The sequence below is a fragment of the Aegilops tauschii genome, chromosome 7 (genome assembly GCF_002575655.3).
Source record: "Aegilops tauschii subsp. strangulata cultivar AL8/78 chromosome 7, Aet v6.0, whole genome shotgun sequence".
Lineage (NCBI taxonomy): Eukaryota > Viridiplantae > Streptophyta > Magnoliopsida > Poales > Poaceae > Aegilops > Aegilops tauschii.
The window spans coordinates 573,249,475-573,320,944 of NC_053041.3; the positions used below are offsets into that span (position 1 = coordinate 573,249,475).

The following is a 71,470-nucleotide window of genomic DNA, read 5'->3' on the forward strand; positions in this document are numbered from 1 at the left end:
CCTATTCCCAAGGGCTGTATAAACGGTGCGGTCGGATTACCCATGCCCACATTGGTGAGAATCCCACTATAAGGGGGCACGATCTCTGCTTCGACAAGACGTGCCAATGGCAACCGCGTCTCGGGACGTGGAACGTCGGACACTAAATGGTCCGGAGTTATGACCGGTTGGACGCGATGTCATGCTACTAAAATTTGTCAGCGGATTGGACTCGTGCAAAATTATATTCTCTCTATGGTTGTGACAGGTCCGGATACTATCATCGCGTCCGAAGACTATCTTGGAGTTCGGATAGAAGGGAACCCACGTTGCAATGCCAAAGACAATCTGCGCGCCGTACTCCTCGTCATGGAAGCCAAGTTCAGGGGCTACTGAGGGAGTCCTGGACTAAGGGGTCCTCGGGCGTTCGGCCTGTTATCCATGGGCCGGACTGATGGGCTGTGAAGACGTGAAGGCCGAAGACTGTACCCATGTCCGGATAGGGCTCTCTTTGGCGTGGAAGGCAAGCTTGGCGATCAACTATGAAGATTCCATCCTATGTAACCGACTCTCTGTAACCCTAGATTCCCCCGGTGTCTATATAAACCGGAGGGTGTAGTCCGGAAAGGATATACTCATTACTCGCAGTCATATAGGCTAGACTTCTAGGGTTTAGCCATTACGATCTCGTGGTAGATCAACTCTTGTAACACTCATATTCATCAAGATCAATCAAGCAGGAAGTAGGGTATTACCTCCATAGAGAGGGCCCGAACCTGGGTAAACATCGTGTCCCCTGTCTCCTGTAACTATCGATCCTAGACGCACAGTTCGGAACCCCCTACCCGAGATCCGCCAGTTTTGACACCGACAAGGGTGTCAGCAGGCGTGCTCGCCCACGATGCCATGCATGCAGCATCGAACGCTGCGAGGGCGGCCGCAGCAGGGCTGCACACACGTGCATGCTTTTCAGGCCGAATGCCGCGTTATGTCCATCGGTCCAACGGGTGGGCTGCTTTAATTAAGCCCAACAACACATGGCAGGCCTGCTCAGCCTTACAACGTTAAAAATGGGCTAAAGCAACCATGCAATGAAAGCGCATCACGCGGATCTGTGATGTGGATCCTGATCCAGACCGTTGCTTATGTTCACATCCATCCAATGGTCGAGAATGTTGCGTGTTATAATATTCAGCATCTTCGAATCAGCCAATCAGAGTGCAGCCCACGGATCGCTGACGTAGCCCTAGTGCCTGATCTAGACCGTCCATTCACAGCGATCCAATGGCCCAGAGAAGTGTGGGGTTTCGATGGGGTTTTGAGGGCTTTTGAGAGGTTTTAAATGGTTAGGGTTGAGCATAACTAATTCAAAAAAAAATTCAAAAATATATAAAACTTGTACTACGGATATTTTCATGAAAAAACCTTCACAAAAGATGGTTATCATGAACGAGGTTGTAGGGTTTTGAAGAGAAGTGAGCTAGGGTTTAGTGTTAAACATGTCATACTTGATCGAAACGATTCAATATCAGGAAGGACTCTTATATACACACACTAGATGTCAAGTTTCCTTTTTGGGCTCATTTAGAGAAGGTCGAAAAAAACTTGCTTACAAATGGGTCTGTTTTCCCTAGCTTTGGAGGGATTTTGGAGGTCATGTGGAGCACTTTTTCATGTCCAGAGTTTCACATAATAAAGTTGCTCCGATTAATCAACTAACATGCATAATAGTCCAGAAATCATTATAACACCAATACCACAGACCAAATAACTTCAAATTTGAATTATGGCTCAAATTTGAATTTGTCTCAAATTTGAATTTTGTCTCAAACTTGAATAGTATTACACAAATACACATTATATCAAAGTAAAAATACCATTACACAAATTTAGGCAATGTTTTATTACTACAACATAGTAGCAATACACAAGTTTCGGCAAATTTTCACTTCTGCTTCTTCCTACCACTCGATTTCTTCTTCTTCTTTTTACTAATGCTTGTTTTTGGTTGTACAACACCCAGTTCACTCAAGATCTTGATTTTGTTCACTGGACTGCCTAGAACACAAGCTTCATTTCGCACCACATCAGTTGAAGTATCATCGGACCCAATGTCACCAGTTGGCAACACAACTTCCAATATAGGCTTAGTTGGCACCACATCAGCTGGAATATCTTCAGTTGGCAACTCAACTTCCAACATAGGCTCAGCTTGCACAACATCAGCTGGAATATCTTCAGAGGTACCCATGTCTTCAGTTGGCACCAGAACATAAAAATCTTGCTCATCTTGCAGCAGCACATCCAAGTCTTGCTCATTTTGCACCACACCATCCAAGTCTGGTTGAATGTGTATTGTTTCACCAAAACTTCTCTTTCTTCTAGAGCCATGGCCTCTTGCTTTGTTTTTGGCCAGCACTCTTCAACAACAAGGGGCTCACCTGCACGCTTCCTCCTTAAAAGATAAAGCATGTCCACTGGTTAGTAATTGGAAAATGCAACAAAATAGTAAACAATGCAAACACATGCCCACATACTTTGGCCTTTCAGGAGTGTAACAACATTTGGGAGATCCAACTCGGTGCCCAAGTTCCTGGCACAACTTGCATCTATTTTTGTTACCCTTTTGGGACCTTTTTGGCTTTGCATCCTTCTTTCCCTTGCACTTTTTACTACTCCCACCTTTCTCAAACCATGCCTTGAATCTACTCTCTTTAGGCCTGCCAACCTTTCTTTTTGTTAATGGAGGACACATGGAAAATTCAATTTCCACTTCAGGCCACTGAGATTGATCTGTAAGTGCTGGAATTGGAGTTGCATATGCAGCCTTGAATCTTGCTACTGAGTAATATTCGTGCAAATATGGGTGCATGTTTATCTTCAGTCGGGAGGCCAAGAAAAGTATGGCATGATCACATGGTTTCCCAGTGTGCTTCCACTCCAAACAAGTGCAATCATGCATTTCCATGTTAACAACATGCCTTCTACCAGTTTTGGTATCTCTAACTTCAGCACCCCACACAGAAGATTTTTCAACAGATAAATGTGTAAGATTTCTGCTCCTGTTGACCACCTGTTGTACCACTGCAGGAAGCTTATCCCCTTGTAGAAAATCACCAATCCTTCTTCTCAATTCCCACAAACGCATGATCATGATCCTGATTTGGTCAACCATGTCATGCACAGGCAAATTTTTTAACTGCTTCACCTTGTTGTTAAAACTTTCTGCAAGTTGTTGTTGATATGATCACACTTGATGGCAGTGTTAAGTCCTGACCTATACCATAATAGAGAATGGTAGGTGTTCACACATGGACCAAACTCAGGGCATGCTGTCATTATCTTACCAAGATGATATGAATGTGTCTGTTTAGTGTAAAATATTGCTGCTGGCCACATGCAAACGAATTCTCCCCCTCTGAATTTTTGATCAAATTCATCCACATATGGCCGAAGCACTCCTGTTGCTCACAATGGGGGAAAACATTCTTCATTGCGTTTTCTAGCCCTTTGCATGCATCTGTGTGGACTGCCAAAGGTGACACTCGCCCTATGCATCTTTTCAACTGCATCATGAACCATCTCCACGAGACCTCTGTCTCTGACTGAAATAAGCCAATAGCAACAGGGAATATCCAGTTGTGTCCGTCCAAAGCATTGCAAGCTGCCAATTGACCATTCCACTTGCCAGTCAAAAATGATGAGTCTATGCTCAAATATGGACGACACCCTGCCTTGAAGCCATCAATGCAAGGCTTTAAAGCCATAAAAAACTTAGAGAAAAGGACTCTTCCATCCTCTGTTACCTTAGTATCTATCTCCACAATACTGCCAGGTGACCTCTTCTCCACCTCTGCTTTGAAATTATAAAGCATCCTAAAAGTATTTGCCCAGTCACCATATAATTGTTTCATTGCCCTTTTTTTTGCCTTCCACACCGTGTTATACTTCACCTTAATGGGGTACTGCTTTTCCAAGTATACTTTAAGTTTCTTTGCAGTAGTGTTTGGATTCTTGGCTAGAATAGGAGTGATCTTTTCTGCAATCCAAAGCTATGATCTCATGGTTGATACTCTCTGTGAACTTGTAATACAAGTATGTTGGTGAGGGATTTGATTCACCCTAATGGTACTTCCATCAGGTTGGTGTCTAGGAGATATGTACCACTTGCAAGGCTTGACACTTCCATCAAAACCTCTACATCTTGCATAGAACCTCTTTCTATCAGTCCACTTAGTATTGGCATCAAACTCATGTTTGACTACATAAGTCTTGAAACACATCCTAAACTCATCCATGTTTGGGAAGAACTTCCCCATTGCAATAACAGGGGTTTCCTTGTCATGCAGATTTACCAACTCATCATCATGTGCATCATCTACATCATCTGCAGCATCTTCCATCAGCTGTCCATCCACATCTTCAGTTCTATCTCTGTTAGCATCAGTATCAGTAGGCATACTAGATTCACCATCCTTCTCCTCCTTATCTTCATCAGCTCTGGAATGCCAATTTTTTGGCCATCTCAGTGTCATCCATTGGTGCAATGACTAAATCAGTCGGGTCATTTAATTCTACTGAATTCCAATCAACAGAAACAACCCTTCCAACACCATCAGAGCCCTCTTCTGCATCACCCCCTCAAGTAATACTGTCACTTCACCTGTACACATGGGCATTATCCAGTAGTGCAGAACATGCCTTTATCATCGATTCGTAAGGGCCTTTAGTGCCGGTTCAGCAATCGGCACTATGGAGTGGAGACTAAAGGCCCCCCCCTTTAGTACCGGTTCGGCATGAACCGCCACTAAAGGCCCACCACGTGGCGTGAGCTCGCGCTGTGGTATGGGGGACCTTTAGTACCGGTTGGTGTTACCATCCCGTACTAAAGGTTGTTTTTTGAAAAAAAATTCTGAAAATTTTGGAAAAAAATTTGATTTTTTTTTCGATTTTCAATTTTCTGAATTATTTGATGATTTAGCCTCTAATCACCCCTCTTAACTACTCAAGTGTGGATCACTCATTCCAAATCGTCTAACTTCCCGGCCGGTCACCCATCGTCTCACTCCCCTAGCCTAAGCACGCTTAACTTCGGAGTTCTATTCCCTCTACTTTCCATGTCTGCACTTGTTGTTTTCCTGACAATAGTAAGATGTCAATCCTATTAACCCTCAGGAATTTAGCTTGAGCATGAAGTCACACATTTCACTGTTTGAGTTTGAAACTATTGTTTTAAAAAACAATAATTATTTAGTAACACTAATATTTCTTGAATAATTAGTTTGACCATTGTTTGACCACAGTTTGACCACAGTTTGACCACAGTTTGACCAGATTTGACCAAAATTCAAAAAAACTGAAATAATTATTTAGTAAACACTAATATTCTAGAATAATCTGTTTGACCACAGTTTGACCAGATTTGACCAAGTTTGAAATTTTTTCCATTTTTTTCCACTCTAGATCTTAAAAGCCCCGTAACTTTTTTTCTGTTAGGTTTTTGAGGATTTTGAAAATGTTTAACGGGGTTTCCCCCGTTAAATTTGGATGTAACTTTTCGAGTTGATGATTTTTCATATAAAAAACTTTTTAATCCGAGTTCGTATGCAGAAGTTATGCCCATTTTACAAATTCTAGAGAGATTTTGCAAATAAAGTCGAAATTCATATTTGTAAATTTTCCCAACAACTAGACCACATATCACATAGGAAACTTATTTTATTTTATTTTTTTGACATTTCCATCATTTTCTTTCGTTTTTTCTAAAACTGAAAAGGCGGTCCACGGGGGGGGGGGGGGGGGGGGGTAGAGTTTGAAAATTGCCCTATAGTCCCGGTTTGTGTCTCCAACCGGGACTATAGGTCAGACCCCTTTAGTCCCGGTTCATGGCACGAACCGGTACTGAAGGTTAGCCCTTTAGTACCGGTTTGTGCCACGAACCGGTACTAAAGGTGATCGTGGGGCCCCGGCCTGACGCCAGCCTGCCACCACCCCTTTAGTACTGGTTCGTGGCACGAACCGATATTAAAGGTTCAACACGAACCTGCATTAATGCATAGCCGTTCGAACCGGCACTAATGCACACATTAGTGCCGGCTCAAAAGCAAACCGGCACTAATGTGCTTGACATTTGACCCTTTTTCTACTAGTGATCTGCCTCTCTGAAGCCCAATCATCATCTACCATTTGTGAAGCTAACTTTGAGGGCACATATCCAACCTTAGAATCTGATTTCAGATCAACAAGCTCTGCATGAAACATAGTCTGTTTGGTTGTCCAACCATCTTGTCGATCGATTTCACCAACCATGTCTTCACCATCCTCAATTCTCACATACTCTCCTTTCCAATTACCAAACCGTAACAAAGCTACCTCTTGCTCTGGACCCCAAAAAATGCTCTCCCCATTTTTTCCACCACATTCTTCACAACCTTCTCTTCCATGCTCTGTAGTTCTTGTGGATCGATCTCTGCAAAATCAATCTCCCACTTCACAGTTGTATCTCTTTCTATGTCCCGCATGCTACCATCACCTAGCTTCGCCTTAGAAGGAAGGAATTCCACAGTGATTTTGAACGTTCGAGCAACATCCCCCCTGTTTCGGGGCAGTGTGAGGTGAGCTAGCGGAAGCAGACGAGGCACAAATCGCATAGCTTGGAAAGGATGCACATTAAGGGATTACCTAGTCGATGTTCTTGTCTCTGGCGGCTCCATCGCGGTCAGCCCCCCTCCCACCCACCCAAATCTGGATCAAATCGACCAAAAACACCAAAACAGAGGGAAACAGAGGCGATGCGGTGAGATCTAGCTCGGCACGGAGGGGAACGGGACAGGGTTCCGGATTCACTCACCACAGCCGTTGCCGCCGAGAACAAAAGGTCCTCCGTGCTGCTATCACCAAGAACAAAATCTCTGGCACCGGCGTCGGCTCACCGCCGAGAACAAAGAGGACGGGGGTGGGAGGGGTACACGTTCAGACAGGCACAGGGATACGTTTCACCTGATGCACTGCCAAGTGGGGCCCGCAACTAGATGCACTGCCAAGTGGGACCCACATGTCTTAAACATAACCTCACTCCCGTTGACGACCAGTTTAATCGCCCGAGTGGGCCTTGGCTATTTGGGCCTCTGAAACGTAGTACTATAGCCATTTTCGTCAACTACGTCGCACTCCTTCCATTGCACCTCAAAGATGTCGCGTAGGAGCTATTGACCCTTACTTAACTTGAGCCAATGTTTACATGAACGAAATGGAGGATACCGGCCAAACATGGCGGGCCACCCCTAAAGTTAAAACATGCTTCGCTAAATTGTGAGCCTCGAAATTCGAGCTCCTAAACTCATGGACAATGTTACATGTGGTAAAAGAAATTGCTATGCTCCCCGATCTCATGTAAGATGGCCCCATAAGTCGTCGGGACACGAACCATCACCTGCCCACGGGAACCGCACAAAGCTCTACTATGCTTCCTGATGGGCCGGTTCCTTTTGCCCAATCAACCAGAAACCAACGATTTTTCTCTTAGAGTAGCGCCCCCCCAGAACAGTAGGCCCAGGAAACGCCTAGGATCTGGTCTTCCAGATCGGACGATGGCGGTAGTACAGTGTCATTTCTCATTGGGAGCATCGTTTGTGGAGCAGCGCTGGAAGATTGAGGCAGGAGGTGGAGCGGCTTCGTCTTGAACGGAGCTTCGGTGGAGATGTCAAGTCATGCCTGGCCGACAGGTGCTACGCTGTGTCATGCCTGGTCGGCAGGTGCTACGCATGACAGATCTACCAGAATCTTCGCGTCTGCATGAACGAGCGCGGGGCGGTGGCGCCGTTGGGCGCTGTGGTGGCGTCGACGGATGGACGGACTAGCAAGGATGATGCAGATCTCTCTACTGAAGATGGGTCAGCGGTCCACAGACGACGGCGGCGTCTAAAATGTTGTGCATGTGGTGTACGCTTTAGGTCTGCTGCACCTGTTAATTCGTTCCGATACGTTATGTGGATGGATCGGCGACGACGCCGGTTTAGATATGGGGAGTGAGAGCACTCCACATTATCGAGTTTTGTAGGTGTGAATGGTGAATTCGGGTGGCTTGATGTATGTTTTTGTTAGACCTTTATGAAATAATAAATAATGATGGCCGCATGCATCTATTGATGCATAAGCCGGGGGTTTTAACTTTTTTTAAAAGGACCAGGAAACGCCTAACGTGACGCACAAATTAAATATGACGGCCAGGAACAGTCGGCATTCAATGCATTTTAGCCTGTTATCTACTCCTAGTAATCAATTTTCTCTCCTTCCATCTGGAAGTGAAAATAAATACTCTACTTCACCGCAAGCCCACATTGTACATATGTAACTTTGCAATATACATGCCAAGGCATATGCACCTGAAATACAATTGATATTTTACCGCTCCGGCTCCTCTACCATCCACAAACAACCAACATGTGTTCACTCACACCCAGATATAATTTGTATAGGTTACCCTCCTCTTCTGTTGCATGGTTTTATCACCTAGCTAGCTAATCATTTTTGTTTGGCATGGGAGGTACTGGGACACACATGGGAGTTGTTTCCACGTTTTCCTCCGACACTACGAGTGTTTCCTTCTGCTGAAATTGTAGTTTCAGTAAGAAGTAGTTCCTACCCCCACTATGAAGAAGCTCATACAGGAGGATCTTCATGGGCATCAACTCGATAATGATGGTTATCAAGATCAAACTTCACGATTATAGATAGAGATTTTTGGTGGCAGAACTGATTACATTAATTCTGGATAAACTAAAACCCTAACAATGTTTTATCGTAGAGCTTCGGCCGACTGGCAACTCTCCAGAATTAATGTTTAGCTTATCAACTCAGATTAGCATTCCCTCCTTCAGGCATCAATCTGGGGCAAACATCTGACCACTATGTGCTCAGACAAAATTAAAGCTCAAGATGGCAGTGGCACTAATATGAACAAACCCTTTGCTATACCAAGTACAGATATGATCGTTGGCTCCCATGGTCAAATAAAGTTGATTAAATCGCACGCCCAGTGCAGCGTTGTTAACTAAATTTCTCCCCTCGTATAGCAGTGAGGAGATACCTCATCTCCTCATATAGTGGGAACATTAACCCACTAAACAAAAATTATTTGTCTAACAAAAGCCATCATAAACTTCAGGAAATTTAAACCGCTCCAATAAACATGGAAATAGTAAGGCAAGAATTAGTTAGTGCCATAATCTCTCTAGCTAAAAGCTCCAACTGCCTGGCAAACAATTCCCAAGGCTTCAGGCAAACAGTGCAAGTAAATAGAGAGCATCTCATATCTACAAGCAAGATTAAATGTCCCTAGCAGGGTCCATGTGTTTGGGTGGCTTTTCTATTTGGACAGATTGAACACACGGGAAAATTTACACCGCAAGACCATCATCGAGTCATCGTCATGCCCCCGATGTAATACAGCTCCTGAAGACCGTTCTCGTTTGTTCTTCCTTTGCCCCACAACCACCTCCATTTGGGCTGCTCTTGGACTACAACCATGTTTCTCGCCGTTAGCTGAGTTGTAGAACTCACCATGCCACCGAGGTCTGCCTCGTTCGGTCTGGCCCTTTGTTCTTCTGCTAGTGCTTTGGAAAATCTGGGATGCTCACAATGCAACCAATTTTAGGGATGTGCATCACACCCCAAATGATGTAATCAGGGCCATAATCTCTGACATCACTCTCTCTTCTCACCGTGTCGAGCAGGCGGATCAAAAAATCCACCCCGATATGTGGCAGGATTTCTTCTCCTCTCGCCTTACCTAAACAATGTGGATAAATTTTCCCTTGAGATATATTCAGGTGGCGAGCCTTTCCCTCCTGGACAGTTTCAAAAAAGAAACAAGCAAGATTAAATAGTTCAACATAAAGAAAATCTACTTCAGTGAAGAATAGGCAAATGCAGAACTTCACCAAGGAGTATTCTAAAAAAAAATTGTATTCAAACATTCTTGAGTATTTTCCCTACGTAATTTTTTTTGTGAAGAGATCACATATGTGATGCTTTGGGTAAAATAACAAAACCCCCCAAAATGTTTCAAACACGAGCTTTTTCAAAGTATCAATTTTGTTTTTTTCGTCACGAGCACATCAAATGTTATTTCTGCATGCGAGTAGAACGTACAAAAAAATCAGATTATTGTAGTTTTTAACTTTTTTTTTTATTTCACTGCTCATCCAGTTGTATGTGCACCCCGGAACACAAACTTGATCTGCATCAGCAACGTCACAATGTGCAATGCAACCTTCAGGCATACCAGCAGCAGAGGAAGCAATGCAGCATGCCGCAATGTGCAAGATACATACCACTGCATATGCAGCTAAGATACCATTCTGTCGGTGACATTGCTCCCTCAATGTTGCCAAGAACCATGTCCCCCCCTCCAGTAGCAGGACTGTTTCTTGTTGCTTATAATGTGGTACTTGTAAGACGCAGTTCCTATCGTGCACTAAAAATGCTTGTACACATTATCTGTTCTCCTGCCATCAACACAAAGACGATGGTTATCAAGATCAAATATCACAATTAGGGATAGAGTGTTTTGCTGCCAGAACCGATTTTGTTCAATATCTAAGTATCTTTAATTTCCATTCCTTACAACTACTGCTCACTATCTTTTATGAACCTTAGTCTGCAATGAAAGCACTCTGTGCACCTATTGACCAGATAAGTTCCTGCGATTCATACATAATCCAGTTAGTAACTGGCAACCTTACTTTCGTTTTCTACTACTCAGTGTCAATCAAGTGTTAGTACGTGCATCGCTTTACTGAACTCCACCTTGGCACCTCCTTTTTTTTAATTTTTTTAAAGGAGATTAAACCCCGGGCCTCTGCATCAATCGATGCATGCAGCCATTTTTATTAATTATTCCACAAAGGTCTGACAAGAACATACATCAATCCATCCGACGCCACCACTCATACCTACAAACTCGATAATGTAGAGTGCTCTCATTCCTCATATCTAAAACCAGTGTCGTCGCCGATACATCCACATAACGTATCGGGACCAACAACCGGTGCAGCCTACCTAAAATGCACACCAGATGCACAAGTTTTAAAAGCCGCCATCATCATCAGACAACTAACCCATCTTCAAGAGACACAAGTAGAAAAAGGGCCTAATGTTCAGCTCATTAGTCCCGGTTTGTATTTGAGCCGGCACTAATGTTACCATTAGTACCGGTTCCAATGGCTAGGCGGGCCGCTCTCATTAGTACCGGTTCGTGGCGAACCTTTAGCACCGGTTCGTGCCACGAACCGGTGCTAAAGAGAGTGGTGGCAGGATGTTGTCTGTCTGGGGCCCCTCCAACATCTTTAGTACCGGTTTGTGCCACGAACCGGTACTAAAGGTCGTCCTATATAAACCCTTGTCCACCCGCAATCGAGCTCGCTCTGTTTTTCTCCTTTTCCCTCTCCTCTCTGTTTTTCCCCTCTTCCTCGAGCTCATCACACATTTTGCCCAAATTTTGTCAAGATTTGAGGGCCCCCATCCATTCAAGTTATCATGAAGGTAAGCAAATTTGTTCTTTCCATCTCTCGTTGCTAGATTAGCTCTTGCAATGCTTTATATAGTGATTAATTTGTGGGTTTTAGTAATCTGGGAGAAATTATAGGTGGTAGTTTATTTGATTTATATGTAATTTGAGCTCAAAATAACTCTTAGTTTGCATATGTAGGTGTGGTTTACTTAGTGCCTTCTCGTCTCCGTCCTAACCACCGTCGGTCGTCCGCACCGTCCCGTCACCGGCACCACCTTGTGGTAAGCCTCTTGTTCTTATATTATTTATATAAAAATGTCATGTTTGTGTGATTTAGATATATAGTTACTTGTATAATTATCTTACCCGTACGTTGTTTGTTATTCATAGTGCCATGGTTTTGATATCCGTCCCCGTCGGCCCTCGTCCGGGTTATGATTCGGATGTGGTATATTCTCTTTTATATCTATTTTTTGCATTTCATGTTTATCACAAATTATGCCCATCAAGTTGACATAGATATTATTATCTAGGAGGTATGTGAACCGGAAATTCCAACCGACCCTATTGTCGAGAGGTTAAATTTAGTTGAAAGAGAAAACGAGTATTTGAAAGAAAAAATGAAAAGAATTGAGGGGAAGAAGATGGAATTGGAGTTGCATGTTGCCGATGTCGTCGATGATCACAATATCAAGATGGAGAAAATGCGCTTGAAGTTTAGAAAGATTAGAAAATATGCCATTGATAGTCGAGGCTTGGTATCATTATGCTGTTGGATCAATTGTTACCTTAGTTGCGATCTTGATTGCATTTGTTTGTTGCATTTAAATGCTTTAGCTAGAGATTTATTTGTATGTTTGTTTTATGAGAATAAGTGTTGTATGAACTTTATGTATGAACTTTAATTTATGTATGAACTTGTATTAATTTGGTCTTTTCGGTGTTGTGTAATGAAGATGAGCCGGCAATGGATGCACGATGACCGATGCTCTCCCCAGTTCGTTGATGGCGTGCATACTTTTCTGCTTGCGGCTGAGGCAAACAAGCGGGCGGATGGTTTCATGCCTTGTCCATGTGCTGGCTGTAAGAGTGGTCGGAATTACTCTAAGTTAAAAACCATTCACGTCCACCTGTTTGAGTCCGGTTTCATGCCCCAATATAATGTTTGGACCAAGCACAGAGAAAGAGGGGTTATGATGGAAGACAATGAAGAAGAAGAGGACGACGATAGCTATCCTGGCCATGGGTTCCCTGAATATGATGGTACAACAATGGGGAAGAAGCTGAGCCGGCAATGCGGGAAGAAGCTGAGGCGGCAATGCGGGAAGAAGCTGAAGAAGAGGCATCAGATGAGCCCGCTGATGATCTAGGTCGGGCCATTGCCGATGCAAAGAGAAATTGCGCAAGTGAAAAGGAGAAGAAGAAGTTGCAGCGCATGTTAGAGGATCACAAGAAATTGTTGTACCCGACTTGCGAAGCTGACAAGAAAAAGCTGGGCACCACACTAGAATTGCTGCAATGGAAGGCAGAGAATGGTGTATCTGACAAGGGATTTGGAAAGTTGTTGGTAATGTTAAAGAAGATGCTTCCAAAGGACAACGAATTGCCCGAGAGTACATACGAAGCAATGAAGGTTTTGTGCTCTCTAGGGTTAGAGGTGCAAAAGATACATGCATGCCCTAATGATTGCATCCTCTACCGCGGTGAGTACGAGGATTTGAACGCGTGCCCGATATGTGGTGCATTGCTCTATAAGATCAGCCGCGATGACCCTGGTGATGTCGAGGGCGAGCGGCCCAGGAAGAAGATTCCTGCCAAGGTGGTGTGGTATGCTCCTATAATACCACGGTTGAAACGTTTGTTCCTAAACAAAGAGCATGTCAAGGCGATGCAATGGCACAGAGAAGACCGTAAGAAAGACGGGAAGTTGAGAGTACCCACTGACGGGTCGTAGTGGAGAAAAATCGAGAGAAAGTACAGGAAGGACTTTGCAGGTGACACAAGGAACGTATGGTTTGGTCTAAGCGCAGATGGCATTAATCCTTTTGGGGAGCAGAGCAGCAACCATAGCACGTGTCCTGTGACTCTATGTATGTATAACCTTCCTCCTTGGTTGTGCATGAAGCGGAAAAGTTCATTATGATGCCAGTGCTCATACAAGGCCCTAAGCAACCCGGCAACGACATTGATGTGTACCTAAGGCCATTAGTTGAAGAACTCTTACAGCTGTGGAATGAACAGGTGTACGTGCGTGGGATGAGCACAGACAGGAAGAATCTGACCTAAATGTGTTGCTGTTCGTGACCATTAATGATTAGCCTGCTCTCAGTAACCTTTCAGGATAGACAAACAAGGGATACCGCGCATGCACGCACTGTTTGGATGATACCGACATTGTATATTTGAATAATTGTAAGAAGAATGTGTACCTGGGACATCGTCGATTTCTTCCGAGCAGGCATCCCGTAAGAAAGTAAGGCAAGCATTTCAAAGGTGAGACGGATCACCGGACGAAGCCTCGCCACCGTACTGGTGCTGATGTACATGATATGGTCAAAGATTTGAAGATAATCTTTGGAAAGGGTCCTGGCGGACAACCTGTTCCGAATGACGCTGACGGACGCGCACCCATTTGGAAGAAGAAATCTATATTTTGGGACCTGCTCTATTGGAAAGACCTAGAGGTCCGCTCTGCAATCGACGTGATGCACGTGATGAAGAATCTTTGCGTGACCCTGCTTGGCTTCTTGGGTGTGTATGGGAAGACAAAAGATACACCAAAGGCATGGGAGGACCAGCAACGTATGCACGGAAAAGACGGCATACATCAGGGTCATGCCAGCTACGCTCTTACCAAAGAAGAGAAGAAAATCTTCTTTGAATGCCTGCTCAGTATGAAGGTACCGTTTGGCTTCTCGTCGAATTTAAAGGGAATAATAAATATGGCAGAGAAAAAGTTCCAGAACCTAAAGTCTCATGACTGCCACGAGATTATGACGCAACTGCTTCCGGTTGCATTGAGGGGGCTTCTACCGAAAAATGTTCGATTAGCCATTGTGAAGCTATGTGCATTCCTCAATGCAATCTCTCAGAAGGTAATCGATCCAGAAAGCATACCAACATTAGAGAATGATTGGTCCAATGTCTTGTCAGTTTCGAGTTGGTGTTCCCCCCATCCTTCTTCAACATCATGATGCACGTCCTAGTTCACCTATGCGAAGAGATTAATGTTCTGGGTCCTGTATTTCTACACAATATGTTCCCCTTTGAGAGGTTCATGGGAGTCTTAAAGAAATATGTTCATAACCGTGCTAGGCCAGAAGGAAGCATCTCCAAGGGTCATGAAAATGAGGAGGTCACTGAGTTTTGTATTGACTTTATTCTTGACCTTAAGCCGATTGGTGTTCCTGAATCGCGGCATAAGGGCAGACTGGGTGGAAAAGGCACGCTAGGAGGGAATCAAATAATATGTATAGACGGGCATTCTCTCACTCAAGCACACTACACAGTTCTACAGAATTCCGCCTTGGTGGCTCCGTATATGGAGTAACACAAGATTTTTCTACGCTCCAAACACCCGGAGCAGTCTGACGACTGGATTACACGTGAACAAATGGGGACTTTCGCCGGTTGGTTGCAGACACGTGCCATGCATGATGCCGCTATTGAAGATGACCTGTACTTGTTGTCCAAGTTATCATCTTCGAATATAATAACTTTCAAAGGGTACGAGATAAATGGGAATACATTTTACATGATCGCCCAAGATAAGAAGAGCACCAACCAAAACAGTGGTGTCCGCTTTGATGCAGCAACCAAGACGGGAAAGGACACATATTATGGTTACATAGAGGACATATGGGAACTTGACTATGGACGTGGTTTGAACGTCCCTTTGTTTCGGTGCAAATGGGTCAATATGACACAAGGCGGGGTAACAGAAGACCCGTAGTACGGAATGACAACAGTGGATCTCAACAATCTTGCGTAAGCAGATGAACCATTCGTCCTAGCCAATGATGTGGCGCAGGTTTTCTATGTGAAGGACATGTCTACCAAGCCGAGAAAAAGAAAAGATAAGAAGCGAATACATCATACGATGAGCCAAAGCGCCACATAGTTCTTTCAGGGAAAAGAAACATTGTGGGAGTGGATGACAAGACAAACATATCAGAAGATTATGAAAAGTTTGATGAAATTGCTCCATTCAGAATGAATATTGACCCGAGCATCAAGTTAAATGATGAAGATTGTCCATGTTTATGGCGCAAAGGGACACACGCGAAGAAAAAGTTTCACACCCAAAGATCCCACTCTAGGATGTGATCGGCTTCACTGTCATCACTTTCTGCTCTAGTGAGTTTCCGGACTTGTATATGTTTGTAATAGTTAGGGTGCTTACGTGTTTTGGAACTTCAAACGTGCACTTTTGTGCTTCGGACAAACGTGTACCTTTCTGACATTATTTGCTATTTTTCATGCATTTACTGAAATTTTTGAGCTAAATGACCCTGAAATTGAAAAGCACTACAAATGAACTCTGAAAAGGTTGAAAGTTGGCATGGTATCATCATTTCACTGACATAGCATGTGCAAAAAAGTAGAGAGGGTTACGATAAAAACTCGATGCACTTCGTGTACAAAATGGATAATCTCTTTCGAAGTATTAGGGTTTCGGACGAAAACTCATCTGTTACAAAGGCATTTCATTTTTTAAATAACCTAAGTATTACCAAATTGAATATAATGATAAAACACACTAATATTAAACATAAGAAAATAGAATCAATGAAAAATCTATTTTTAAAGTTAAGTTATTCACAAACTAGTGATTCACACAAATTTCAAATAATTCAAATTTAAACTATTCAAATTTTAAAACTACTGGCACTAACAGAAAGTTTGTAATTGTTTGTACCTAAAGCAAAAATATTCACAAAGAAACTCTAAATACAGCAACAGACAATTCAGAAATAAATAAAAGAAATTAAATAAAGCAGAAAATAGAAAAACTAAATAAAAAAAGCCCACTTACTGGGCCACAGCGGCCTGCATACGACTAGAAACCTAACCTGTAGTTGGGCCAGGATGCAGGCCCGCAAGCCCAGTAGGCCCCACAGGGTAGAGTAGGAGAGTTAGGCCCAGAAGGCCTGTATTAGAGATGAGCTCAATGCAGTGCCCGCGCCGGGGCTTATAAACTGGTCTTGGGGCTCCTCAACTAGCGAGGTGGGACGAAACTTGCCGCACCGCACTTGCGCCAGCGCACCGTGACGCCCCCGATTTAATTGTACACTAATCATACACGCAAACGTGTACGATCAAAATCAGGGACTCACGGGAAGATATCACAACACAACTCTACAAATAAAATAAGTCATACAAGCATCATATTACAAGCCAGGAGCCTCGAGGGCTCGAATACAAGTGCTCGATCATAGACGAGTCAGCGGAAGCAACAATATCTGAGTACAAACATAAGTTAAACAAGTTTGCCTTAAGAAGGCTAGCACAAACTGAGATATAGATCGAAAGAGGCACAGGCCTCCTGCCTGGGATCCTCCTAGACTACTCCTGGTCGTCGTCAGCGGCCTGCACGTAGTAGTAGGCACCTCCGGTGTAGTAGGAGTCGTCGTCGACGGTGGCGTCTTGCTCCTGGGCTCCAGCATCTGGTTGCGACAACCAGGTAGAAGGGAAAGGGGGAAAAGAGGGAGAAAAGCAACCGTGAGTACTCATCCAAAGTACTCGCAAGGAAGGATCTACAATACATATGCATGGGTATATGTGTAAAGAGGCAATATCGATGGACTGAACTGCAGAATGCCAGAATAAGAGGGGGATAGCTAGTCCTGTCGAAGACTACGCTTCTGGCCACCTCCATCTTGCAGCATGTAGAAGAGAGTAGATGGTAAGTTCACCAAGTAGCATCGCATAGCATAATCCTACCCGGCGATCCCCTCCTCGTCGCCCTGTTAGAGAGCGATCACCGGGTTATATCTGGCACTTGGAAGGGTGTGTTTTATTAAGTATCCGATTCTAGTTGTCATAAGGTCAAGGTACAACTCCAAGTCGTCCTGTTACCGAAGATCACGGCTATTCGAATAGATAAACTTCCCTGCAGGGGTGCACCACATTACCCAACACGCTCGATCCCATTTGGCCGGACACACTTTCCTGGGTCATGCCCGACCTCGGAAGATCAACACGTCGCAGCCCTACCTAGGCTCAACAGAGAGGTCAGCACACTGGGCTAAATCCTATGCGCGCAGGGGTCTAGGCCCATCGCCCGTTGCTCACCTGCACGTTGCGAACGCGGCCGAAAGTAGACCTAGCCCCCTTAATACAAGCGCGGGCTTACGGTCCAATGCAGCGCGCGCCGCTCAGTCGCTGACGTCAAAAAGGGCTTCGGCTGATACCACGACGTCGAGTGCCCATAACTGTTCCCGCGTAGTTGGTTAGTGCGTATAGGCCAGTGGCCAGACTCAGATCAAATACCAATTACTCGTTAAGCGTGTTATTTTAAAGTAACCGCGAACGCCGACCAGGGCCAGGCCCACCTCTCTCCTAGGTGGTCTCAACCTACCCTGTCGCTCCGCCACAATGTAACAATCGGGGGCCGTCGGGAACCCAGGCCCACCTCTAACGGGATGGAGCCACCTGCCCCTTTAGCCCCCATCTTCAAACAATATCATAAGTAATGTAACAGTATAAGGTATATAGCATATGCCCGTGATCACGTCCCGAAGTGATCACGGCCCAGTAGTATAGCATGGTAGACGGACAAGAGTGTAGGGCCACTGATGGAATGCTAGCATCCTATACTAAGCATTTAGGATTGCAGGTAAGGGTAACAACTGTAGCAACAATGACAGGCTATGCAACAGAATAGGATTAACCAAAAGCAGTAACATGCTACACTACTCTAAAGCAAGCAGTAGAGAGAAGGAATAGGCGATATCTGGTGATCAAGTGGGGGGCTTGCCTGGAAGCTCAGCCGAGAAGGAGGGGTCGTCAACTCCGTAGTCATACTGGGTGGCAGCGGCGTCAGTCTCGGTGTCTAACGAGAGAAGAGGGGGAAGAAACAATAAATATAATGCAAACATAAGCATAGCGATGCATGACATAACAATGCATGGTGCTAGGTGTGACCTAACGCGGTAGGGGGTGATACCGACGAAGGGCCAACTTTACAACGATATTCAATGGGATCTACAGGCTTTAAATATAAAGAGAAACATAAAAAAAACAATCCAACAAAGAGGTGCATAGTCCAAAAATAGGAAGAACGCATTGGAATTGTCCATGCATTAACATGGAATATGCGATAGGATACGATGGACAACAAAGAACAGGTAGAAAAACTATACAACTTGAATGCCCAAAGGTGAAGTGAGAAATCATGAAATACTATAATACCGAGGACAGGAAATAAATTAACAAACATATATGATGTATAAGGTGTATAAGGGGCCATGGATGCGGATTAAAAAAATATCAAAAGGTACCGTTTGTACCTTTTTTAGCTCCTCGAGTTTACTAGTGTAGACTGCTTCAGTCTCATCATCACCTTCTTCATAAAGCCACTCTTCTGTCTGTTGTAGATTAACTGAAATTTCTTCCCTTTCAGAATCAGTAGCAAAGATCTGATACCTCTCAGAAAGCTAGAAAACAATTTATCAGAGAACAGAACTTTAGGATGGGAAAGGAATTGGGAAAACACTCTCAGAGTGCCACCTTATTACGAGTGTCATACACGTAGGATTCCAATGCGTTCTTCCTCTCTTTCGTTCGCATGACAAGTTTATCCTGATAGGCCAGTTGTTCTTTCTCTTGAGCTTCCAGCAATTCCTGCTTGCCCATTTCACCATAAATAGATTCATCAACTTGCAAGTCCTGCCGCTGCATTGGCCGTTCATTTCTTGATTTGTGATCCTGCACATAATAACAGTTGTCACACCTAGTTAGTTGGGCAATAATTGAAAGATGACAGTTTGAAGGGTCAGACCCCAGCGGTAGGTTGTGCTACCCTACGCCAATGACGGTAGAAAAATGGTCAGATCCCGAAATTTTTACAAACCAGAGTCAGATCTGGCTCAACTTTTCGAAAAGGGTCAAAACAGCAAAATTTGTCTCCACGTGCGAGACAACCAGGTCTAATTCGGCTGGAAGTAGGTCAAGGAACGAAAAAAACAGAGTCGAGGAAATTGGTCAAGCTGATTGAAATCACATCTTAGTAGAACTTCTATATATTAACTAAGCATCTATGACCACCAAAAGTGCTTTACATGCACTGGTAGAAAATGGGCCTTTAGTCCCGGTTTGCAAAGGCCATTAATCCCGGCTGTGCAACCGGGACTAAATATGCGCGACTAAAGCCCCCCCCCTTAGTCGCGCCTCTTACGAACCGCGACTAAAGGCCCGTCCACGTGGGCGCCAGGAGTTCGTCGGGGCGGAGGACCTTTAGTCCCGGTTCTCGTGGCTAACCGGGACTAAAGGCCTCCTCCGCGGGTTTAGGGTTTTAGCCCCCCTAAACCTGGTTTCTTTTTAATTTGTAGTGTTTTATTTCTTTTATATTTTATTTTGTGTTTTATTTTAATTTTGATGAAGTTTCAGTACACATATTCTACGCTACTATATACATGCATATGAAATTTCAAACAAGAAGAATTCAAGAGGAATATATAATATATATTCAATCTCGGGTGACCATATACAACTTCGAACAAGTTTCCATACACAATTAGGATGGATGACCATATACAACTTCGAACAAGTTTCAATCTCGGGTATGCATATAAATTTCTTCGTCCTCGGTATAGTGTTCTCCTTTAGGATTGATGACTTCCCTCATGAAAAATCCTGCTAATTCTTCTTGAATTGGTCGGAAGCGAGCTTCTGGACTAAGCCTCCTCCGCAAGTTATCCGTCGCCTTCCGCACGCTATCCGATGCCTTCTGCTCAGAGGTGTGTCTCCGGATGTTCTCACAAACATAGTATCCACATAGATTGGTCCCCGGTGGCTGCTTATCCACATTAACTAACCTTCTAAAATCTAGCTCATGTTTGAATTCACCGACAATTTCTTCTGAGAACCGTCTCCAAACCCTACAGGGCAAAGAAAATTAAATGAACAAGGGAGTTATTAGTTACTTGATATTAGGAAATGAACGAAAGAGACCGATCGATATAGAGCTCAAATGATTGAAAATAATTACTTTTGCAGCATTTTTCTCATGTCGGCCCAACGCTTTGGATCCGAATCCATAGAGTCCATGATTAGAACTCTGGAGGTGTGAAGTTCAATATTTAGCAGAATCCAGTGGAACCTGCGGACACGTTACATGCACAGTCATGCATAACTCATCGATTAGACATACCATGCATGGAGTAAACAAAAGAGAATGGGCACAAGAGAGAAACACTCACCCAAAATGGTAAGGAAATAGAATATGACTTTTGAGTTGATGCTTTCTAAGAAACTTGTACAAGTCTTTCTCCATGTCTTCGGGGTGATTTTGTAACACATGTCCATTAACGATATGTGAGGCAATGAACCCAACATCATGGATGTTTCTTATTTTGCATTCCCAAATCTTCAATATGCATAATAGCGTACGCAACAATATAGTTAGGACAATATATATATATATATATATATATATATATATATATATATATATATAGTGCAGGCAATGAAGAACGAGATGAGGTAGAAATAAATCACTTACAGAACGTAGCAACTCAGGATAGATTTGTCGAGCTCGCGCAGATTGAACAGCTCGAACAATTCACTCATATGAACTTGTACAGAGTACCGTTTGGTGTGATGCTCCTCTGTAACATCCGCATAAATATATTCTTTGTCGGCCCATGTTATGAATTGCTTGTACCAACGTAGCAGATTTCGCATTTGTGGTGGTAGACTCTTTTCCCGCGCAGGCTCGACGAGAGGCCCATTCCGCACATATTGTAATGCTATCTCACATACTGGCGCATGCTCAAGGCCTAAGAAGGCACGAAGAGTCAAACCCATCTCGGACGCTTGTTTCATGGCACTCGCTACAGTCAATCCAAGTGCTGCCGCAGCTGCTATGATCTCGGGGTCCTCTTCCGGACCGGCTTTCACTATGAGCGGGGGGATCGATTGTTTATTCTGCATCCCGAGCTGGTCAACTTGTTTCCCGCATTTTTTACTTTCTTCTTTCTCCTCCTTCAATATTTTTGCTTGCCTACGAAGTTCACGTCCATAGTCGTCAGGCATATTCAGCTCGGCTTGGGACGGTGTTGTCAAAAAATCCTTAGCCCACTTCTTTTGCTTCTCAGTGAATACTTGCTTGGGCTCAGGCTCTTTTTTCGCCTTCGTATCTGCCTTCCATTTCTCATAATGAGCAGACGCGGCCAATTTGGTTTCAGCTTCACTAAGTTCCCAAGGCCTTGGGAGGAGAGGCTTCAGTGATGGCTCCGGTACCCTTGTGGTCTTAGGTACATAAGGGTCCGGGTTAATAGTCCAGGAGCGGGTTTCCTTGCTGTCCGCCTGCTTCTGCTTCTTCGCCGGAGGTGGATTGGGGGGCGTCGTACCCGCCGGAGGAGGATTGGGGGGCGTCGTACCCGCCGGAGGTTGTGGATCGGGGGACGGCGTCGAATGGCGTGAAGGAGGTGTAGGTGAACCACCACGACCACCACCACCGCCACCACCACCACCACCACCATCGGAGGGGGGTGGACTTGTTAGCCTTGCCGCCTCGCCTGGAAACACTATGTACTTCTTTTTCCATAGAATGATCTGGCGCTTGACATCTCCAAGTCTTCTCTCCCCTTCGGGTGTAGCTTTGTCAATCTCCAGGTCCTCAAACTCTTGGACTATGTCTTCCACCGTGACACGAGCATAGCCATATGCAATGGGGTTGTTGTGGTGGAGTGCTCCAGGTGTACAGGGTAAAGCACTGCCGGTAGCTACCTTCGTGGAAACGTTCCCCACGGGATAATGCAGATCACATTCTTTCATCTCCTTTACATCATCCACGGGGTAGTGAGGCTCCGGTGCACGAATCTCGATCATCGGTGCATTAGCACCAGGCGGGGCATCCGTGGAAGCCACGCTGCTTCTCCGCTGCTGGCTTCCGCGATCCGCTTCATGATCTTCATGCGGCCCTGCAGCCGATTTTTCTTTTACTAGTTCATGCACGGTCTGCTTCAACTCATGGAGTTCCGATGCAAACTTCGCCAAAAGATCTGCATCCCGGTCCGTCTTTCTCTTACGGCTTCTGTAACAGTACGGGTCATTGTCCTGGGAAAACCCTACTTTCCATGGAACTCTGCCTTTGCCTCGTACACGTCCTCCGTGTTCATCATTCCCGAGGGCTGTTGTCAGTGCGTCTTTCTCTCTGTTGAACTTGATCAAGCCCTTTTGAGCTAGGGTCATTGCGTCAATAAGGGCTTGGGTGGGAGCAAACTTTTTCTTCCGGTGAACACACACCCCTGTCTCCGGGTCTAGCGATCCCCCATGCCCGTACCACCAGCTTTTGGCCCTTGGGTCCCATCCCTCTGTACCTAGAGGGATTCCTCGCACCCTCAGGTCCTCCTCCATCTTCTGCCACTTAGGCTCCGAAAGGCGGTATCCTCCTGGCCCCATAATATGATGGAACTTTTTCTTACTCGCATTATCCTTATTTTTTTCGATATTTCCTTGAAATGCTCCGATTTCTTTTGCCTCACAAATTCTGGCCAATCATCTTTCAGTTTCTCATGTTGTCCATTGAAATCCGGAGTCTTGCCCTTGTTGACATAGTCACAGGTTAAATTTTTCTTGAAGTTCCGGAATGTTTCGCCCATCTTCTGAAGAGCGAACTCTTTAACTAGCCTCCTCCTCTCACGTCCACCCGGAACCTCGTTACCGAATTCATCGACTTTGTTGTATTCCGGAGGTAGAATGAAATGTTCCATAAGCTTTCTCCAGCAATCCTTTTTCGTTCTCTTGTCGACAAAACTGAAACCAAGACGTGCCTTCTTTGGCTCCTTCCATTCCTGGACGGTGATCGGGACGTTGTCTCTAACAACGACTCTGCATTGGTTGATAAACTTTGAGGTGTGCTGTAGGGGCTTGCCGGTTTCACTGACAAAATCAATGGCATATGTTTCTCCTGTTTTCATCGCCTTGGATTTGCCACGCTTTGTCGTACTCGATCCGGCCGAGGGCTAAAAAAAGAAAGAGAGTCGCGCGCGTTAATACATACGTATTCACATTTCAGTAAGTTTGTATCACGAGAGGCTCAATGTATATATATACCTCGCCGGAGGTGGTTGCTACTTGCAATTCGAGATCGTCGTTTGTTGACGGTTGACCTCCGTCGACAATGTCCGTTCCTTCACCTTCTTGATCATCGACAATGTCTGTTCCACCGTCAAGGTTTAGAAAAGAAGAGACTACATCCTCTTCTTGCTCATATTCTGAGCCCGGCACATAAGGAATCTCGTTGTTTATGATGCCCATTAAATAACGTTCAGCCTCCGGATCCCTAAGGGGCTCGGCTCTATCGTCCGCCATATGTCACTCCTGCATGTAGTAAAAATTAATTAAGTATAAAGGAATTAAAAAATAAGATTAAGGGGACATAGAGGAGGAGCAGCTACGGTTGAATGATTAAGAGCTATTAAAAAATAAAATTGATGTTTTTCCTTTTGTTTTTCCTTTTCTTTTTCTCTCTGCTCTCTCTTTCCTTTTCTTTTTCCTTTTCTTTTTCCTTTATACAATTATTCCCAAATAAATTTCCTTTTCTTTTTCCTTTTCTTTTTCCTTTTCTTTTCCTTTTCTTTTTCCTTTATACAATTATTCCCAAATAAATTCCTTTTCTTTTTCCTTTTCTTTTTCCTTTTCTTTTCCTTTTCTTTTTCCTTTTCTTTTTCCTTTTCTTTTCCTTTTCTTTTTCCTTTTCTTTTTCCTCTCTGCTCTCTCTTTCCTTTTCTTTTTCCTTTTCTTTTTCCTCTCTGCTCTCTCTTTCCGTTTGTTGACGCCAGGCGGCGGCGGGCGCCGGAGGACGGCAGGCGGCGGCGGGAGGCGGAGGACGGCAGGCAGGCGGCGGCGGGCAGGGCAGGGGCAGGGGCAGCGGTGGCGGCGGCAGCGCGCAGGGGCAGCGGTGGCGGCGGCGCGCAGGGGAAGGGGCGGCGGCGCGCAGGGGCAGGGCAGGGGCGGCGGCGGCGGTGCAGGGCAGGGCAGCGGCGGCGGCGGCGCGCAGGGGCAGGGCAGGGGCGGCGACGGCGAGCAGGGCAGGGTAGGGGCGGCGGCGGCGTAGGGCAGGGGAAGTGGGGGCGGCGGAGCTCACTGGGGGCAGGGCGTCGGCTTTGATCGGCGTCGGGGCAGCAGCCTGGCGGCGTCGGCGTCGATCGGCGTCGGGGCAGGGCGTCGGCGTCGAGAGGAGAATGGGAGGTGGGGGAAAATTTACTAAGTGCTGTATATATAGAGAGAGCATTAGTCCCGGTTGGGGAGACCAACCGCGACTAAAGGTACCCTTTAGTCCCGGTTGGGGAGACCAACCGCGACTAAAGGTACCCTTTAGTCGCGGTTGGTCTCCCCAACCGGGACTAAAGGGTACCTTTAGTCGCGGTTGGTCTCCCCAACCGGGACTAAAGGTTCTTTCGCACCGCTTTCGTTCCCGCGCGGAAAGAGCCTTTAGTCGCGGTTCGTGTCACGAACCGCGACTAAATGTCCTTTTTCATATACTAATTCAGAAAATTCAGAAAAATAAAACTAATTCATTTTAAAATCTTAAAAATAGAAATAATATATCAAAAAATTCAGAAAAATAAAACTAATTCATTTTAAAATCTGAAAAATAGAAATAATATATCAAAAAATTCAGAAAAATAAAACTAATTCATTTTAAAATCTTAAAAATAGAAATAATATATCAAAAAATCCAGATAAATAAAACTAATTCATTTTAAAATCTTAAAAATAGAAATAATATATCAAAAAATTTAGAAAAATAAAACTAATTCATTTTAGAATCTTGAAAATAGAAATAATATATCAAAAAATTCAATAAAATAAAACTAATTCATTTTAAAATCTTAAAAATACAAATAATATATCAAATACAAATCATCCGGATTCGCCATCGTACGTTTTAATTCACATGATCCATTCAACAAAGTTTGGTACAATAAATTATTACACATCAATTCTTCCCTTGTGTCCCTGCTTGCTTACGATTGTGCCGTATCCATGGAGCATCCTCATCATTTAACTTAATGCTTGGGTCAGTGTTCACTTTGAAGGGCGTAATTTCACCAAACATATTATAATCTTCTGACATGTCTGTCTTGTCCTCCACTCCCATGATGTTTCTTTTCCCTGAAAGAACAATGTGGCGCTTTGGATCATCGCATGATGTACCGATCGTTTTCTTATCTTTCCGTTTCCTCGGTTTGCTACTCATGTCCTTCAAATAAAAAACTGAGCGACATCTTTGGCAAGGACGAATGGTTCGTCAAGGTAACCAAGATTGTTGAAATCCACCATTGTCATTCCGTATTGCTCGTCCACCTTTACCCCACCTCCTGTTAGCTTGAACCATTTGCACCGGAACAAAGGGACCTTAAAGGAGGGTCCATAGTCAAGTTCCCATATCTCCTCTATGTAACCATAATATGTGACCTTTTGCCCATTCTCGGTTGCTGCATCAAAGCGGACACCACTGTTTTGGTTGGTGCTCTTTTTATCTTGGGCGATGGTGTAAAATGTATTCCCATTTATCTCGTACCCTTGGAAAGTCGTTATAGTCGAAGATGGTGTCTTGGCCAACATGTACAGCTGATCTCCAACATCATTTTCATTCATTAAATGTTTTCGCAACCAACTGCCGAAAGTCTCCATGTGGGCCTTTCTAATCCAGGATTCAGGCTTCCCCGGGTTGTCCGAGCGTAAAATATTCTTGTGTTGCTCGAAGTACGGAGCCACCAAGCTGGAATTTTGCAGAACTGTGTGGTGTGCTTCAGTCATAGAATGACCGTCCATACATATCGTTGATTTCCTTCCGATCGTGCCTTTTCCACTTAGTCTCCCCTCGTGCCGCGATTGAGGAATACCAATCAGCTTAAGGTCAGGAACATAGTCAATACAGAACTCAATTACCTCCTCATTTCCATAGCCCTTGATGATGCTTCCTTCTGGCCTAGCACGGTTACGAACATATTTCTTTAATACTCCCATGAACCTCTCAAAGGGGAACATATTGTGTAGAAATACAGGACCGAGAATGGAAATCTCTTCGACTAGGTGGAGCAGGAGGTGCGTCATAATATCAAAGAAGGATGGTGGGAACACCAACTCGAAACTGACAAGGCATTGGACCACATCGTTCTGTAACCGTGGTAGATCTTCTGGATTGATTACCTTCTGAGAGATTGCATTGAGGAATGCACATAGCTTCACAATGGCTACTCGAACATTTTCCGGTAGGAGCCCCCTCAAAGCAATCGGAAGCAATTGCGTCATAATCACGTGGCAGTCGTGAGACTTCAGGTTTAGGAACTTTTTGTCCGCCATGTTTATTATTCCCTTTATATTCGACGAGAAGCCAGACGGGACCTTCATACTGCTCAGGCATTCAAAAAAATGACCTTCTCTTCTTTGGTAAGAGCGTAGCTGGCACGACCTTGAAACCATTCCGGATGCCGGTCATCTGGGTCTTTCAAAAGTTGCTGGTCCTGCCGTGCTTCCTTTGTATCATTTGTCTTTCCATACACGCCCAAGAAGCTTAGCAGGTTCACGCAAAAATTCTTCGTAACATGCATCACGTCGATTGCAGAGCGGACATCTAGGACTTTCCAATATTCTAGCTCCCAAAATATAGATTTCTTCTTCCACATGGGTGCGTGCCCGTCAACTCCCCGCGGAACTGATTGTCCGCCAGGACCCTTTCCAAAGATGACTTTCAAATCCTTGACCATATCAAATATCTCAGCACCAGTACGTTCCGCAGGCTTCGGCCGGTGATCTGCCTTGCCGTTGAAATGCTTGCCTTTCTTTCTTACGTTATGATTTCGGGGAAGAAATCGATGATGACCCAGGTACACGTTCTTCTTACAATTACCCAAATGTACACTTTCAGTCTCATGTAAGCAGTGCGTGCATGCATTGTATCCCTTATTTGTCTGTCCCGAAAGGTTACTGAGAGCAGGCCAATCGTTGATGGTTACAAAAAGCAACGCTCGTAGGTCAAATTCCTCTTCTTTGTGCTCATCCCAGACACGTACACTAGGTCTGCTCCACAACTGTAAAAGTTCATCAACTAATGGCCTTAGGTACACATCGATGTCGTTCCCGGGTTGCTTTGGACCTTGGATGAGCACTGGCATCATAATGAACTTCCGCTTCATGCACAACCAAGGAGGAAGGTTGTAGATGCATAGAGTCACGGGCCAGGTGCTATGGCTGGAGCTCTGCTCGCCAAAAGGATTCATGCCATCAGTACTTACACCAAATCTTATGTTCCTTGTGTCAGCTGCAAAATCTTTGAACACTCTGTCGATCTTTCTCCATTGCGTTCCATCAGCGGTGTGTCTCAACTCCCCGTCGGACTTACGGTCCTCTTTGTGCCATCGCAACGACTTGGCATGCTTTTTGTTCCTGAACAGACGTTTCAACCGTGGTATTATAGGAGCATACCACATCACCTTGGCGGGAACCCTCTTCCTGGGTTTCTCGCCCTCAACATCGTCACCAGGGTCATCGCCTCTGATCTTATAACGCAATGCAGTGCATACAGGGCATTCATTCAAATTCTCGTATTCACCGCGGTAGAGGATGCAGTCGTTAATGCATGCATGTATCTTCAGAACCTCTAAACCTAGAGGGCAGACAACCTTCTTTGCTTCGTACGTACTGGCGGGCAACTCGTTATTCTTCGGAAACATATTCTTCAACATTTTCAGCAAATTTTCAAATGATGAGTCAGCTACACCTTCCTGTGCCTTCCATTTTAGCAAATCCAGTGTGCAGCTCAGCTTTTTCAGACTATTATCACATCCTGGGTACAACGACTTTTTGTGATCCTCTAACATGCGATCCAAATTCTCCCTCTCCTTGTCAGTTTCGCAGCGTCTCCGTGCATCAGCAATGGTCCGACCAAGATCATCAGCGGGCTCATCATGTGCCTCTTCTTCACCTTCACCTAACCCTTCCCCACCTTCAGCATCATCCTCCATGAAAGTATCACCGAAATGATCATGATAGTTGTCATCGATATCATCCCCTTCTTCATCTTCTTCCATTCTAACCCCTCTTTCTCCATGCTTGGTCCAACAATTATAGCTTCGCATGAAACCGTGCCGAAGCAGGTGCATGTGAACGTCTCTTGAGGAGGAGTAACCATTCTGATTCTTACAGACGGCCCATGGACAGATAATAAAACCTCGCTGCTTGTTCGCATTTGCCACTACGAGGAAATCTTTCAAACCCGTAGTGAACTCGCCGGAGAGTCGGGGACCGTACATCCATTGCCGATTCATCTGCATTATTATTATATAAAGTATATAATTAACCATCATGCATTTGTTAAACTAACTAGCTAGAAATAATACAAATTAAACAATAAACTACACACATGCATATTTTATCAATGACACATGAAAGGTTCAAGTTGCTAACCGCGATCGCGGAGGAAAAATAAATGAGAAAGCTCAAGTGTGGCTCGGACACTTCATATCATGTTTGTTTCATGCTCTCGGGCATTTCATCGAACACCTTGTGTGCACAGGAGGAACCAAAAGCAAACCCACCACCCCCCTTCTGAATTGTGGCTAAGTGAAGTGAGCTGAGTCCTATATATAGGGATGGGCCTTTAGTCCCGGTTGGCCTGGCCAACCGCAACTAAAGGCCTTCGGGCCAGCCTGAGGACCTTTAGTCCCGGTTGGCCAGGCCAACCGGGACTAAAGCCCCTCCCGTCCGCCAGCTGTCGACCGAGAGATAGTTGGTCGCGGGTCTCCTCCCGAACCGCGACTAAAGACCCCTTTGGTCGCGGTTCGATTATTTTAGGGACTAATGGGGCGTATGGAAGCCTCTATTGCTACTAGTGATGGAAAAATAATCCTCTGTCTTTTCACATGTAACCAAGGTTTTCGAGTCGATGAGTCGTTCTGGCCTTCTGGGGTAGCGACTCGTGACGAGCCGAGCCTGGCCGATCGACTAGTCGAGGGGTTTGAGTCCACCCTGGCAATGCGACTCGTCGACTAGTCGTGCTACTAAAAACCAATGCATGTAACTGGACAAATAGCCCTTTGTTTCAACAAAAACACTAACTGCAACCCAAGCTTTAAAAATTCAGATCATGCAGCCCTTCCATGCACAAAAGAACAAAAACCCACTAATGGACACAAAGGAAAAATAATTGTAGGCCCCGCCAGAATGCTGACAAGGAACAAAAGGCATAGATCTACACTCCACTAAAAATAGGCAACCATGCAGGCAAAGTACAAATGTCCCGTTCACAAAAAGAACAATATTCTTGGCCTTATACCATGAGACAAGACAAGGATTAGAATCCCTCATTGGCCAGCCTGCACAACAAGCATATCGCCATACAACCATGCACCTAGCTTTTGGAAAAGAAGAGTGGAAAGGAGGAGAAAAGGGGTTGACCTTCAAATCCGTGAATGGAGACAAGCATGCACAGATCAAAGGAGGCACCGACCAAGGGATCGAGCAAAAGGACGAGGAACCCGGGATAGAGTAATTAACAATCTGCAGGGAAAACAAAAGAAAAACCAGAGATGAGCTGCACCCAACACCAAGAACAGGACATAATAGCACATACCTACAGAGCGACTGGAAGAAAAGGAGACCTGCAACCAAACAAGATCCCAAATCAACGATGAATGCCTAGACGAACGAACAGAACAAGCAGACGACGAGGTGAAGTAAACTATGGTTCTCCTATTGTAGGCGGCGCCGGGAGATGCAACGAGCCACTGGGTATCGCCTCTTCCTCCTCCCTCGCCATCTCTTCTTACAAGAAAGACAAGGCAGGGGGGGCATGGGGAAGGGCGGTGGCTCACCTCAGATCCTCTCGTCCATCCCTGTGGCGGCGCCGCAGTTGACTGACAGCTCGTGCTTGCCCTCTGGTGTGGTTGTTGAGCGCCGAGGAGGAGGCCGAGCGCAGCAGCAATGCAGCCAAAGAACTAAAGGAGGAACCAACCTAGACCAATAGGCAAATACTTCTGACTAATCCTTCGAGTAATCCCCAAGAAAACACCTAAAACAGGGACTGACCCAAACTAACAGACATGCTAATGAAATAGTTTTGAATGGCAGAGTCCAACAACAACAGCACACCCCAAATCCACAGCCACCGGACAAAATAGCTAGGAAAGGCAACCAAAAACTGCTGAGAATCTAGGCATGCTGCAGCATCTCCTGCATAGCAACAAAAATTCCAGAGATCCGACCACCTAATGCATCCAAAGGAATTTAAGCAGATCCGAGGACATCCAAACACCTAGTGGACCCGTACATACGAACTTACCTACATACACTCGTCGTGCTAGAGAGGAAGAAAAGGAAAAGTTCACCAACCAGAAACCTAACATCTCATGGTAGCAGAAAATGGTAGGCTGATCAAATCCGGCACGGATGACACCAACTACAGCAGCTCGAGGCGGTGGAGCTCGGGAGAAATCCCCAGATCTGGTCCAAAACTCGATAAATAATGTTCCTGCAAATACACAGGTCGCGCAACATTGGTTTCTTATGCATTGACAGACTAAGCATATAATTAAACATACAATAAATTGTAGTACTTTGAAAACAGTAGCACACAACTGAACATTTTGGGCAAGTGTACAGAAGGCTTGCATAAACGTCTCAAATTAACAGTAATAACTACAAAGGAAAGGAATTCACAAATAGCATTGACTTGTGAAGATGAACATCTGACAGAACAATCATAGCCAAAATCTGTGCATCTATTCCCGGTAAGAAGATCTACTCTAGGATCTAAGAATCAGAAACGCAGTGTATCCTCCCATGTGGCCAATTGGCCATGTCTGTCTAATCACCATGGATGATCCCGAACTATGAAAGCACCTTGTCTACTTCGTTCCAATAAGGCTGGTTCGCTTTTAACCTCCAGCGAAACTATAAAACCACAATCGGATGTTCCCAATCTCGCACACGACCGCGCAGGCGTACGCCCACGGAAAGAAAAAAAATCCCAACGTTCGACTGAGAAACATTGAGACAGCCAAATTAATCTCCGAGCGTGAACAAATGGAATCACCGCGAATCCAAACCGCTGGACAAGACCATAATCATCTCAGATAGCTTTACATACGCGTGTTGGAACCGAATCGAGCAGAGAGAGAGGGGTTGTGCAACTCGTTTCTCATTATGTGGAGGTTACACAGTTTATATACATACATGGCTCAACAGAAAAAGCTCAACGCAAAGCCTGAAAACTAGCCATATACAAGGCCCACTAACACACGACTAACACGTTCGCTAACACCCCGCCGCAGTCGTGTCGTCATTGTCGTCACTGTTTGGCATGACACAAAGACTGGATCGAAAAGCCTGGAAGACTGATGTTGGCAATCCCTTAGTCATGATATCTGCTAGCTGTTGAGTTGTTGGCACATGTACAATGCGGAATTCGCCGAGGGCCACCTTCTCTCGGACAAAGTGAATATCGAGCTCAATGTGTTTTGTCCGCCGATGATGAACTGGGTTGGTAGACATGTACACAGCTGATACGTTGTCACAGAAGACAACAGTGGCCCGTGAGGGAGAGGAGCCAAGCTCACCAAGGAGCTGCCGGAGCCATACACAATCAGCGACCGCGTTTGCGACGGCACGCTCAGCTTCGGCGCTCGACCGGGAGACGATGGCCTCACGTTTGGAAGACCAGCTGACGAGAGTGTCGCCGAGATAAACGCAATAGCCAAAAGTAGATCGACGAGTGTCAGGGCATCCAGCCCAGTCTGTGTCGGAATATGCGATGATCTCAGTGGACGTGGAGCGTGAGAGACGAAGGCCATGGGTGGCGGTGCCGCGTACATAGCGTAGAATACGCTTGATGATGGCGAGATGACTGTCCCGGGGATCATGCATGTGCAAGCATGCCTGCTGGACGGCGTATGCCAGGTCTGGCCGAGTCATCGTGAGGTACTGTAACCCACCGGCAAGGCTACGATACTCAGAAGGATCGTCGACAGGGTGCCCGGCGTCGGCGGCAACCTTGGGCGAGATGTCAATGGGAGTGGAGACCGGATGGCACTGTGACTTACCGGCGCGCTGAAGAAGCTCCTCGGCGTACTGGGTTTGGTCGAGGTAGAAACCACGCGAGGTGCGCTGCACCCGTATGCCGAGGAAGTAATGGAGAGCGCCCATATCCGTCAACGCGAACTCGTGCTGGAGCTGGTCAACGATGGTGTGAAGGATAGTCAGCGAGGAGGCCGCGAGAACGATGTCGTCGACATAGAGAAGGAGATAGGCGACGTCGTCGCCCCGCCGGAGAATGAATAGTGAGGCGTCGGAGCGCGAAGCGGTGAATCCTATGGTAGCGGCGAATGTCGCAAAGCGATGGAACCAGGCCCTGGGGCCTGTTTGAGACCATACAGAGACTTGGACAAGCGGCAAACATGATCACGACAAGTGGTGTCGACAAAACCAGCGGGTTGATAACAATAAACCGGTTCGTCGAGGACGCCGTGAAGGAAGGCATTCTTCACATCGAGCTGGTGCACTGGCCAGCCGCGGGAGCATGCCAAGGTGAGCACGGTACGGATCGTCGCCGGTTTAACCACCGGAGAGAAAGTCTCGCCAAAGTCGATGCCCGGACGTTGAGCGAAGCCGCGGACAACCCAACGGGCTTTGTAGCACTCGAGGGTACCATCAGCATTTGTTTTGTGCCGGAAGACCCATTTGCCGGTGACGATATTTGTGTGAGGGGGACGTGGAACGAGGGTCCAAGTGGAGTTGGCCATGAGTGCATCAAACTCGGATTGCATCGCCGCACGCCAGTTCGGATCTTGAAGAGCAGAACGAACGGATGTTGGAATAGGAGAGATGACAGAGGCCTGAAGATTTGTGTATTTTGGATTAGGCTGAAAAATCCCGTGCTTAGAACGGGTGATCATGGGGTGAGAGACGTGAGTGGGAGGCGGCTCGGGAGATGCGTGAGAGGTGGGAGGCGTGGTCGCGGGGGGAGGAGTTGGGCCAGCTGGTGGCGTTTGCGGCCCAGGAGGTGGAGAGGGTGTGGGCTGCGGCGACGTAGGTTGCATGGGCGGGCCAGTTGGCGAGGCAGGAGGGGTCGTGTGGGGCGGTGGCCATGCAGGATCGACGTAATCGTCGGGGAGAGGATCGCTAGCTGACCCGTTCGCATCGGAAGGAGATTGAGGCAGCGTTTTGAAAGGAAAAATAGACTCCACAAATGTTACGTGCCTAGAAAATAGGATGCGACGGATGAGAGGGTTGTAACAATGATACCCCTTGCGATCGTCGGGATAACCAAGAAATACGCATGCAGCTGAGCGAGGGGAAAGTTTGTTGGGGGTAGTGGCGAGGAGGTTGGGGTAACAGAGACAGCCAAAGACGCGTAGGTGGCGAAAATCAGGCGTGGACCCAAAAAGAAGTTCGTAGGGTGTGGTGAGAAGATTGGGCTTGCATGGCCGCCTGTTGAGGAGATAGGTAGACGTGGCTAAGGCTTCGGCCCACCAACAGGGAGGCATGGAGGCGTGTAGGAGAAGTGTGCGAACGCCGTTGTTGAGGGTGCGGAGAATCTGTTCGGCCTTCCCATTTTGCTGAGAAGTGTATGGACATGTGAGTCGGAAAAGAGTGCCGTGGGATGCAAGGAGGGATCGGTTGGCGAGGTTGTCGAATTCACGTCCATTGTCGGTTTGAAAGGCGAGAATAGGACAAGAAAATTGGGTTTGCACATAGGCATAAAATGTGACAAGAAGGCCATGAACTTCAGATTTGCGACGAACGGGAAAGGTCCAGACATAATGTGTATAATCATCAAGAATCACCAAATAATATTGATAGCCAGATACACTTAGTTGAGGACTCGTCCATAAATCGCAATGACAAAGTTCAAAAGGGAAAGAGGTATGGGAAGAAGATGAACTAAAGGGGAGTCTGGTATGTTTGCCTAGTCGACACGCATCACAGTGGGTCGAGACACTTTTGTTGAAACTAAAATCAAAATAGGCAGAAGCTTTGGCAAGGACGGCGGCTCCGGGGTGGCCAAGGCGCTGGTGCCACAGGTCGGCGGTGACGGCGGCGGTGAGGCAGTGCTGTGACGGAGCGAAGGTGTAGAGGTCGCCGGAGGAGTCACATCGGAGAAGCACCGTCTTGGTGGCCAGATCCTTAATAGAAAAGCCATATCGGTCAAATTCAATTGAAATGGAATTGTCACGGGTAAAAGCACGAACAGAAACTAGGTTTTTGATAAGAGTAGGGGAGATGAGGATTTCGAGGAGGGAGAGAGGGCGAGAGGTAGTAGGGAAAGAGGTAGAACCGACACCGGTAATGGGTAAAAGAGAACCATTGCCGACGACGATGGAGGAGGGGGAAGAGAGGTTGGGAGGGGAAGGTGTTATACCAGAACCGGAGCTCATGTGGGATGTGGCGCCACTGTCAAAAACCCACTCGCCGCCAGGAGCAGTAGGGGGATGCAGAGCCATCTGGTTCAGCGCGGCGATGAGGGCGGCCTGGTCCCATTGAGGCGAGGACGAGGGCACAGCCGTGGCATGATGAGCTTGAGGCGCCGGCGGCGCGGATGGGCGAGCGCCAAGTATGCCCTGGAAGGTGCCGGCGACTGTCGTGGGAGGGCGCGGCCCGGAGGAAGGTCCACCGAGGATGCCCCCGCCGGAGGAAGAGCCGTCGTGCCCCGTGGAGGGGGTCTGCTTGCGCTGCTTCTGCCGGCCGCGATTCCTGGAGGAGCCGGACGAGCTGCCGGCGGCGGGAGTGTTGGGGACGAGCAGGGCCGAAGGCGGGAGGGCCTGGTGGAAGGAGGCCGACGCTGGAGCGGGCGCCACGGGTCTGGCCGCGAAGTAGGCGCCGGCCTGGGCGAGCAGGGTCGTGCGAGCAGAGACGCGCGCCAGCCTGCTGAGGCGTTGCTCCTCCAGCTAAAGGAAGCCCCGAAGCTTGATGAAGGAGGGCCGGCGACCGCGCGTCATGCGCGGCACCGCATGCTGGAACCGTTCGTCGAGGCCCCGCAGGACGTTGTGGACGAGCTCACGATCTTTGATGCGGTGGTCGAGATCCCGCAGGGTGTCCGCCATTTGCTTGAGCCGGGACGTGTAGTCAACGACCGAGAGATCGCCCTGAACGAAGCTGTGGAATTCGTCCAGAAGGTAGGTGATCCGGGCGTCCCGATTGCTGCGGAAGAGGGAGTAGGCCGTGTCCTTGCGGTCCTCGACGATCTCCAACGTCGAAGGAGTCACGGTGGCATTGTACCAGGAAAGGACGGCGAAGTCGTTGAGCACCCAATCAGAGGTGGCGTGCGCCGGCGACCCGTCGACATGGTCGGTGAGGCCGAACTTGGCGAGCGCAGAGAGAAACTGGCGGCGCCACAGGCCGTAGTTCTCCTTCTCGTAGTCGAGAGTGACGAGAACGTGGTCGCGAATGCGAAGAGATTGGACCTGGATGGTGGGAAGGGTTTGAGTCGCTATTGGAAGATTGAACTGCTCGTCGTCGGAGGAGGAGTCGCCGGCAGAAGAGTGGCTGGAGGAAGAACTCATGGCGGCGTGGGGGAGCGACTCAAACCCTGCTCTGATACCATGTTGGAACCGAATCGAGCAGAGAGAGAGAGGTTGTGCAACTCGTTTCTCATTATCTGGAGGTTACACAGTTTATATACATACATGGCTCAACAGAAAAAGCTCAACGCAAGGCCTGAAAACTAGCCATATACAAGGCCCACTAACACACGACTAACACGTTTGCTAACAACCGTAGTAAATTTGCGAAGGAAAAAAGAGCGGGACGGTGGGGGGATCGACCTCAGCGATGATGGAGAGGACGATGATGGTGCGGCGGGAGAACTGGGTCCGGCAGCGCATCCGCGCGTGCACGATGGCCTCCTCCTTGCACAGGTACTGCAGGCGCTTGTCGTAGTTCTCACAGCCGCCGAGGAGCCCCTCCCCAGCACCCCTCCTCCTCCTTTTCCTTGCCCTTTGCCTCCACCGGCTCGCCTACTCCATCCGCCGCCCTGGAAGCCATTGCCGGGGCTCGCGGATGTGCGCGCCGCGAGGCGGTGGAGCTCGGGAGAAATCCCCAGATCTGATCCAAAACTCTGCAGTGAAAGGCTCACTGAGGATAGGGGAGGCTTGCACGCGCAGGGCGCTACCCTCGACGGCGCTATCTCTGTAGCGAGCGTACCCGAGGGCGTGTCGCCGGCCGCCACGCTCGTACGACTCAGACGGAAAGGGCGCAAATGACGTGCGAAATTCCGCATTTGCCCGTGGCCAACCCACGAATCCACGCGGTGCACCACCGCCAAAAAAAAAGGTACCCACACCCCTCGGGAACATGAGCCAGGCACGCGAAACGGCCCACCGACAGCGAGAGAGAGGGTAGAGAGGGAGGCTGGTGTGAAGAGGAACAACAAGCGGCCACCGACGGTCAGGATCAAAACGAGCAGCGGATCGAACGGCCCACATTTCAAATGCCCTGAGAAGCCCCCACTCCCGCACGAAAGAATTGAGATGCAGTTGGCCAGAATAGTTTACCCACGCCCCGGCCCCGCCTCCCCCAAGCCCTTTTTCTTCCGTCGAGGTCGCGTCGTCTCCGACGCCAAGGCCGCAGATCTGGTGGGGAGTGCCTCCGCCCCGAGCTCGTCCGGTGCCGTCTCGCCTCGACGCCGAGGCCACGGCCACCAGTCACCCTCCGTCCAGCTCGCTTCTGCATCCGGCCAACTCGTTGCTGAGCTCCTTAAGGTAGATTTGATGCTGATAGCTGCTGTTGTATGTGTCTGCGCACTATAGTGATAGCTTGATGACTGCTGTAAGTTCACTGACTTTGTTTTTTTTCCCCTTTCTTTCGTGGTGATAGCTGATGTATGTGTGATGTATATCCTGTCGTAGACTCCCACTGTCAGATGTGTATGTATGCACTGATCGACCACTGAGCATACAATTTTCTGTCCTTTTCCATTTTTGTTAGATGTATGTGTCCACCTTGATACCTTTTTTTACTTGTGAATATTGCATTCCTAGTCATTTATTTGATATACACACATGTATTGCTTCTCTTTTCTGATATGAAAAAATGCATGCCCTCGCTGGACAGGATTTTTGCACGCGGATTATCATGGAGGACACTGTAATTTACTCAATAGACAAGTCAGACGTTATAAGCGATAAGCCAAGGGAGGTAACATTTCGACAGTTAATGGAGATTACAAATAATTTCGAGCAAAAGCTTGGGAGCGGCACGTTTGGAGTTGTTTACAAGGTACATCCGTTTCATATCACTATTATAGGCCCATACCATGGGCAATTTCTATTCTTGTACTATTCGCAAAAAAAAACTCTTGTACCAAAAAACGGGAGAATATTTATTCATGAGGAACTTTCTCTAAGAAGCCATTGCCAATTTGCGTTCCGTTTATTGAAAAGGCCATATCGAAGGAAGACATTTGTCTTTTTGATTTAGATCTAGACCACCCTGATCCTTAGATCTATGGAACAGATAGGCCTATTTATTTCGCTTTCTGTACTACACGTTCGGGTTGATAAGTTATGAAAACCGATGAACAGGGAGTGCTTAATGATGGACCTGTAAATCGAGTGATTGCCGTGAAGAAGCTTCATTCCACAACAGAGCAGATTGACGACAAGCAATTCAAGAATGAATTTGAACTACTTAGGATTCTGAAGCATCAAAATATTGTGCAATTGGTGGGTTTCTGCAACGAGACAGAGAAAGTAGCTGCCAAATACGAAGGGCAAATGGTGGTTGCTGAAGAGATACACAGGGCACTCTGCCTCGAGTTTGTGCCCAATGGAAGTCTTGGCAAGTTTCTTTCAGGTACGTTGGTTAAGTACTTACGAAAAGTATATTCTCCAGCATGTAACGTAAACGGTCTTAAAAAAGTTCCTTCTCATGGCTACTTTTCTTTGCTCTTGCAGAACAACGCCCTGTACTAAATTGGAACTTGTGCTTCAAGATTATCAAGGGGATATGTGAGGGCTTAAAATACCTTCATGATGTTCCCATCAACCATTTGGATCTCAAGCCGGACAACATATTACTAGATGATAAAATGGCTCCAAAAATAACAGACTTCGGTATATCAAGGCTCATGGGCGCAGAGAACACCGTAAAGACACAGACTTTCTTAGGGACACTGTAAGTTAATGTCTCAACTAAGCACAATTCATTTTGGAGCCAAATTGGGTTCTATCGCTATTATTTGTTTGTCTGATTCTATGTTATGATGCAGTGGATACATCCCACCAGAATTTATAAAGAAGCAAATAATCTCAAGAGAGTTTGACATATTTAGTTTGGGTGTCATAATTAGAAAGATACTGACCGTAGTGATGATGGAGGGCCCAAGCATTGTTTTCACGGACGGCCAGGAATGCATTGAACATGTAAGAATATTGTTTTTCTTTTAGTTAGATATGCTAATATTAAGGGCCCCTTGGAACGCAGACCATAGTAGCAAAAATACCATACAGAACATAATTTGAACCGTCTACTATTTACCGTCTAATATGCCTCATTTGGTTCTCAATGTATGAGACATAAAAAGTGGTTATACTGGAATGTTTTCTGAAAGATAAGGAGTGGTTCTTCCATCTGTGGGTGGACGGAAGGAGAGCAAAAAGGTGAATCATACAAAGAAAAGTTAATTGGTGAAAGTATCATGAAACAAGAAAGTAATTAGTGTGGTGTTTCACTAATTCTGTTTTCAAAATAGTTCTGTTCTCCTAAAGACTATCTGGGAAGTGTCACGCACCAAAACTTTCTGTAAAAACATCTGGAGAAATGTTTTTTTTACAGAGAATACAAGAATGAGATTGCTAGTTCCTGGTGTCTGGCCGAGATCCTGGTATCCTGGGTTACTGTATCATCTAGATATATTTTATGTTTTTGAGAGTGATGGAGATATAATTTTTGTTCTTTCCTCTGTACACTCTGTAAATATTGTGCAGTGCATTTATTCCTCTTAATTAATTGATTGAAGCACTGCTGCTGCTGCCTTTCATTAGAAAAAAGGAGTTGCTAGTTCGTAACAAAATATCCATGATTTTCATACCGTGGATGTTCACATGTTTACTGGATCATATTTTGTGCATATGAAACAGCCCATTTTCAACACACATGCCCATATTTGCAAGTTTCTAAGTATCATGAGAGCTTAATATATATAGTTTTTATTTTTGCGGGGAGACATTAATATTTATGATGTGCAAATTGTCAGAACTCTCACCAGAACAGTAATGGTGAAAGACAGGAATAGGAACTATGTGGTTTTGTCGATAATTAACAAATGTACACATGTAGTACAATGATATCCCTCTATGATGTTTTTCTACATTGTTTTAAACTTTTGTAGTTTGAAGGATTATGGACATGAGCAATTAATGTACTTCTGGAATTACCCACTGTTTACGGTAATATGCATGTGTTATCTGTTTCCGTTGTTTGTTTTGCCTTTTGAAGGTACATAGTTATTGGAGGAAAAAGTTACAAGGGATGCCAGGGTACGCATCATCAGAAGTAGATTGCAAACAAGTGAGGACTTGTATTGAGATTGCAGTAGTGTGCATGGACGAGGATCCACGTAAAAGCACTAGTACAAAACAGGGCTTTCGTCACAGGGCAATATTCACATTAGTCCCGGTTCAGTCACGAACCAGGACTAATGTGAGCATTGGTCCCGGTTCGTGCGGCTAAGGCATTAGTCCCGGTTCACCTGGGCCCTTTAGTCCCGGTTGGTGCCACGAACCGGGACTAAAGGGTGCAATGCCCATTAGTACCGGTTGGTGGCACCAACCAGGACTAAAGGTACCGGTTGGTGGCACCAACCGGTACTAATGGGCTTTGAGGCATTAGTACCGGTTCATGGCACGAACCGGTACTAAAGGGCCCATCAAACTCTACCCCCCCCCCCCCCCCACCGCCTTTTCAGTTTTAGAAAAAACAAAAGAAAATGTCAAAAAAATAAAATAAAATAAGTTTCCCATGTGATATGTGGTCTAGTTGTTGGGAAAATTAACAAATATGAATTTCGACTTTATTTGCAAAATCTCTCTGGAATTTCTTAAAATGGGCATAACTTTTGCATACGAACTCGGATGAAAAAGTTTTTTATATGAAAAATCATCTACTCGAAAAGTTACATCCGAATTTAACAAGGGGAACCCCGTTAAACATTTTCAAAATCCTCAAAAACCTAACAGAAAAAAAGATATGGGGCTTTTAAGATCTGGAGAGGCAAAAAAATTCAAAAAATTTCAAATTGTGGTCAAACTGTGGTCAAACAATGGTCAAACTAATTATTCTAGAATATTAGTGTTACTAAATAATTATTTCAGTTTTTTTGAATTTTGGTCAAATCTGGTCAAACAGTGGTCAAACAGTGGTCAAACAATGGTCAAACTAATTATTCCAGAAATATTAGTGTTACTAAATAATTATTGTTTTTTAAAACAATAGTTTCAAACTCAAACAGTGAAATGTGTCACTTCATGCTCAAGCTAAATTCCTGAGGGTTAATAGAATTGACATCTTACTATTGTCAGGAAAACAACAAGTGCAGACTTGGAAACGAGGGAGAATAGAACCCGGAAGTTAAGCGTGCTCAGGCTGGAGTAGTGAGAGGATGGGTGACCGTCCGGGAAGTTAGATGATTTGGAATGATGAGGGGTGATTAGAGATTAGAGGATAAATTGAGCAGTGATGAGGGGTGGTGATTAGAGATTAGAGGATAAAATAATTCATAAATTTGAAAATTAAAAAAAAATTACAAAATTTTTTTTCAAAAAAAATATCATAAAATTTCCTTTAGTCCCGGTTGGGGGACTAAATGTGGAGCTCCAGGCTGCGTCCACGTGGACGGCCTTTAGTCCCGGTTCGTGTAAGAACCGGGACTAAAGGGGGGAGGCATTAGTAACGACCCTTTAGTCCCGGTTCAAAAACCGGGACTAAAGACCCTTACCAACCGGGACAAAAGCCCCCTTTTCTACTAGTGAAGGCCTACGATGAAGTATATAGTTCAGAAACTCAACAAGCTAGAACTTAAGGAAAACAAATCTGAACAGGTACAAGCATTTTTCCCTAGATGTGCAATAACTATTCTTGAAGATTCTCTCTAGAACCATGCAACAGTTGTTGGTAAAAACACACGGAGAAGTGTTCATATATCTGAAAGCGTTCACATACGTTATTTTCTTGGTATAGTATGCACCTGCACCTCAAGTTTTATTCCTGGGGTATGACCATTTCTTTTCTAAATGGAAAAAAGAATACACAGTGAACAATCACAGATCACAAATGATCAAATTTCTGTAAATCAAGGGAATCTACATGAATATTTTGAGGATTTGTAAAACATCTATGTATGGTCCTACTGATTCCATTTATTTATTTCCCTGATTCTCTGATCTTTAAATTTCAAAATGATATAATAGTTACTATTTGCTCCGTTCCAAAATATTTGAAGTTCTAGGTTTGTCCTAAGTCAAACTTCCTTAGGTTTGACCAAGTTTATAGAAAAAAAATACTAATATCCACAAAATTAAATATAAAATTATATATGTGAAAATATACATTATGATGAATCTAACCTAAAGAAGTTTTGTGTTGTGGATGTTGGTATATTTTTATGTAGCCTTGGTCAAACCTAAAGAAGTTTGACTTAGGACTGAACTGTAACTTCAATGAGCAGATGGACTACTTATTATCTGGCAAGGTGATAATAGCAATTGATACAAACACGGTGGCTCCATCGACATTCTCATCCATTTCTATAACTTCATCAAGCAACTTAACTGTTACAACCTCAAAGCTGCGAACTTGCAAAAACACATGTTCTTTCAATGCCCATTTACATTAGATGCAGCCTTAGGTGGCTGAAAGAACACAAAAGTGGTACCGAAAGCATATGATTTTGTCTCCAGTTTAAACGCAAATCTTATTCAGTAAAAATAATATTATTCACCAGTTGTTTGGTTAGAACTTACTATTACATAAAATAACATTGGAGAGACTATGTTCCTCATCCATGCATAATAATTACATAATTTCTTGTAGTTTCATGGCGGTCTCCCCAAGAGGGACATCTCAAAGGGGCCATCTCCAGGTTAGTACTACTCTAAATGATGTCTTCCTGCCAGTGCTTTCCCTGCAGCTTATTTATACTTCCATGCTATTTTTTTTCCTTTTCTGCTATACATAAGCGAAATAATAGTTCCTTCTCCTCATACTTCAGTTTTTACATTCATGTAAATTATGATGTTTGCATCAAAATGATCCCGAATATACGAAACACAAGGGATGTGTTGCCTTTGTTTAGACTTCTAGATATATATGTCAATACTAACTATGTTTGTTGTACATATTTCTTCAATAATCCAATTCTGAGCCCAGGCTCATCTGCACCCACGCCAAGGAAAAATATCAAAACAAATACTAGAAAAGTTCCAAAAATTCCAATTATTTTTTGCATGGTAGATAATTTGATGCGTGAGGTTCTCTCCAATTTTCAAATCATTTGGACATCTGAGCAGCTCTCGACAAACAAGACAAATTCGGGGTCTGTAAAAAAGTTTACTGTTCATGCACTGTTCTAACCCGATTTGTCTTTTTTGCTGAGAGCTATTAAGATGTCCAAATGATCTGCAAATTGGAGCAGACCTCATGCAACAAATTTTCGACCATGCAAAAAATGGATTCTTTTTTGAATTTTTCTAGTATTTGTTTTGATTTTTTTTTTTCTGACCGGGTGCAGATGAGTCTGGGCACCGAAACGCTGCACTCTTTCTTCTTACTCTTTCATCATGTTACGGAACCCACACTACTAAATTTCATAGTAATAATGTACAAATAACAAAATAACATTGTAAAATAACTCTGGCAAAAGAGAAAAGACTTGGCGAAGGTGACTGCAATTATGATCTTATACCCATTATTATGTGCATTAGCATGTGAAACAATCAACTTTGTCAAACAGGACAAGAGCGTTCACGGTATCAAAACCAAAATAAATGAACCCTACAAGGAGTACAAAGTGCATGTTGGAAGTACCCAACGTCCGGCCCGATTACACGTGTCTATACGTGTCCAACTAGTGCATCAATTAGTTACATCCTAGTCCTGGGATTAGTATTTCTATATACTGATTCGGTCGTGTAACTACGCAGCCTAGTTGATGTTTATGCCCGTGTATACCCCTTGTAAACAACCAGAACGAATTGTGAGAAGGAATAAAGCAATACCGGGCTCGAGACTGGCCTGAACCAATAACGCAAGTTAACCCGTGCGTCTTTCTTTTTCTTTTTTCTTTTTTTTTTGCGGGGAACCAGTGCGTCTTTGTTAGTGTACTGATTTGATCAAAGCAAAGATCGATCAGCTAGTTATATGCGTGCATCTTTGTTAGTGTACTGATTCATTGGTTTGATCGAATCACTACAAGGACGCACGTAATTATTTTTGTTAGCTTCAATCGATCAGGATTCCAGAGCTTTGTTCATCATCGTTCGTCCTTGCCTGTTGCCGTCGTCGAAAACTACTTGCCGTCGGGACTGGGCCAACAGTGTAAAACTGCAAACCATGAGAGAGCTGCACAAGAAAAGAAGAATCAGATTCTAACAACGACCGTGACCGTAAGTGTGGACAATTTGTTTATATGACCATAAATACAAGGATGTTTGGATGGAAAATCGTAGGTCCACACTTTATAACTTTGCTTCTGGAAAAAATATTTCTGTTTTGAGGAAACCTTTTTAAAGCTCATAGGTGCAGAAACTCATCCTTTTGTGTGCTCCCAGCCCAGGTTCACAAATGCTTAAGGTATAATCAAGGGAATACCTGGGTGGAAAAATTGTAATGTCACTTCGTCATTCCAGTCATGTTTGCGTAGGTGCACTCATTGGTGTTCATGAGTGGTGGTGGTGGTGCTATATGCATGTCTTCCTTGTAACCATGCAAATAAGTATATTTGGATGTGATGGAGGACGAAGTGGTAAATGTAGGCCTCACGCAATTCATGCCTCGTAGAGCGCAATTTTCTTAACGAAGTGTGCATCAGAAATAAAAAACACTCGCATCTCTCGAAAATGAAAAATGAGAAAGATGACCCATAACTGTTTCAATCATCAGAAATAGGCACTGACGTCCAAGGTGGGACATTGACCGTTCTGAGTACACTACCGAAGGAACTACCACTTGACTTTTTGAAGTCAATTACAGAAAACTTCTCCAATGAACGACTGATTGGTCAAAGTGCATTTGGAAATCTTTATAAGGTACATATGATTGAGCATTACCTCTTTTTTGTCTTTTCAGAAGTTGAGAAAAGAACAGTTATGCTGATGTATGTAACTATACTTAAACAGGGTATTTGTCCAGATGGTACAATGATTGTTGTGAAGAAACTTGTAGAAAATCCTCCAGTGCCACGTGATGAAGCATTTTCTAAAGAAGTTCAAAATATCATGGCTATCCAACACAAAAATATTGTAAAGTTAATCGGCTTTTATCATGAAGGTCAAAAGAAAATAGTGGAGAAAGGCGGAAGGTATATTGTGGCAGATGTTTTTGAATCTTTACTCTGCTATGAATACTTACCTATGGGAAGTCTTCACGATAATCTTTTTGGTACGCAATCCACTATCTGGCATATTTATGTTCTCCTATAGTTTCTTGTAGTATTATACTCTATCTAGATCTTTTGTTGGTTTTATGTTTCTTTAAATTTTGTACTCATATAAGGAAATTGGCAAAAGGAGGTGATAATATTGCATATTGTCAACTGAACGAGTCCTGTTGTACTTTACTGAAAGTTTGTCATTCGCCAATGTTTTTGTGTTGTTAATACGTTAAGAAAGATATATTGTTGGAGGTCTTAATCTCAGGGTATTTACATAATTTTTTGTATAACTTCTATAGAATCCAACAGCATGGACTGGAACACACGGTTCAAAATAATTAAGGGGATCTGCCGAGGTTTACTTTTTCTACATAATATCCATATTATCCATATGGATCTGAAGCCTGAAAACATACTGTTGGGTGATGATATGGAACCGAAAATTGCGGAGTTTGGTATCTCGAGATTACTCGATCAAGAACTAACACGGTTAAATACCCAAGATGTCGTGGGAACATAGTAAGCCAGCCATAAACTTGTAAAATATTTTCGGTCCTTTGTCATAATGTAAATTATATTTTCTCCTCTCCAGTAACGCTTATTGAACTCTTAATGCTGATTATATTCAGTGGATACATGGCTCCAGAATATCTACACAAAGGAGAATTCTCCGCCCAATCAGACATGTATGCTTTAGGTGTACTAATCTTGGAGACCACTACAGGAAAGAAGAATGGCAGGAAAGACCCATCTGGAAGAGAATACATATATGAAGTAAGAGTAAATATTACTTTACTTTACACAGATCAAAATTTAGAAACTTCCGTTACGTTTTAGCTTCTATTTTATCTCCAAGGATATCACATTCATGTTCTGTACGTGTATATAGGTACAACTTAATTGGACGATTGATTATATAGCGTCCAAGCACCGTACGCTCGATGTAGATTCCTTGTGGCAGATAAGAGCATGCATTCTTATTGGACTAAAATGTGTGCATGCTGATAGGAAGATGAGACCTTCCATACAAGGCATTGTTGACATGCTCGATGGACGGGCATGCTCCAGCAAGCCTCTGATCGTGCCAGAACTTTTGGCATGGTCCAGTAGGCGTCTGATCATGCCAGAACCTTTGGCATGGTCCAGTAGGCGTCTGATCGTGCCAGAACCTTTGGCATGGTCCAGTAGGCGTCTGATCGTGCAACCTCCAGAGCTCCGCTTCTCTTTTGAGCCAAAAAGGTTGATCTCCTGCTCGTTTTCTCTAACGAACACAACAGATGGTCATATCGCCTTCATGCTTGTAACGGAAAATCCGAGGATATACCTTACAAAGCTACCACTTTGCGGTGTTGTGCCGCCAAATCACATCTACACCATAAATGTGACCATGCGCGAGCATAAGGAATCAAGAAATGGCGAGTTTCTGACCCTCCGGAGCAGTACGGCGCGTGAGGAGCAACTCACGAATGCCCACCCAGATTCCTTAGCCGGTGATGAGGTGAAAGAGGTGAAGCTGTGTGTTGTTTGTGACCCACAAGAGGGTACAGCCTCAAATCAGGCACGTCTCCTTTTGGTTTTGTGCTTTAGATTGGGTGAAAAGACATGTCATATATGTTCACTGATGATGTGTAAATTGTCATTCTTAAAATTCCTTATCCAATTTTCCTCTGTTTGTTTTGTGTGACAGTCGATCCAATCAGCAGCAGAGGTATGTTTGTTGTTCTTCTTCGTTCTGTTTTGTGCTTTTGTGTGGGAGTTTCTAGTAGCTTAATTAGCGTGTAGAGGTATTTCTGTAACTTTGTTGTTTGGTACTCTCTTGGATCAGGTCATAGCCAGTCAGAACTATCGGCTGGTGCTGTCCGTAGACGTGCACCCAAACAAACCATGGTGAGTACTTCACTTAATTCGTGTGGGCATCGACATATCCTCTCTATGCACGTTAAAACTTTTCGGGTTATGCAATATAGGATCTTGACGAGCAATCGGAGGGGTTGTGTTTGCATTTGGAACTACCAGACCAAGGTATTGGTTTGCTGTGCTGCTGTGTATTCTGTGTGCTAAAGTAGTGTGCCATATCGTGTTGCGCCATAAAACTTTTTTTTGGAACTGATCAAATAGTCTCTTTTGCCATGCAGACAGAGGAAAATTCCTTTGAAGTCAGTGCAGAGGAACCAGGCATGCCTTTTTATCGGCTTCCCTATTCACCTTCCTTTCACCATGAACTTGAACATGAAGGCATGACCCACTGCACTGATTCTTAACCTTTCCAACTGCAGTATATTCGGCAATATTCATTGAGCGAGAGGAATGGCTCGTGGCTGGTGGTGGAGATGGGTACATCTACGTGTATAGCTATGACACAATGGAAGAAATCATGAGCTTCGAAGCTCATGATGGTCGTCGCATCAGGTCTTTGGCTGCAAGTCCAACACATACGTTTTTGCTGTCGGCATCAGATGACCAAATGATAAAGATCTGGGACTGGAAGAATGGCTGGAAGTGCATGCGGACATTTCTAGGGCACGGTAAATGTGTCACACAAGTAATGTTTGATCCGAATGACAGCACCAGATTTGCCAGTTCTTCCTTGGATCACACGGTCAAGGTTTTCCTTTTCTCTTCCTATTTCAACTACCAAGTAACTAAATGGTTCTTACATCAGAGCTACTTACGTTTGCAGTGCCTAATTTTTGAGATTTACAGATGTGGGACATTTACTCTCCAACGTGCAATGCCACGTTAGACGGGCAACCTGATGGTGTGCTTTGCCTCCATTACTTCACATATATGAACCAGCAGCTTTTACTTTCTGGATCTTTGGATGGCGCTGCAAAGGTATTACACATGGTTTCTTCAAAATAGACTAATGCACTCTGTTTCTATCTGCATGCTAAGTTGTTCTCTTGTTTTCTTGTCCGATAAGATCTGGGATCCGGAGAAAGAATGTTGTGTTAGTACGCTGGGAGGGAATGCAAAGAGTGTCAATGCTCTTTGTTGGCACCCCGAACTTCATGTAGTAATTAGACATGTTTCGATATTTTCTTATTATAAGACATCTGCAAGGACCAAGCCGATTCATGTCGGATGAACTCAACGTGTTGAAGAAATGAGTAGAGATTCGCGAGGAATTTTATGGATTTTGAGTACTTACGTGCGTGATGATCATCGGTTAGGGCTAGGCCTTCGATCGGGTAGAAGAGTGTAATCGATCGACTTGTGATGAGCGTCGGTCGAATGAGCTTCAGTGTTTGTTTTATCAGTGTCGGGCTGACAGTGGAATGGGCATGTGCTTGCAATCGATGGATCGATGCGGGTGGGAGTGATGTGCTAGCTAGGGGAGGATAGAGGCAGGGAGAAAAGGAGGGGAGGGGAGTGATGTGCTAGCTAGGGGAGGATAGAGGCAGAGTTAGACATCAACTAGGTTAGTTTGTGTTGGCTAGTTACTACTATATATACGTAGCTACACCCACGTGTAAACAACACCGTGAGTTGAATCAATAAAACAAACAAGGCTCGATACGAGCCTTTGGTAATCCAGCCAAGTCTCCCGTGCGTGCGTGAGTACTACTAGTTGATCGATTGAATCATTCAGTGCTAGCTAGGCTAGGTAGGTTATTGGAGGATATCTTTACGGTGCGGTGTATCTCAACGTAAAGGAACTTCATTGAGATAGTGACAGTGTTGCTTCATTGTCGTTGTTTATCGTAGCCGTTCCCAGGAGTACTCGACATTGAGACTGGGCCAACAGCGCACGCGATGGATCATGAATGCACTCAGCTGACACTCACTAGAACAAGTTTAACTAGTTGTGTAGTGAAAAACAGCATGGTCCATGGGCTCCAATCCTAGGGCACGCAGTGCTACAGGACAACACGCACGTGCGATCAAGTAGGCAGGGGGGCGGGAGAAATGAGAGGAGTAGGCCGGTGGACGATCGCTGCAGCAGTGGTTGGAGAGGAGAGGAGAGCTAGCTTAGTTGTGGCCTCCCTTACCTCAAGTAGCCAAAGCATGCCTGCCGAAAATGGAAACCTCCTGCTTGCTTGCGGGAGAAGGACGACGGACACAGCATGCATGGCCTCATGCACGCATGTCCTATGCGTCCTTCTGTTTTTTCTCTTTATTTTTCTATTTTCTTTTGTAAAATTCACAAAATATTTTTAAATCATGAACCTTTTCCTAAACCCGTGAACTTTTAAAATTTGTGAATACTTTCTTAAATTTGCAAACTTTATATTCAAGGCTTGATCGTATTTTTTTCTATTCTATTTTTTTGTTTTTGTTTACTTTTTTTGTTAACTCATTTTTCTTATTTTTGAACTTTATTATTCGTTTTCAAACCTGTTTTAGAATATCAATGGAAGGACTCAACACTCCACCACGTGCTCCCATAGGCTGTAGATTAATTAGATTTTCCTATATCCTCCTCATAACGGATAGTTCAATTTGTTACGTAGCTTTTCTTTCTTTTTACTCCACTAAATCCCGAGTCAATCTGCTTCTGCACTTGGACTGTCCCATGGCCTCTACCGGCGGAGCCACCACGCGCAACTGGCCGGCGACAGCACTTTTTCCATAGAGCGACAGCACTTTGCCTTGCCTAACCCTTGCTGAAGCGTGGCAGCATTTCCTATTTGGCCCTGAAGGCGTCGGTTAAAGACTATTTCGCCAACCGAAGCTCACACCCAGCGCGTTAGGCCAGCCTATTTGTTTTTCTCTTTTTACCTTTGCTGTTAAAAACTAAGAAAATGGCGCGGCGCTGGTTTATGTAAAAAGAACCACTCCGTTAGTGGTGGACAGTAGTATCCAAATTAGCGCGGCGCTACTTTTCTTCTTTTTACGTTTTTCTCTTTCCCTTAGTGCTGGAAGTCCCAGTTTTGCTTTTTTTCACCAGGGTTTCTGGGCTGGGTTCCGGTGGGTTCTTTCTACCCAGTTTTTTTTTTTCCTATTTTTCCTTTCTTCTTCTTTTCTGTTTGCTTTTTCTTTTTGTTTTCTTTTTTCTGGTTTCCCTATTACTTTTTTTATTTTTCACATTCAACGAACTTTTTAACAAATCGATGAACCTTATTGCAATTCGGTCAACTTTTCACAAATTCAATGAATATTTTTTCAACAACGACGATTTTTTTTCAAATTCGATGAAATTTTTCCAAAATTTATGCACTTTTTAAAAAACTTTGGTGGTCATTTTTCTAAAATCGATGAACTTTTTCCAAAATCAATGAACTGGTTTTAAAATTCTATGAACTTTTTCAAAAAATGATGAATTTCCAAAATTGATCATCTTTACTTCAAATTAAATGAAAATTTTAAAATTCTATGAACTTATGTTCAAATCGATGAAATTTTCCAAGAAAAGATAATTTGTTTTCAAATTTGATTTACTTTTTTAAAAACTCGATGAACCTTTTTTAATTTGGATGAAAAATTTAAATTTTATGAACTTTTTCAAATTCTGTGAACATTCTTGAATTCACGAATCTTTTCCTTTTTTTACAAAATTTTTGTTAATTTTTTTCGTGTTTTTCCTTGAAAATATCAATGTTCAAATGGTGAACCGTTGACCAGCCAACCATAAAACGAGCGAGGGAGGAAGCGTGCGGGCGAGACGAACAACTTGTTTAATTGGGCGGGCCCAAGCGAAGCTGCTGCGTGCTCCAGTTTCTCAATCCCGCGCCTGAAGCGCTGTATCTGCCTTTACAATGTCTTGGGCTACGCTAGCCCTGTTGGGCTTCGGTCCTACACGCATGGCTGCACCAGTGCCTCTGCCACGTGCTATCCCGGCAATTCCCGAAATCACTAATTAAGGAGTATTCGTTGCAAAGAACACTCCATCTTCCCAGGTCACGACAAGTGGCGCACATGCAGCGGGCCACTTGTCGCAACCTGGGAGTTTTCCCTTTTTTCGTAGATTCGTTTATTCAAACGTTTTATCTCTTAAATCGTGTGTCCAAATCTCAAACCGTTTTCACCATTGGATTCCTCGCGTCGAGATCTTCAAAACTAGATCCCATGTTGATAGGTTTTGACGAACTTTTTTTCACGAAAAAAACCGGACGAAAAAACCAAACCGGGAGCACGGTTTTTCCCCTTTCCGAAAGAGGCACGCCTGTGCCTCTCGCGAAATCACAACCGTGCCTCTCATGGAAGCAAAACCGTGACTCTCGTGGAAAGAAAAAAAAACAAAAAACGCGTTTTTTTTTCCTTTCCGAAAGAGGCACGCCCGTGACTCTCACGAAAGCACAACCGTGCCTCTGGCAAAAGCAAAACCGTGACTCTCGCGAAAGAAAAAAAAAACAGAAAACGCTTATTTTTTTTCCTTCCGAGAGGCACGGCCGTGACTCTCGCAAAAGCACAACTGTGCCTCTCGCGGAAGCAAAACGTGACTCTCGCGAAAGAAAAAAAATAGAAAACGTGTTTTGTTTTTCCTTTTAAGAGAGGCACGGCCCTGACTCTCACGAAAGCACAACCGTGCCTCTTGCGGAAGTAAAACCGTGACTCTTGCGAAAGAAAAAAACAGAAAACGCGTTTTTTTCTTTTCCGAAAGGCACAGCCGTGACTCTCGCTAAAGCACAACCGTGCCTCTCGCGAAAAAAACGTGACTTTTCACGAAAGAAAAAAAAAGTAAACATGTTTTTTCGCGCAAATTTTTTTTTTCAAAATTTTGTTTTGGTCGAAACGCTAAGGAAGACCGGGGAAAAACCAAAACATCAAAAAAAACCGGGAATAAACCGTTTAAAAAGCCGAAAGCGCGTGCGGAAAAATGAAAAAACAAAATCTGGAGGGAGCGTCCAGAGCGCGACACGTGGCGAATGGCTGAGAGCGCGCCAAGTGGCGCTGATCGTTGCGAGGCTCCCGAAGGAGCGCTCGTTAACTAGTTGCTCCCGGCAATTCCGATTTTCCGCCCGCGAGCGGCAGATCGTCGAGGAAACGCCCGCAGCACCGCGGGTGGGCCGGCCCAGTTGGCGTACTGCGCGTTGCTGCTTCAGATTTTTCGTTCGCTTTTTTTCTTTTTTTCTTTTTTCTGGTTCTTTTTTCTTTTCGTTTTTCTTTTTATTTTCTGTTTCTATTTCTTTCTTATATTATTTTTCCGTTTTTATGATTTCTTTTCTCTTTTTACTGTTTCTTTTTCCCTATAATACAAAGTTCATTGCGTGTTACCGAAATGTTGATTGTATATTTAGGAAATGGTCATGGTATACTACGAAAAGTTCATCATGCATTATAAAATATTCATCGTATATTTAAAAATGGTTCAATGAATATAAAGTATGCCCTATGTTTTTAAAATTTTGTTCAGTGTTATATTACACAAATGTTCAATGCGTATTTGAAAATTGTTCAACGTATATTAGAAATGTTCAGTGCATTTTCGAAAATTGTTCAACACATATATTTATGTTTTTTCCAAAATGTTTATTATATATTAAATAATGTTCACTGTATATAATTTAAATTATTCATTTTATATTAAGAAAATGTGCAACGGATATTTACAAAACGTTCAATGTGTACTATTCGATTTTTTCAAAGGAAGTTCGGTACTAAAAGTTTCGCGCCGTGAATCAATCAGTTGAGCTCACTAGTTCTGTTGGCTATTTCCACTAAATAACGAGAAGGAGGTCACTAGATCGAGTACCGGTCGCGTAGCACTTTTTCTGAACTTTTCGCGCGCATGAAGTTCAACAGCTCCAAATGGGCCGGCCCAATCGTGGCTAGCTTCAGCGCTCAACAATTTGCCGCGCACGGGTGGCAAATAGGAGCTCTCATCCCGGCGCCCCTATGTCTCGCTTAAGCGAGACAGGGGATGCGCTCGCGTCGGCGTGAGCCCCAGATGGGCCAGCCCACCCGCGCGGGAGCCACAACCTGTTTTCTTGTCTTTTTTCTGTTTTCTGTTCCCATTTGTTTTTATTTTTGTACTTTTCTTTATACTTCAAAATATTACAAAAAAGACTCTTAAAAAAATACTAAAAAAGTATTAAAAATGTCAAACAAGTGTTTAAAATGTTGAACAAGAATTAAAAAAATGTTGAATAGGTATTTAAAAATGTTGAAAGAACATATGAAAAATGTCTAAATTTTAACAAAAATATTGAACAAGAATTTAAAAAATGTTGAAGAAGTATTAAAAATGAGCATATTGGGCAAGTACTCAATGTTATCGCAGTGTGGCTAGCAACATTGCCTCCAACAAGGAGATCCAAGTTTGATCCCTCGTGCGCACAGAATTTTTAGTCTTTGTTTTTCCCAAAAAATAAGCGCTAGTTGGTCGGCCTAATACTGTAGTGCCTCGACGCGAGAGGGTCGTCCGGCTCACTTAAAGCGAGAAATATCTCTCACGGCTCCAATTGGGCCTTCTAGTTGGTGCCCATCTAGAGCGCGCTCGATCGCATTTGTGAAACGCAATGAAAAATCATAGAAAAGAAAAAAATCGTGAATCAAAATTGTTTATGGATTTTGTGGAAAAAATTCTTCATTTTGACATAATTTTATCCAATTTAAATAAAAGTTCATCGAATTTGAATGAAAGTTCATCGAAAATGAAAAATATCATGGATTTGTTTTAAGTTCATCGAATTTCTCAAAAATTCTATCTATTTAAAAAAAATCATCAAATTTCAAAATAAGCTCATCGATTTGAGGAAAAAGTTCACATATTTGCAAAACTATGGATATTTGAGGAAAATATGATTCATGTTTTTTGTATGAAGAAAAACGGTTTGCAAAACTGCTCTTAAACCGTGTTCATTTTGTAAAAAACTTTAACGTAGGTTGTGATCCACATGTCCATAGCTTTCCAACGGTATATCGCAAGCCCTATTTGGACAATGTTTGCGAATTTTCAACCTCTTTCTAGGACAAGTTCAACTACTACTGGTGCGACAGGACGACTAGTTATCAGAATATTATTCTCATTCCGTGATCAAAATATATGTATAACTTGTTTATCTCAACATGTAAGCATGCCACATCACCATACAATTATGAATAGGATAAGTTCCGCCACCACATGCAACCATGCATGGAAAAAAAATTCAATATGTTATTCTAATAATATTCAATAAAATTTACCAAAGATAATCAAATATATTTGAAGGAAATATGCCCTAGAGGCAATAATAAAGTTGTTATTTATATTTCCTTATATCATGATAAATATTTATTATTCATGCTAGAATTGTATTAACCGGAAACTTAGTACATGTGTGAATACATAGACAAACAGAGTGTCCCTAGTATGCCTCTACTTGACTAGCTCGTTAATCAAAGATGGTTAAGTTTCCTAGCCATGGACATGTGTTGTCATTTGATGAACGGGATCACATCATTAGAGAATAATGTGATGGACAAGACCCATACGTTAGCTTAGCATAATGATTGTTCAGTTTTATTGCTACTGCTTTCTTCAAAACTTATACATGTTCCTCTGACTATGAGATTATGCAACTCCCGAATACAGGAGGAACACCTTGTGTGCTATCAAACCTCACAACGTAATTGGGTGATTATAAAGATGCTCTACAGGTGTCTCCGATGGTGTTTGTTGAGTTGGCATAGATCGAGATTAGGATTTGTCACTCTGTGTATTGGAGAGGTATCTCTGGACCCTCTCGGTAATGCACATCACTATAAGCCTTGCAAGCAATGTGACTAATGAGTTAGTTACGGGATGTTGCATTACGGAACGAGTAAAGAGACTTGCTGGCAACGAGACTGAACTAGGTATTGAGATACCGACGATCGAATCTCGGGCAAGTAACATACCGATGACAAAGGGAACAACGTATGTTGTTATGCGGTTTGATAGATAAAGATCTTCGTAGAATATGTAGGAGCCAATATGAGCATCCAGGTTCCACTATTGGTTATTGATCGGAGATGTGTCTCGGTCATGTCTACATAGTTCTCGAACCCGTAGGGTCCGCACGCTTAATGTTCTGTGACGATTTGTATTATGAGTTATGTGATTTGATGACCGAAGTTTGTTCGGAGTCCCGGATGAGATCGGGGACATGACGAGGAGTCTCGAAATGGTCGAGACGTAAAGATCGATATATTGGAATGCTATATTCGGATATCAGAAAGGTTTCGAGTGATTCGGGTATTTTTCGGAGTACCAGAGAGTTACGGGAATTCGTATTGGGCCTTAATGGGCCATACGGGAAAGGAGAGAAAGACCTCAAGGGTGGCCGCGCTCCTTCCCCATGGACGGGTCCGAATTGGACTAGGGGAAGGGGGCGCCCCCTTCCTTCCTTCTCCTTCTCCCTTCCCTTTTTCCTATTCCATGTAGGAGGTGGAATCCTACTAGGACTAGGGAGTTCTGGTAGGACTCCACACTTTGGGCACGCCCTATGAGGGCCGGCCTCCTCCTCCCTCCATCCTTTATATACGTGGCCAGGGGGCACCCCATAGACACACAAGTTGATCATTGATCTCTTTATCGTGTGCGGTGCCCCCTCCACCATGATCCACCTCGGTCATATCGTAGCGGTGCTTAGGCGAAGCCCTGTTCCGGTAGCATCATCATCACCGTCATCACGCCGTCGTGCTGACGAAGCTCTCCCTCGACACTCTGCTAGATCGTGAGTTCGTGGGACGTCACTGAGCCGAACGTGTGCAGATCGCGGAGGTGCCGTACTTTTGGTACTAGGATCGGTCGATTGTGAAGACGTACGACTACATCAACCGCGTTGTCATAACGCTTTCGCTTACGGTCCAATTGGGTACGTAGACAATACTCTCCCCTCTCGTTGCTATGCATCACCATGATCTTGCGTGTGCGTAGGAAAATTTTGAAATTACTGCGTTCCCCAACAGTGGCATCCGAGCCAGGTTTATACGTAGATATTATATGCACGAATAGAACACAAAGGAGTTGTGGGCATTGGTATATACATATTGCTTGCCGTCACTAGTTGTTTCTTGATTCGGCGGTATTGTTGGATGAAGCGGCCCAGCCCGACATTACGCATAGGCTTACGCGAGACTGGTTCTACCGACGTGCTTCGCACATAGGTGGCTGGTGGGTGTCAGTTTCTCCAACTTTAGTTCAATCGTATTCAATGAACAGGATTCTTTCTGAAGATCAAAAAGCAATCACTATACCGCATTATGGTTTTTGATGCGTAGGTAAGAACGGTTCTTGCTCAGCCCGTAGCAGCCACGTAAAACTTGCAACAACAAAGTAAAGGACGTCTAACTTGTTTTTGCAGGGCATGTTGTGATGTGATATGGTCAAGACGTGATGAGATATAAATTGTTGTATGAGATGATCATGTTTTGTTGAAGTTATCGGCAACTGGGAGGAGCCTTATGGTTGTCTCTTTATTGCATAAGATGCAAGTGCCATATAATTGCTTTACTTTATCGCTATGCGATAGCAATAGTTGCAAAAGTAATAGTTGGTGAGACGACCATGTGACGACACGTTGATAGAGATCAAGATAATGGAGAACATGGTGTCATGCGGTGACGATAGAGATCATGACGGTGTTTTGGAGATGGAGATCAAAGGCACAAGATGATGATGGCCATATCATGTCACATATTTTGATTGCATGTGATGTTTATCCTTTATTTATCTTATTTTGCTTAGTTCGGTGGTAGCATTATAAGATTACCTCTCACTAAATTTCAAGGTATAAGTGTTCTCACTGAGTATGCACCGTTGCGACAGTTCGTCATGCCGAGGCACCACGTGATGATCGGGCTACGTTCACATACAACGGGTGCAAGCCACTTTTGCACACGCGAAATACTCGGGTTAAACTTGACGAGCCTAGCATATGCAGATATGGCCTCGGAACACTAGAGACCGAAAGGTCGAGTGTGAATCATATAGTAGATATGATCAACATAGTGATGTTCACCATTGGAAACTACTCCATCTCACGTGATGATCGGACATGGTTTAGTTGATTTGGATCACGTGATCATTTAGATGACTAGAGGGATGTCTATGTAAGTGGGAGTTCTTAAGTAATATGATTAATTGAACTTTAATTTATCATGAACTTAGTCTTGATAGTATTTGCATAACTATGTTGTAGATCAATAGCTCGCGATGTAGCTCCCCGTTTATTTTTGATATGTTCCAAGAGAAAAACTATGTTGAAAGATGATAGTAGCAATGATGCGGACTAGGTCCATGATCTGAGGATTATCCTCATTGCTGCACAGAAGAATTATGTCTTGATGCACCGCTAGGTGACGGACCTATTGCAGGAGCAGATACAGACATTATGAGCGTTTGGTAAAGCTCGGTATGATGACTACTTGATAGTTTAGTGCACCATGCTTTACGGCTTAGAACCGGGACATCAAAAATGTTTTGAATGCCACAAAGCATATAAGATGTTCTAAGAGTTGAAATTGGTATTTCATACTCATGCCCGTTGTCAGATGTGGGGTTCTGGCAAACCCTTAAGGTTCGAACACTGGGGTGCGCGCGAAGTCTTTCCCTCCTACCGATCTACGCCCTAGCTTGCTAAGATCTCGCGGACGAACTCGACGAACTCGCAACACAGAAAGACACGAGATTTATACTAGTTCGGGCCACCGTTGTGGTGTAATACCCTACTCTAGTGTGGTGGTGGTGGATTGCCTCTTGGGCTGATGAAGAACAGTACAAGGGGAAGAACAGCCTCCTGAGGTTGAGGTGTTCTTGTGCTTGTGTTGGCCTTCGATCTGTTCCGCGCTCTCCTACTACTGTGGTGGCTAGACCTATTTATAGAGGCCCTGGTCCTCTTCCCAAATAATGAGTGGGAAGGGAGCCAACAACGGCGGGCAAGTTTGAAGGGGGACAACTAGTACAAGCTATCCTGACAAAAGTGGTCTTCGCCTGCGAAAGGCTCTGGCGATGACGCCGTCTTGGGCTCCACGATGACCTCCGTCTCGCCGTCCTCCTGGTCTTGGTCTTGTTGCACCGATATAGCAAAACCTTTGCCTGATGCCTCGGTACTCCTCGCCTGCGCTGGCCTCCTTAGCACCAAATAGGAAACAAGGACGCTGCGCGCGCTGGCGCCCGCCTGGTGTCGATCGTCATGGCTCACGTCACGAGAGCCTCATGAGGTTTGCCCCGCCTTGATATCTCCGCTCCTCATGAGCCTGCCTGGCTTGGCCGCTCTTGAGGAGGTCTTGCGTCGTCCGCCTTGCGAGGCTTGGCCCCTCGCGAGGGTCTTGAATGCCTTGTCAATGAAGATGGGCCGTACGGCCTGCTAGCTCAGCCACGCCATGGGCCGCACGCAGGCTAGTCTGGGGACCCCCGTTCTCAGAACGCCGACAGTAGCCCCCGGGCCCAAGGTGCGCTCGGGCTTGGCTTCACGGCGAAGCCAAGGGTCAAGTCCGGAGCACCGCGGGCCCCAAAAGCCTGCGGCCTTGGTTGACGCGTGGCGGTTGATTGGACGTGGGCGTCTCCGCTTCCCCACGCTGCCTCTGAATCCGCCTAACTATGCGGCCCCCGCGGCCTACACAGTTATTCCTCCTTCGCCCACGCCTGTCTCTTGCAATCTCCCTGCTTCTTCGAGGCCCTGCTTCGCCATTTCTTCTCATTGCATCTGACTGGTCCCCGACAGAGCTCGGGGTGTGTGAGCTTCCAGGCAGTGGCCGCGACCGCGGGCGCGGGGATTGACTCCGAGCCCCCTTCATCCACGAGCGAGTTTCGTACGCGGTGGGTGTTTATTGATGCCGGCATGCTTAGCCCTCTGCTCCAAGTTTCGACGGGGCCCGCTGTTCCAAACTTCGGCTGGGGCCACCAGAGCTCTCGAGCCCTTGCCTTGCTCTTGTCTGGACCAGGCTGAGGGTGCTGAAGGACCGTGGCGTGACCATGCCTATGGTGGTGAAGGAGTTCGTCAAGCGCCGGGTTGCTCCGCTCCAGCGCCACTCTCGCCCAATGTGGACCTTGCTCAACAGTCAGGACCACATGAGGTTCCAGGAGTTTGGGCTCCCTCTCGGGACGCGGCAGACAGTGCTCAAGGTCTTGACGGGTGTCCCTTTGCCGGCCGAAATGCCTGGGAAGAATTGCCTGCTGTATCGCTGCAAGAACAAGGATGAATTTGCAGCGAGCATGCCTTCCTTTGACGAATGGGGGCTGCGGCCAATCGGTCTGGTGGGGCCCCGCGAGAACCCCGTCGTCGTGGTTCCCTTCCTTGCCGCCGGTGCTGAGCTCACCCCAAGTGGGGGTGCAGGAGGGCGAGCTCCGACGGAGGCTGGTGGCCCAAGTGCTATGGAGCACATGCTGAGTGGTGATCCTGGGGCGTCATCCTCGGGAGCTTGCGACCCCCTTCTTGAAACGCCGGTCGCTGAGGAGACGCGGCGCGCGGCTCCCGAGGCTAAGGCCCCGGAAGCCTCGGCAGTTGGTGGTGAGGCGGTGCCCGGCTGTTTGCCGCGTCCGGGCACCCCTAAAGTTGTCTCTCCAAGCTCTTCGCCCCGTGCAAGCTGCCACGTCCAGCGATACGGCCGACTCTGCGTCGATTTCATGGAGCTCCGCAAAGAGGAAAGGATCCCCGAGCAGCAACAGCGTCTTCGGACCGCTGAAGCGGAGGAAGTACATCGCCGTTGACGTGTATGTATCTTATCGCCGTGGCTCCTTGTGTGCTGTTTCCCATCTCCTGACGTCAATTCTTCAGGGCTCCTTCCATCGAGGCGGCTGCGCCTCCTAAGAAACGGCCTCCTCCTTCCTCGACTCCTCCATCGGCCTTGAGCGTTCCTGGTCTGCTTACCGCCCCTGGAGCAGGGTTGGTTGGGGGAGCATCTCCGTCTTCGTGGCGCGCTGAGCCCGCGGCTTGGCCATTCCTCCCCCATGGTCTGGCGTGGAGCCTGGCAGGCGTGCCCAAGACTCCTCCCTTGCTCATGGACAGCAGCTGGTTGTCTTCGATCTTCGGCTCCTCTTCATGCAGCGTGGCCCGATCGGCTCGGGCTTCTCGCGAGGTCTGGCTGACGTCGGGTGCGGCATCAGCCCCCAGCCCCCTGCCGGGATGTGGCGCGCCACTCAGCGCCCTGCCCGCTGCCCCAGAGGTGGAGGATGAGGTGGACCGAGCGTTCGAGCTTGAGCACGGGCGGAGCGTAGTTCGTCACGAGCTCTTCCAGGAGGCGATGGGCGCGATGAGTCGACTGGGCGAAGAGCTCGTTGGTGTCGACTCGCGCCTTGAGGCTGAAGGTCTCCGGCTGGTGGAGGAGCGGCGCAAGCTGAAGGTGGCCATCAACCTCGGCCACTATCAGCGCGACCTTGAGAATGCGAAGGCCGAGGCGTCCCTCAAGATCGCCCATGAAGCCCGCTCGCGAGCCTTGGAAGAGGCTCCCGAGGCTGACCGTCGCCGCGAGGCTGCGGAGAAGCGCGCGCGGGAGCTCCAAGCCTGGATCGCGTCCCTTGAGCAGCGGGTGGAGGCGCGTAGGGCCGCTCTTGCATCGCTGAGGGGGACACCCGTGGAGGAAGAAGAGGTCCGGAAGCGCGACGAGGCGCTGGCTCTGGAAGCCATGGAGCACAGCCTCGAGCTCGAGCAACTGGAGACGAGGGAGCGTCAAGTTGCTCAAGCAGAAGATGCCGTCAGGGCTCGCGAGGCCAGAGTCGAGGAGGAGGTTAATCGCCGGGTGGCCGAGGTTCGTGCAGACCTGGAGGGCAGGTACGACCTGGAGCTGAAGCTTGCGGGTACAGAGGATGTGGGTAGGGCCGCTTCCCTCAGGCCCAGGTTGGATGAGGCTGAGAGGCGTGCGGAAGCCACGGCCGCCGCCCTGGTTACGGCGCAGGCAGACTTGGCCTCCGCCCGCGCCGAGCTGCGTTCCCTTCGGAGGCGGGTCGATGACGCTGAGGCCGTCGTACGGCAAATCACGGAGGAAGTGCTCCAACGACGAACACTGGAGCGTGAGCATGCCCCTATGCTTCAGGATCTCCGAAACAGGGCCAATGTCGCCTTGGGCCATATTTGCGACGTGGAGGCGCCGAACCCTCACTCGAATGATTATGCCAGCCACCTGACCTTCTTCACCGAGGTGGTGACGCGCCTAGAGGCTCGATCTGCCAGAGCTCGCCAGCTTGTGGAGGAAATGGGTCGTGGCCTGCTTGAGCGCGCTTTCTCCCGTGTCTTCAGCCACCTCCTGAATGCCGACCCCAACTTTGATTTTGACGCCGCCATCGCCCCCGTACCCACGGCTGTCCGGGGCGACCTGGCACGTTGGGTTGAGGACAATGTGGACGCGTTGGTCAGGGCCTTCACCTCGGAGGATGACGCAGTGGTGGTCGCCGCAGACGAAGGCGACGTGGTTGACGACAGCGACGGGGGCGTCGCTGATGGTGGCGACGATGCCGACGAAGACAATGACGACGCGAGTGACGCGTCCGCGGGTGACGCAGCGAGCGACATTTCTGGCTGACCCCATGTTCTCCTGTCGTTTCATCCTGCACACAAACTCGGGCGTGGCCCTTGGAAAACTTGTAAGAGCATTTTGAGAGGGGGAGCCCCTCATGTAAGCAAATTGTAGTTTTTACTTTCCTATGCAGTGTGAGCTTGTGTCCTCGTGGACTCGTGAATCCAGGCGCGAGTTTTTGTTACGGTTTACCTTAGCCAGTGTCAGCTTTGAGCTGGGTCGCGAGGCGTCGAGTTTATGAGAATCCTGCGGAGCTTGTTGCCCCGTCAGAAGGGGCCTCACAAGAGGTGAGCACCAGTTGCAGTGCTAGCGCGCGCTTGGCGCGCGCGTGCTTCGCGCTGTCCCGCTCGCGAGGAGCTCGTGAGGGGAAGGCGATGGACGTGAGTCCCAGATAGAACGAGATCTAGAAGGCAAGAAATTGCTCAAACGATAAAAGGCTCCCCCCGCGCACATCGATAAAAATTCGGCTTCAACTCAAATCCAGATCCAGAAAGCAAAGCTACAGAAAGAGAAATCCAAGGCAAAAGGCCGCGTCCGGCACCTAGTCTAGTCTTCTGGTCTTCAAGTCTTCTCACCAGCGCGGAGCTAAGTGCTGCCACTAGGCGTGGGAGGGAGCCCCAGGGCCTGAGGCCGGCACCCCTGAGACTCCGGGGCGTGTACAGCCCCAACTTATTATTACGTGAGAGTGTCACGGGCGGCGAGCTTCACAAGCACTGGGCCTTCTTCACAGGTACCGGCCTTGCTTCATATCGCCAGACGAGGGCCCCGCCTTGCGCCACCCTTGACCTCCTTTGAGCCGACCGGTCACCGGGATGACACAAAAGAGGGAAAGAGGACGCCAGCGGTGCCCTCGGCGACCACAGGTCCTCTGTCGGGGGAAGGGTCGTCGAGGCCTCCCCGGCAGAGGGCCTACCTCCGGGTGTCGCTTGGCGTCACGCGACGCGGGGAGGGGCCTTGCTCTTGGCTCCCTCCTGGCGGCCCCAGCGTGTTTCCCTTGTTGGGAGGGGTGCTGCTGTGCCAGGGTCGTCGATCGACGCTGCAACCTGATTCATCTGCAACCCATGGTTAGCGTAAGCCTATTCCTGAGAGATTAGCGGTACCCTGTAGTTGTCGTTGCCGGCGCGATCGTCGTGGTTCTCCGTCAGTTCTTGGAAAGCCTCGGCTCCTAGCGCCCCCTCTCCCCAATCTTCTCCAACGAACGAGCCGTGGTCGTCCTCCGGTGCGTACTCCTGGTCCATCATGCGGGGCACGTAGGCCTCCGGGGCCGTCACCCCGTACACCTCGCCGTAGTGCCCCACGCTCCATGTTGCTCGGCCCAGGGTGGTGTCCTGAGGATGGTAGCGTGGCATCCGGCTAGGACCGTGGGGGGCGACGCTTGCACCCACGCTTGTCGCGGGCGACATAGGGGCGGCGGAGCCCCCTATGCCGCTGGTCGTGCTGATGTTGATGGAGCCCCCGGGCGTAGCTGATGGCGCGCGGTTGCGGTGAGGCCCATCGTGTGGCCCTGCAGTGGCTTGAGGAGAAAGTCGATAGCAGAAAGGTGGTGCTCCCGACGCTGCCGCATCCAGCAGCTCGGCAACACGCTCCAGCAGTGCATCCCGGCCGCTTTCCATCAACCTGCATCGCAGCAGCTCCCTTGCCACGGTGAGCGTTGCCCGCATGTTTGCTTGCTCCCGCCGTGAGTGCGGCGCCGTTGCTGCGGCATGGCTCGCTGCTCTTGCAGCGGCCCGTACTTGCCGCGGGGTGAGGGTGGACGACGCCTGGCCACGCTGCCCGCGCCCGGCGGAGTTTGGCGGCGCTCGCGCCGCCTGAAGCGCGGGGTCGAGGTCTTCATGGGCAGGCAGTGCTGCCCGGGCTGGCCAGGCTGCCCAGCGGTCGGAGCCGGCCCTTGAGTCACCGGACATCGTGGCTGTGCAGCGTCGGCGAGCTGGTCGGCGGAGAAGAAGCTCCGACACACCCCTACCTGGCGCGCCAAATGTCGGATGTGGGGTTCCGGCAAACCCTTAAGGTTCGAACACTGGGGTGCGCGCGAAGTCTTTCCCTCCTACCGATCTACGCCCTAGCTCGCTAAGATCTCGCGGACGAACTCGACGAACTCGCAACACAGAAAGACACGAGATTTATACTGGTTCGGGCCACCGTTGTGGTGTAATACCCTACTCCAGTGTGGTGGTGGTGGATCGCCTCTTGGGCTGATGAAGAACAGTACAAGGGGAAGAACAGCCTCCTGAGGTTGAGGTGTTTTGTGCTAGTGTTGGCCTTCGATCTGTTCCGCGCTCTCCTACTACTGTGGTGGCTAGACCTATTTATAGAGGCCCTGGTCCTCTTCCCAAATAATGAGTGGGAAGGGAGCCAACAACGGCGGGCAAGTTTGAAGGGGGACAGCTAGTACAAGCTATCCTGACAAAAGTGGTCTTCGCCTGCGAAAGGCTCTGGCCGTGACACCGTCTTGGGCTCCACGATGACCTTCGTCTCGCCGTCCTCCTGGTCTTGGTCTCGTTGCACCGATATAGCAACCTTTGCCCGATGCCTCGGTACTCCTCGCCTGCGCTGGCCTCCTTAGCACCAAAGAGGAAACAAGGACGCTGCGCGCGCTGGCGCCCGCCTGGTGTCGATCGTCATGGCTCACGTCACGAGAGCCTCGTGAGGTTTGCCCCGCCTTGATATCTCCGCTCCTCGTGAGCCTGGCTGGCTTGTCCGCTCTTGAGGAGGTCTTGCGTCGTCCGCCTCGCGAGGCTTGGCCCCTCGCGAGGGTCTTGAATGTCTTGTCGATGAAGATGGGCTGTACGGCCTGCTAGCTCAGCCACGCCGTGGGCTGCAGGCAGGCAAGTCTGGGGACCCCCGTTCCCGGAACGCCGACACCCGTGTCGAGAGGTAGAAGACCTCTGACAGTACTTTGCCTTCAAGATGGAGGAGAATAGCTCAATTAGTGAGCATGTGCTCAGATTGCCTGGGTACTACAATTGCTTGAATCAAGTGGGAGTAAATCTTCCAGATAAGATAGTAATTGACAAAATTCTCTAGTCACTACCACCAAGTTACTATAACTTAGTGATGAACTATAATATGCAAGGGATAAAGAAAGTAATTCCCAAGCTCTTCGCGATGCTGAAATCAGCGAAGGTAGAAATCAAGAAATAGCATCGAGTGTTGACGGTTAACAAGACCACTAGTTTCAAGAAAAAGGGCAAAGGGAAAGAAAGAGGAACTTCAAAGAAGAATAGCGAGCAAGTTGCTGCTCCCATGAAGAAGCTCAAAGCTAGACCCAAGCCTGGAACTGAGTGCTTCTACTGCAAAGGAAATGGTCACTGGAAGTGGAACTGCCCTAGATACTTGGCGGATAAGAAGGATGGCAAAGTGAAAAAAGTATATATTTGATATACATGTTATTGATATGTACTTTACTAGTGTTTATAACAACACCTCAGTATTTGATACTGGTCCAGTTACTAAGAGTAGTAACTCAAAACGGGAGTTGCAAAATAAACAGAGACTAGTTAAGGGCGAGGTGATGATGTGAGTTGGAAGCGATTCCAAGGTTGATAAGATCACCATCGCACACTCCCTTTACCTTCGGTATTAGTGTTGAACCTAAAATAAATGTTATTTGGTGTTTGCGTAGAGCATAATATGATTGGATCATGTTTATTGCAATACCGTTATTCATTTAAGTCAAGGATAATTGTTATTCTGTTTACATGAATAAAACCTTCTGAGGTCATACACCCAAGGTGATTGGTTTATTGAATCTCGATCATAGTAATTAATACACATATTCATAATATTGAAGCCAAAAGATGCAAAGTTAATAATGATAGTGCAACTTATATGTGGCACTGCCATTTAGGTCATATTGGTGTAAAGCGCATGAAGAAACTCCATGCTGATGGGCTTTTGGAATCACTTGATTATGAATCGTTTGACGCTTGCGAACCATGCCTCGTGGGCAAGATGACTAAAACTCCGTTCTCCGGAACAATGGAGCAAGCAACTGACTTATTGGAAATAATACATACTGATGTATGCAATCTGATGAGTGTTGAGGCTCGCGGAGGGTATCGTTATTTTCTGATCTTCACAGATGGTTTGAGAAGATATGGGTATATCTACTTGATGAAACATAAGTCTGAAACATTTGAAAAGTTCAAAGAATTTCAGAGTGAAGTGGAAAATCATCGTAACAAGAAAATAAAGTTTCTGCGATCTGATCGTGGAGGAGAATATTTGAGTTACGAGCTTGGTCTTCATTTGAAACAATGCGGAATAGTTTCGCAACTCACGCCACCTGGAACACCACAGCGTAATGGTGTGTCCGAATGTCATAACCGTACTTTATTAGATATGGTGCAATCTATGATGTCTCTTACCCATTTATCACTATCGTTTTGGGGTTATGCATTAGAGACAGCTGCATTCACGTTAAATAGGGCACCATCTAAATCCGTTGAGATGACACCATATGAACTGTGGTTTAGCAAGAAACCTAAGCTGTCATTTCTTAAAGTTTGGGGCTATGATGCTTATGTGAAAAAGTTTCAACCTGATAAGCTCGAACCCAAATCGGAGAAATGCGTCTTCATAGGATACCCAAAGGAAACTGTTGGGTACACCTTCTATCACAGATCCGAAGGAAAGGTATTCGTTGCTAAGAATGGATCCTTTCTAGAGAAGAAGTTTCTCTAGAAAGAAGTGATTGGGAGGAATGTAAAACTTGATGAGGTAATTGTACCTTCTCCTGAATTGGAAAGTAGTTCATCACAGAAATCAGTTCTAGTGATTCCTACACCAATTAGTGAGGAAGTTAATGATGATGATCATGAAACTTCAGATCAAGTTACTACCGAACCTCGTAGGTCAACCAGAATACGTTCTGCACCAGAGTGGTACGGTAATCCTGTTCTGGAGGTCATGTTACTTAACCATGACGATCCTACGAACTATGAGGAAGTGATGATGAGCCCAGATTCCGCGAAATGGCTTGAAGCCATGAAATCTCAGATGAGATCCATGTACTAGAACAAAGTATGGAATTTGATTGACTTGCCCGTTGTTCGGTGAGCCATTAAGAATAAATGGATTTTCAAGAGGAAGACGAACACTGATAGTAGTGTTACTATCTACAAAGCTCGAATTGTCGCAAAAGGTTTTCGACAAGTTCAAGATGTTGACTATGATAAGATTTTCTCACTCGTAGCGATGCTTAAGTCCGTCCGAATCATGTTAGCAATTGCCACATTTTATGAAATCTGGCAAATGGATGTCAAAACTGCATTCCTTAATGGATTTCTTAAAGAAGAGTTGTATATGATGCAACAAGAAGGTTTTGTCAATCCTAAAGGTGCTAACAAAGTGTGCAAGCTCCAGCGATCCATCTATGGACTGGTGCAAGCATCTCGGAGTTGGAATATATACTTTGATAAAGTAATCAAAGCATATGGTTTTCTATAGACTTGCGGTGAAGCCTGTATTTACAAGAAAGTGAGTGGGAGCACTACAGCATTTCTGATAAGTATATGTGAATGACATATTGTTGATCGGAAATAATGTAGAATTTTCTGGAAAGCATAAAGGAGTTTTTGAAAAGATTTTTTCAAAGAAAGACCTTGATGAAGCTACTTACATATTGAGCATCAAGCTCTATAGAGATAGATCAAGACGCTTGATATATTTTCAATGAGTACATACCTTGACAAGATTTTGAAGTAGTTCAAAATGGAAAAGTCAAAGAAGGAGTTCTTACCTGTGTTGTAAGGTGTGAAGTTGAGTATAGACTCAAAACCCGACCACGACAGAAAATAGAAAGAGAATGAAAAGTCATTCCCTATGCCTCAGTCATAGGTTCTATAAAGTATGCTATGCTGTGTACCAGACCTATTGTGTACCTCACCATAGGTTTGGGAAGATGGTACAATAGTGATCCAGGAGTGGATCACTGGACATCGGTCAAAAATATCCTTAGTGGAATAAGGAAATGTTTCTCGGTTATGGAGGTGACAAAGAGTTCGTCGTAAAGAGTTACGTCGATGCAAGCTTTGACACCGATCTGGATGACTCTAAGTCTCGATCTAGATACATATCGAAAGTGGGAGCAATTAGCTAGAGTAGCTCCGTGCAAAGCATTGTAGACATAGAAAATTTGCAAAATACATACGGCTCTGAATGTGGCAGACCCGTTGACTAAATTTCTCTCACAAGCAAAACATGATCACTCTTTGGGTGTTAATCACATAGCGATGTGAACTAGATTATTGACTCTAGTAAACCCTTTGGGTGTTAGTCACATGGAGATGTGAACTAATCACATAAAGATGTGAACTATTGGTGTTAAATCACATGATGATATGAACTAGATTATGGACTCTAGTGCAAGTGGTTGACTGAAGAAAATATGCCCTAGAGGCAATAATAAATTTGTTATTTTTATTTCCTTATATCATGATACATTTTTATTATTCGTGCTAGAATTGTATTAACCGAAAACTTAGTACATGTGTGAATACATAGACAAACAGAGTGTCCCTAGTATGCCTCTACTTGACTAGCTCGTTAATCAAAGATGGTTAAGTTTCCTAGCCATGGACATGTGTTGTCATTTGATGAACGGGATCACATCATTAGAGAATGATGTGATGGACAAGACCCATCCATTAGCTTAGCATAATGATTGTTCAGTTTTATTGCTACTGCTTTCTTCATAACTTATACATGTTCCTCCGACTATGAGATTATGCAACTCCCGAATACCGCAGGAACACCTTGTGTGCTATCAAACGTCACAACGTAACTGGGTGATTATAATGATGCTCTACAGGTGTCTCCGATGGTGTTTGTTGAGTTGGCATAGATCGAGATTAGGATTTGTCACTCCGTGTATCGGAGAGGTATCTCCGGGCCCTCTCGGTAATGCACATCACTATAAGCCTTGCAAGCAATGTGACTAATGAGTTAGTTACGGGATGTTGCATTTCGGAACGAGTAAAGAGACTTGCCGGCAACGAGATTGGTATTGAGATACCGACGATCGAATCTCGGGCAAGTAACATACCTATGACAAAGGGAACAACGTATGTTGTTATGCGGTTTGACCGATAAAGATCTTCGTAGAATATGTAGGAGCCAATATGAGCATCCAGGTTCTGCTATTGGTTTTTGACCGGAGATGTGTCTCGGTCATGTCTGAATAGTTCTCGAACCCGTAGGGTCCGCACGCTTAACGTTCTGTGACGATTTGTATTATGAGTTATGTGATTTGATGACCGAAGTTTGTTCGGACTCCCGGATGAGATCGGGGACATGACGAGGAGTCTCGAAATGGTCGAGACGTAAAGATCGATATATTGGAAGGCTATATTCGAACATCGAAAAGGTTCCGAGTGATTCGGGTATTTTTCGGAGTACTGGAGAGTTACGGGAATTCGTATTGGGCCTTAATGGGCCATACGGGAAAGGAGAGAAAAGCCTCAAGGGTGGCCGCGCCCTTCCCCATGGACTGGTCCGAATTGTACTAGGGAAAGGGGGTGCCCCCTTCCTTCCTTCTCCTTCTCCCTTCCCTTTTTCCTATTCCATGTAGGAGTCCTAGACGGACTTCACACTTTGGGCGCGCCCTAGGAGGGCCGGCTTCCTCCTCCCTCCATCCTTTATATACGTGGCCAGGGGGCACCCCATAGACACACAAGTTGATCATTGATCTCTTAGCCGTGTGCGGTGCCCCCCTCCACCATAATCCACCTCGGTCATATCGTAGCGGTGCTTAGGCGAAGCCCTGTTCCGGTAGCATCATCATCACCGTCATCACACCATCGTGCTGACGAAGTTCTCCCTCGACACTCTGCTGGATCGTGAGTTCGTGGGACGTCACCGAGCCGAACGTGTGCAGATCGCGGAGGTGTCGTACTTTCGGTACTAGGATCAGTCGATCGTGAAGACGTACGACTACATCAGCTGCGCTGTCATAACGGTTCCGATTACGGTCTACGAGGGTACGTAGACAATACTCTCCCGTCTCGTTGCTATGCATCACCATGATTTTACGTGTGCGTAGGAAATTTTTGAAATTACTGCATTCCCCAACAATAATAAGTTGTATGTATTTTAAATTTTGATTCACGTGTTATTAATGTAAGTATTAATATTACACTCAATCAAATCTCATTGGAATATATTACAAGCGACTCCCGTGGCAACACGTGGGATATGATCTTGTATTAGAAGAAACGGTTGGCAGCTTGCCAATTTTTTAAAGAGAAACATCACATCAGCCAATTGATAAATTAGGACCCTCCCAATCCCACATGGGGATGTAAATGGTTCGGCCCATTTTTGTTCTCATTAAGTCTTTTCTGGGAGCAAGTCTATGTGTCGCCTTTAGCGAGACAGAAGTTGAGCTCATTTACAGGGAGCTGATAGTTGGCCGGCCTAGTAGTCATGTGATTTCATCAAGCTAACGTCATATGCATGTTGTTTCCCTTATTATGAAAAAAAAAATCATTGCACATTTGAAAAATATTCATGCATTTTAAAAAAATCTCAACTTTTGGAAAATATTTGTACCATTCAAATAAAATGTATTTGGCTAAAGCTGGGGGGGGGGGGGGGCATCGGCCCCCCTAAACTCAAATAAGCTCTACTAGTGTTACTACCCACTATAAAAGCAGTAACATAGCCTAGTAATAGATGCATGTTACTAGTCAGTATTACTTCCCACTATAACCAGCTTAAGATCAATTGCTAAACAAGGACAACAATTATTTTACTTTTCCATCATGAAATGCAAATCAAGACCGATTGCAAGAAGAAGTTGAAAAGTTTACGAAGGCAGACGAGCTTGTCAACGTAAATTCTCAACTAGCTTAGTAGTAAGCAGTTTTGTCATATTTTATATAACATTTTTAATTAATAGATGAACACAAGAAAATGCTAGTGGACAATGGAAGTGAAAATGTTCATACATGCCACACAAGTTAGTCATGTATGCTTCAAAAACTGATTCATGTGAATTGGTTTTTCCCCCTAAACTATTTCTTTCAGTCAAAAATAGGGCATCTATATATAATACTAATAAACATGTTGACACAGCTCCAATGAGTGTTCAACTATTCATGATTTTTTTTTCCTGTATAAGATGAGACATTCATCTAGCTCGTCAGCAAGAAATGAGTTCTTTTGGTCTGCGAATACTATATATCTAAGAGAGTGATCTTCGCTAACTTATTTATCTCAACATGTAAACATGTCACATCACCATCCAATTATGTGTGGGATAAGTTCCACCACGGCACCACCACATGCAACCATGCATGGGAAATGGCCAACCACCACATGCATGGAAAAATATTTTTCAATCTATTGTTCTACTTATATTCAATAAAATTTTACCAGCATACATGATCAAATATAGTAAGTTGTATGTATTTTTAATTTTGGTTCATGTGTTATTAATCTAAATATTAATATTCCACGCAATCAAATCTTATTGGACTATATTATAACCGACTCCAGCAGCAACACATGGGATATCATCTTGTTTTAGAAGAAACGGGTGGCAGCTTGCCAAATTTTTTGAGGGAAGCCTCACAGCAGCCAATTGATAAATCATGACCCTCCCAATCACACGTGGGCATGCAAATGGTTTGGCACATTTTTGGTCTCATTAAGTATATTTTCCGGAGCAAGTCTATGTCTCGCATTTAGCGAGACGGAAGCTGAGCTCGCTTACAGGGAGCCAATAGTTGGCCGGCCTAGTAGCCATGTGATTTCAGCAAGCTGACGTCACATGCATGTGGTTTCCTTTTTTATTTTGTTCA

The 71,470-nt window shown here is 45.7% G+C and overlaps 3 protein-coding genes across 4 annotated transcripts; 2 read left to right on the forward strand and 1 right to left on the reverse strand.

The window, feature by feature from the left end:
* Positions 1–16,817: 16,817 nt before the first annotated feature.
* LOC120969099 (heat shock 70 kDa protein 16-like) lies at positions 16,818–36,945 on the reverse strand. 2 transcript variants are annotated; one of them, XR_012189723.1, is made up of 5 exons: positions 36,487–36,945; positions 30,125–31,196; positions 19,223–19,420; positions 19,003–19,149; positions 16,818–17,157 (listed from the first exon to the last, which is right to left on the reverse strand). XR_012189723.1 is itself a non-coding variant. In XM_045231565.2 (4 exons), the coding sequence occupies exons 1-4, from the start codon at positions 36,544–36,546 to the stop codon at positions 16,924–16,926; spliced, it is 639 nt and encodes a 212-aa protein (XP_045087500.2). In that variant the 5' UTR covers positions 36,547–36,945; the 3' UTR covers positions 16,827–16,923. The 2 variants fall into 2 exon arrangements, 1 of the variants encoding a protein (XP_045087500.2); XM_045231565.2 differs by lacking the exon at positions 30,125–31,196 and having other exon boundaries at positions 16,827–17,157.
* Positions 36,946–37,226: 281 nt separating this feature from the next.
* On the forward strand, positions 37,227–40,541 carry LOC141026438 (putative cysteine-rich receptor-like protein kinase 12). The gene is made up of 6 exons (XM_073502967.1): positions 37,227–37,422; positions 37,775–37,939; positions 38,245–38,515; positions 38,617–38,836; positions 38,931–39,084; positions 40,160–40,541. The coding sequence occupies exons 2-6, from the start codon at positions 37,796–37,798 to the stop codon at positions 40,391–40,393; spliced, it is 1,023 nt and encodes a 340-aa protein (XP_073359068.1). The 5' UTR covers positions 37,227–37,422; positions 37,775–37,795; the 3' UTR covers positions 40,394–40,541.
* Positions 40,542–41,696: 1,155 nt separating this feature from the next.
* Positions 41,697–48,396, forward strand: LOC109756773 (uncharacterized). Its single transcript, XM_073504454.1, has 14 exons — positions 41,697–41,760; positions 42,752–42,800; positions 44,819–44,964; positions 45,055–45,316; positions 45,608–45,827; positions 45,938–46,082; positions 46,198–46,866; positions 46,996–47,016; positions 47,134–47,195; positions 47,276–47,330; positions 47,444–47,483; positions 47,585–47,913; positions 48,012–48,143; positions 48,232–48,396. The coding sequence occupies exons 1-14, from the start codon at positions 41,701–41,703 to the stop codon at positions 48,394–48,396; spliced, it is 2,355 nt and encodes a 784-aa protein (XP_073360555.1). The 5' UTR covers positions 41,697–41,700.
* Positions 48,397–71,470: the final 23,074 nt, after the last annotated feature.

Coding starts and splice junctions, on each gene's coding strand:
- LOC120969099 (XM_045231565.2), bottom strand. CDS start 36,546: ATGCGCTGCCGGACCCAGTTCTCCCGCCGCACCATCATCGTCCTCTCC. Junction 19,421..36,486: donor TCCTCTCCATCATCGCTGAG/GTCGATCCCCCC, acceptor TATTATGTGCAG/GATCACAAATCAAGAAATGA. Junction 19,150..19,222: donor TGTATGACACTCGTAATAAG/GTGGCACTCTGA, acceptor ATTGTTTTCTAG/CTTTCTGAGAGGTATCAGAT.
- LOC141026438 (XM_073502967.1), top strand. CDS start 37,796: ATGGAGGACACTGTAATTTACTCAATAGACAAGTCAGACGTTATAAGC. Junction 38,516..38,616: donor TCTTGGCAAGTTTCTTTCAG/GTACGTTGGTTA, acceptor TTGCTCTTGCAG/AACAACGCCCTGTACTAAAT. Junction 39,085..40,159: donor GCCAGGAATGCATTGAACAT/GTAAGAATATTG, acceptor TGCCTTTTGAAG/GTACATAGTTATTGGAGGAA.
- LOC109756773 (XM_073504454.1), top strand. CDS start 41,701: ATGAAGTATATAGTTCAGAAACTCAACAAGCTAGAACTTAAGGAAAAC. Junction 44,965..45,054: donor CATTTGGAAATCTTTATAAG/GTACATATGATT, acceptor ATACTTAAACAG/GGTATTTGTCCAGATGGTAC. Junction 45,317..45,607: donor TCTTCACGATAATCTTTTTG/GTACGCAATCCA, acceptor TAACTTCTATAG/AATCCAACAGCATGGACTGG.